Source organism: Puma concolor, chromosome B1, assembly GCF_028749965.1.
Source record: "Puma concolor isolate L17-30 chromosome B1, mPumCon1.1.hap2, whole genome shotgun sequence".
Taxonomy (NCBI): Eukaryota; Metazoa; Chordata; class Mammalia; order Carnivora; family Felidae; genus Puma; species Puma concolor.
The window spans coordinates 41656279-41728096 of record NC_141670.1 but is presented as its reverse complement, the minus strand read 5'-3'; the positions used below and the strand labels follow the sequence as shown (position 1 = coordinate 41728096).

At 41.0% G+C, this 71818-nt stretch overlaps 2 protein-coding genes and 1 long non-coding RNA gene across 6 annotated transcripts; 2 read left to right on the top strand and 1 right to left on the bottom strand.

Moving 5' to 3' along the window:
- Positions 1 to 24991: 24991 nt before the first annotated feature.
- Positions 24992 to 43162, top strand: GOLGA7 (golgin A7). 4 transcript variants are annotated; one of them, XM_025922374.2, is made up of 5 exons: positions 25268 to 25458; positions 30454 to 30606; positions 37601 to 37702; positions 39010 to 39077; positions 41753 to 43162. In XM_025922374.2, the coding sequence occupies exons 1-4, from the start codon at positions 25348 to 25350 to the stop codon at positions 39046 to 39048; spliced, it is 405 nt and encodes a 134-aa protein (XP_025778159.1). In that variant the 5' UTR covers positions 25268 to 25347; the 3' UTR covers positions 39049 to 39077; positions 41753 to 43162. The 4 variants fall into 4 exon arrangements, with proteins under 4 accessions (XP_025778156.1, XP_025778157.1, XP_025778159.1 ...); XM_025922373.2 differs by having other exon boundaries at positions 25272 to 25458; positions 39015 to 39077; XM_025922371.2 differs by lacking the exons at positions 37601 to 37702; positions 39010 to 39077 and adding an exon at positions 24992 to 25119 and having other exon boundaries at positions 25327 to 25458.
- Positions 43163 to 43954: 792 nt separating this feature from the next.
- On the bottom strand, positions 43955 to 48140 carry LOC147581598 (uncharacterized). The gene is made up of 3 exons (XR_015250071.1): positions 47114 to 48140; positions 46731 to 46962; positions 43955 to 44575 (listed from the first exon to the last, which is right to left on the bottom strand). It is a non-coding gene; the product is annotated as an uncharacterized LOC147581598 (long non-coding RNA).
- An 8866-nt stretch (positions 48141 to 57006) lies between these two features.
- Positions 57007 to 68629, top strand: GINS4 (GINS complex subunit 4). The gene is made up of 8 exons (XM_025921995.2): positions 57007 to 57175; positions 57846 to 57960; positions 62136 to 62222; positions 63053 to 63166; positions 64443 to 64540; positions 64707 to 64795; positions 67466 to 67556; positions 67639 to 68629. Exons 2-8 carry the CDS (start codon positions 57865 to 57867, stop codon positions 67733 to 67735), a joined length of 672 nt encoding a protein of 223 aa, XP_025777780.1. The 5' UTR covers positions 57007 to 57175; positions 57846 to 57864; the 3' UTR covers positions 67736 to 68629.
- Positions 68630 to 71818: the final 3189 nt, after the last annotated feature.

Sequence of the window (71818 nt, the reverse complement as noted above, 5' to 3'; positions counted from 1 at the left end):
AGTGGAACTACGTTTGCCTAAGGTATAACCACTATGAGTAAAACTTTAAAAAACATAATAAAATCCAGTTTCTATGATGTGGTCAGAATTTATGAACACAGAATAGCAAAGACCCAAGCATTGGAAGAGGACACAAGCCAAAAAAGAGGACAAGATTGGAAATACCATTGGACTGCAATTCCTACGTTGTAGTTCAACCCCTAAGATAATTATAAGTATGAACTATAAGGTATACAAATGATTGTGCAGGATAGTGTGTGTTCTTGTGAGGCTTTAACATTAAAAATTCTTTGTTCAGTTACTGTGCTCCCTGATAAGTATCCAAAATCCCTATCCTTATATCCCATATGACTTTTTGCTTTGATTTTGACACACTAAAGCACTTAAAGGAGGAAACAAAGAGGTGTTAGTTAAAGGGTGGCAAAGAAGCAAAGGGGAAAAGTTGAGCTTCTTAGGAATCTATGCTGAAGATACAGCTCAACAAATACATATGTGGCATCCACAGACATTTACTCATTATGAGACTAAGGTAACAGTAGAAGACTGGAAACAATCCAAATGTCCATCAAAAGGAGACAAATTAAATAAATTATGGTACATCCACCTACTGTGGTTTTATGTAACCTTAAAGAAATGAAGATCTCTAAAAAATGGATATGGAATGACTTCTAAGATCTTCACTAAAGAAAAAGTCAATAATAATGTAAATGGTATATTTACTACCTATTCTTTTTATGAAAGAAAAAACACAGAGGAAAGTATAACATACTTTTTGTGTGTGAAAGAAAGAGAAAAAAAAATATATATATATATATAGTTATTATTAGTGCTGTTTCAAAAAAGAAATATAGGAAATATAAACCAGAAAAAATGAAAAAGGTTGTCTCTGGGAGTAGAGTGCAGCATGAGGAGGGGGGGTAGAAACAGGATCAAGGATTTTCCAAATATAATTTTTATATTATTTTGACCTTTAAACCTTACAAATATTTTATATATTCAAAAACTAAAATTAAATCAAAAATGGGAAAAAAAATCTAAAACCTTCAATGGAACACAAACAGAAACAAATTAGTTTAACTGGTTATCAAATGCACAACATGAGATTATTTCAAGTAATTTTTGAATACTGTACTCTGTACATCTTCAATGGCTCTATTCTCTCTGTATGACTATATTCTAAGAACAAAAAGCCTTGCAAAGAAATACTAAACCTTATTAGGTAAATTTGTTGTTAATAGCAATATAGTGATTATAATCATGAAGTTATTTTATAGATATTACTAAAAAGAATAAGTTAAAATAAGTTATTCTATAAACCAAGATTTTCAGAACAAGAAAGCAGAGATACCTATATAAAATAAGTAAAGAAAAACCTACAGTGTTAGATTAGATTTGGAAATATCAACAATCAACATAAACTCATTTCTTAAAACATTCTTTCCTACCTCTGTCCACTGAAAGGATGTAGAAACTATGACAGTAGTGATAAACATACCTACCTGGCACCAGAATTGTGGTTGGTAGAATCTACATTTTTTTTTTTAGGTGTGATAAAATACACAAAGCATAACATTCACTATCTTAACCATTTTTAATGCTTTATTTTTATTACTTTTTTTTTGACAGACAGAGAGCAAGCAGGGAACAGGGGCAAGAGAGAGAGGGAGACCTGTAATCCAAAGCAGCCTCCAGGCTCCAAGCTGTCAGCAGAGTCCGATGCTGGGCTCAAACCCACAAAGTGTGAGATAGTGACCTAAGCCAAAGTCAGATGCTTAACCTAGTGAGACACACAGGTGCCCCTAACTAACCATTTTTGAGAGTACAGTTCAGTATTCATAAGTCAGATCTTGGTTTTTAATGGTCTTTCCATTGAGAAATCAGGGCTCTTTGAGAAATAGTTAATTTCAGGCCTGAGGTAAGAAGAGAATAAAGGAGACTGAGATATCATGATGTGCCCAAAAGCAAGGACAGCACTGTAAGACCACTAAGGTCACATCCAAAGGATACAGGAGCCAACCTGAAAGCACTCCCACTGTCTAAATTTGGCAAAATTTTAAGCATTGTAACTTGGGGCACCTGGGTGGCACCTCAGTGCCAAATGGCACTGAGTGTCCAAATGGCACCTCAGTGTCCAAATGCAGCTCAGGTCGTGATCTCATGGTTCATGAGTTCAAGCTTTGCATTGGGCTCTGTGCTGACAGCTCACAGCCTGGAGCCTGCTTTGGATTCTGTGTCTCCCTCTCTCTCGCTGCCCTTCCACCACTCGTGCACTCGCTCTCTCTCTCTCTCTCTCAAAAATAAATAAACATTTAAAAAATGTTAAGTAACTTAATGGAACATATTAAGTAAATACAACACAGGTGTCCACAGTGATCCTCAAAGAAAGAGAGAGAAGCAGAGGAGGGTGGCCTCAAAGGAAAGTTCTTCTTTACAGAGGCCAGAGAATATTGGAGAAATGATATACTTAGCAATCCCTGCTTTGTAACCTCCAAAGGACCAAGTGAGTCAGGCCAGGAGCATCACAAGGTACTAAAGCCATTTAGTGAGACGTTGAGAACAGGAGATTCCCAGGGTACCCAGGAATCACCACACAGATTGCAAGGGTGGAAATGGATCCCACAACTGCAAGCTGTCTATTAGCACCTTTAACCAAGCGATCACGCACATCACTGATTGGGCACAACCTGCTACTGTGTGCTTCCCTATGTGGCGCCATGTGAGGGACACAGCATTGGGTCTAATCAAGCCTGGGTCATAATTTGCATTTTACAGGAAATGCATGGGACAGAGGAACATGTTTAAAACACCATCAAAAGACAGACAAATCCAGAATATTGGATATTCTATTAAACATCTGTACTGGAGGGGCGCCGGGGTCGCTCAGTTGGTTGAGCATCCGACTTCTACTCTGGCCAGGCTCTCACGGTCCGTGGGTTCGAGCCCCATGTCAGTATCTGTGCTGACAGCTCAGAGCCTGGAGCTTGCTTCGGATTCTGTGTCTCCCTCTCTCTATGCCCCTCCCCTGCTTGTTCTCTGTCTCTGTCTCTGTCTCTGTCTCTCTCTCTCTCTCAAAAATAAAATAAAAACATTAAAAAATAATAAAATAAATAAAAAACATCTGTACTGGAATCCTGAAAAAGTCAGTACGTGAGGGGACTGCTCTAGATTAGCCAGCACTAAAAACCAAAAGCAACGTATAAATCTTGGTTCAAAAATAATCAACAAAAGACATTGTTAGGACAAGTGAGGGAAAATGTATGTTTGTAAAACTTATTTTATTTTTTAAAGTTTATTTATTTATTTTGAGAGAGAGACAGGGAGAAAGACAGAGAGAGCACAAGTGGGGGAGGGGCAGAGAGAGAGAGAGAGAGAGAGAGAGAATCCCAAGCAGGCTCAGCGTTGTCAATGCAGAACCTGACATGGGGCTTGAACTCCTGAAACCATGAGATCATGACCTGAGCAAAAATCAAGAGTCTGATGCTTAACCGACTGAGCTACCCAGGCACCCCTAAAAATTTTATTTTTATATGTATGTAGATATACATACTCATGGGTACACACACACACACACACACACACACACACACACACACAGAAAGAGAGAAAGAATTAAATAAAATAGGGTGCCTGGGTGGCTCAGTCGGTCATGATCTTGCTCAGGTCATGATCTTGCAGACTGTGAGTTCGAGCCCCACGTAGGACTCTGGGCTGATGGCTCAGAGCCAGAGCCTCTTTGGATTCTGTGTCTCCCTCTCTCTCTCTGCCCCTCCCCCACTCATGCTCTCTCTCTCTCTCTCTCTCTCTCTCTCTCTCTCTCTCTCTCTCTCTTTCTCTGGCTCAAAAATAAATAAACATTAAAAAAAAGAATTAAATAAAATAGATAAACTGATCCAAAGCCAACTGAGAGGTAACTAAGGGCTAGATGATATGCCAGATGAGTTTGTATAGCCTGGGCTAAAATAATCAGTTTTCTAAACTCAAGTTCCCTACTAATAGCAGCTTAGTGAAAACCCCATTGTTTTGCAACTGCCCTTTTCGTAACACTGAAATTAGAACTGCAGCTTCACAGAGGGCTCTCCGAGGACTCACTAGTTAGCATCTGTAAATATTGTAAGGCTGAAAATCATTGAAAACCAGATGTGCAAATATCAATGTGCCTGAGGTGTACAGAGAAACCAGGCCAGGTCTTCCACAAATCAGGGTGTGTGTATGGAAGGGATTTAATAAAAGTGGCAGCTCTTGCTGGATTCTCTTTGGAACTTGCCCATCCTGGGGTATGACTACAGAGTGAGACCCCTAGCAGTGGCACAACATTTACACTCAGGGAGAGGCGACATCATGTAGGGAAGGAATACCTAGATGTATATTCTAACTCTGCCGTATTTTTGGCCAGTGTCTGATATAGAAACCCATTCTTCCTGTATTGGATTCAGAGTCATTTTATTTTATTACAAGCGTTGACTAGGCACTAACCAAAGCTGCATAGTTTAATTAGATATATGTCAGAAAGTGTGCTTAAAACTAGCCAGTTCAGGGGGCGCCTGGGTGGCTTGGTCGGTTAAGCGTCCGACTTCGGCTCAGGTCATGATCTCGCGGTCCGTGAGTTCGAGCCCCGCATCGGGCTCTGTGCTGACAGCTCAGAGCCTGGAGCCTGTTTCAGATTCTGTGTCTCCCTCTCTCTCTGCCCCTCCCCTGTTCATGCTCTGTCTCTCTCTGTCTCAAAAATAAATAAACGTTAAAAAAAATTTTTTTTTTTTAAAAACTAGCCAGTTCAGGGTGCCTGGGTGACTCAGTTGGTTAAGCGTCTGACTTCAGCTCAGGTCATAATCTCATGGTATGTGAGTTCAAGCCCTACATCAGGCTTTGCACTGACAGTATGGAGCCTGCTTGGGTGCTTGGGATTCTCTGTCTCCCTCTCTCTCTGCCCCTCCCCCCACTCATGCTTTTCTCTCTCTCTTTCTCTGTCTCTCTCAAAATAAATAATGAAACTTAAAAGTTTTTCTTTAAAAAAAAAAAAAAACTAGCCAGTTCGTCTTTCTAGCTTTCCAAAGACCTATGCTGTGGCCCAGCCACACTGCTGATTTTGGCCATGTCCAGCCCTACCTCATTATTACTACTATATTCCAATGACAGAAACAGAGCCTGGTGAAAAGGATTTCTATTTTTTTTTTTAATGTTTGTTTATTTTTTGAGAGAGAGACAGAGACAGAGACAGAGCATGAGCAGGGGAGGGGCAGCAAAAGAGGAAGACACAGAATGCAAAGCAGGCTCCAGGCTCTGAGCTGTCAGCATACAACCCGATGTGGGGCTCAAACCCACAGACTGCGAGATGATGACCTGAGCCAAAGTCAGATGCTTGACTGACTGAGCCACCCAGGTGCCCCTAGGATTTCTATTTTCAAGACATTTCGATAATCATCATCTCAGTTGATCATTCCAGTAGTCCCATAAGATAGGCAAAGCAGAAAATAAATGAATTTTGCAAGTAAGTAAACTGAGGTCCATACTATCCTGGCCAAGGGCACATAACTAGTACATTACAAAGCTGGGAACAGAATTCAACCTATCCATGGAGAGCCTGGGTGGCTCAGTCAGTTAAGCAGCCATCTTCAGCTCAGGTCATGATTTCACTGTTTGTGAGTTCAAGCCTCACATCAGGCTCTGTGCTCACAGCTCAGCCTGGAGCGTGCTTCAGATCCTCTGTCTCCCTCTCTCTCTGACCCTCCTCCTCTCTATCTCTCTCAAAAATAAATAAACATTAAAAAACTTTTTAAAAAATAACAATTCAACAGATCTGTCGATATGCTACCATGGCCCTGGGCCTCACAGTGCCTTTTTTCCACACCACACCTACAGCTGATCCTTTTACCTGAACTCAAAACCAACCCCATTCTGCAGGCCGGCAGGTCAACAGCCAGGCCCCCAAACCCAAACTCCCCTTCCCATGAGATCCCCTCACCGAGTAGGCTGTCCTGTGAACTTTCTTCTGAGACTTCTGAGACTGGCAGGGAAGTGTGCAGGCAATAAAATGGGACTAAAATCAGGGTAGGATAGGGATAAGTTTCCATTGCCCATTTTCTTCCAAGTTCCAGCTTCTTTGTTGGAGGTCAGAAATCAAAACCCTTTGCACAGAGCACAGAAGGCAATGTCAAGCAGAGAAAGCTTGAGGTGCTGGAATCCAGTGATTCCCAAACTGGGTTTCCTGTCAATATCTGCTGGAAAGTTTGTTAAAAATAAAGACTCCTGGGGCGCCTGGGTGTCTCCATGGGTTGAGCGTCTGGCTCTTAACTTGGGCTGAGGTCATGATCTCCTGGTTCGTGGGCTCAAGCCCCACATTGGTCTCTGTGCTGACAGTGCAGAGCCTGCTTAAGATTCTTTCTCTCTCCCTCTCCTTCTGCCCCTCCTCCACTCACACTCTCTGTCTCTCTCCCTCAAAATAAATAAACTTTGGGAAGAAAGAAAAAAAGAAAGAAAGAAAGAAAGATCCCTGTGTACCACTTGCAGAGATCCTGATCCAGGAGATCTTCAGACAGGCCGAAGAATTTGTGTGTTTCTCAAACTCCCTCGGGGGCCCAGCTGGAGGGGGCGGCAAGGTGCACAGAGGTCAGAGCATCGACAGACTCTGCAAGACAGGAGACTGATTCCCAGAGGCAGAGGAGACTTGCCCAAGGTCGCACAGCCAGGCAGGGATTTACAACTTTCTAACCGAATTCACATGCGTTATCACACTAGGGCACTTGTCAGCCCTGGAAGGCAAGTGAGAGCCACATGTCCTACTCCCTCTGGGGGAGAACACAGGGCCTTTTGTGCTTCTACGAACCCTCTTCATCGAAGTCTGCTCAGGCTGCCTTAACAAATGCCACATGCTGGACAGCTGAAACAGAGACGTTGATTGTCCTGAAGTCCCGGAGACCAGAAGTCTGCACTTGACCTGACTGTCAGCAGGCCTGCTTTCTTCTGAGGCCTCTCTCCTGGGCTTGTCCATGGCTACCTCTCCCCATGTCCTCATGTGGTCCTTCCACTAGGCACCACTATGTCCTAATCTCCTCTTCTTGTAAGGATTAGGGCTTGCAGATGAGGTCTTCTCCCTGTGTCTTCACATGCTCTTCCATGTGTGTCTGTGCTCAAAGTCCCTCTTCTTGTAAGGACACCGGTCATTGGATTAGAGCCCACCTAATGACCTCATTTTAACTGAATGACCTCTTTAAGGACCCCGTCGCTAAACATAGTGACATCTAAGGTACTAGGGGTTAGGACTTCAACACAGGAATTTGGTTCATGGGGGGCACACAACTCATCTTGTAATACTCTCCCTACCACACAGTGTTGAAATTGCTACTTGATTTAGACTAAAATCAAGGTAATCAGGAAGCAAAGACCAAGCTTTCAAGTTAAGCATTAGTTAAGCATTTTTAATGCTTTTTAAGATCCAAAATATCTTTGGGGTTATTAGTGCAGAAAAGTTTCTGAGAAATGCTATTTATAAACCCAAGGGCTGAAAATCTGTGTTGAAATTTATTATTTTAAAAAATGCTGTAATTCACAAGTAATTAATATTGCCTCTATTTATAAAAATCTGATGAACTTTGGTTTTATCAAGGAAACCTCTAAAAATAGGTGTAAGAAGGGGGAATGAAACACATTTTGGAGCAGCTGAGTTGGTGGCATAACAACCCATCCCAATGTTTCATTGAACAAAATAACCTTTGATCTTGCTTGTGTCCTGTGAAGGCAGGATTCTGGAGGTCAAAGATTAATTAGTCTGGAAATGCTAATATGTTTATAAGCAAAATAAACTGAGAAATAATGTGCGAGTGAAAGCCACTCTGTTCTCACCGTCTCAAATTCCTAGAAAAATACAATGAAATGGACCATCCAAGCAGTTTCTGCACCAAAAAAAAAAAAAAAGAAAGAAAGGATATGTTTCCTTTTTCGTGCGCTGAAGAGACTGTGCCAATACAAACTTCTGCTTTTCATCTTCTGGGCTGTCCAGTGCAACAGTGCTATCTCTGACCCAGGGACATGTTTTTAGAAGCATTGGCTCCTCTTCACACAAAATTAATTGATGGTATATTTCCAAATCTTTCCTAAGTGCCCCTTCCTTGTTGCTTCCAACCCTCCTTCCACCCATGGCTTGTTTAAAAAATAAATAAATAAATAAAAAAGCAGTTCTGCAAGATGTGGCTATGCTGGGACACTGGACGGGCACTCCATTAGAAGTTTGTGAAATTGGGTTCTAATTTCTGATTTCCCACCTTCTGTGTGACTTGAGGCAAGTCTTCTCAACTCTCTAAGCCTCCATTTTCTCATCTGTAAAACTACAGGCTGAGACTCAATCACGTCTTAAATATTCACAATGATCTGTGTATTCTTATTTTTTTTTTAAGGAAAAGATGTAAGATCTTGAAAAATGCATTTAAGTCTTATTTGTCTGAGAAAAGAAAGAAGAGGTGAAGGAGGAGGAAGAAAGAGAGAATCAGCAGAAAATGAATGAACTTCCTTACTTGTGATCATCGCTGCCACAACAGTGGGGTCCCAGCAAACACACATCCCAAGTGGAAAGCAGCCTCTGCTGATAGAAACTGGGACAAAGCACAGTGCTGTCACCATCTAGCTGTGTGACCTTTGGAAAGTCACATAAACATCTCTGGTCTCTAGTTTTTTCATCTATAAAAGGAGAGAGTTGGATTAGATGGTTTCTTTTTCTTCTAGGATTGCATTAGTGAGACAGCTGGTATTGTCAATTGAAAAGGAAGCCATTCAAAGACGATCCATCTGTTTTTAATTAAATTTCATTTGCGACATCTTTATAAACGCTCTGGGTCTAGGAGATAACATTTTAGGAGATACTGACAACGTACATATTGGAGCCATATGGCAATGTATAAAGGACAGACCCAATTAAATAGAATTAAACCAGTGACTGGTAAGAACCGGAAAGCCTATGCTTTGAGAGATTTGGGGAGGGAGTTAAAGTTTATTGGGCATCAGAAAAGTAAGAGGGTATTTTCTATGGACATTGGACATTAGCAGAAACGTCATGATAGGAAATTGACATTCCATGGACTCTGACAGAGTAAAAAGACGTAAGGAAAATAAGCAAACAGAAACCAGAGGTAAAATAGGGGAAACGGTTGGGAGTGTCATCCATGGGGATGGGGAACGAGAGGAAGAGGAGCAAAACCTGGAGCAGATGACAGTTCCTATCCATAACTCACATTTACCCATGGGTTGTGGTTTTAGCTTTTATATCAATAAACTTTATTATTTTAGGGCAGTTTAGGTTCACAGAAAATACAGAGTTCCCATATGCCCTCTGTCCCCACACATGCACAACCTCCCCAATATCAACATCCTGCCCCATATGGTGCCTTTGATACAACCGGTGAACATACACTAACACACCCTCATCACCCATATTCATAGCTCACGTTAGGATTCCTCGTGGTGGTGTACATTCTGTGGGATTTTGACAAATGTATGACATGTATCCACCATTGTAGCATCATGCAGGATAGTTTCACTGCCCTAAAAATCCTCTCTGCTCTGCCTACTCAGCCCTCCCTGACCTCTAACTCCTGACAACCACTTAACCTTTTCATTGTACCCATAGTTTTTGCCTTTTCCAGAATGCCATAGAGTTGGAATCCTACAGAATCTAAAGCTTCCAAGTTTTGGCAGTTATGAATATAGCTGCTATAAATATCCATATGCAGGTCTTTATATGGACATATGTTCTCGATGATTAATGATTATATTATTAATTGGTTATATGGTTAATATTGACAATACAAGCTGAAATACAAGTAATCTAGTACTATCGATTTTTTTAAGACAATATTATTTAAAGGAATTCAAAACAGTGCCTGACACACCAAAGGTGTTCAACAAATACTTGTGAAAGAATGAATGAAAAGTAATGCTAGAAGGGGAACCAAACTAACATCCAGTGACTTACCAGAAGCTGAGTTAGAGACTTGACCTGAATTATCTCATTTCATCCTCATTACAACCTGTGAGGCCAGTAATTAATTGTGTCTGATTTCACATAAGGAAATTAAGGTTATAGAGTTTTTGCCCATTAAAACATGCTGGGTGAATTGGAAGAAAGGAAGAAAGGAAGGAAATAAGGAAGAAAGAAAGATAAAGAAGGAAGGAAAGAAGAAAGAAAGAAAGAAAGAAAGAAAGAAAGAAAGAAAGAAAGATCTCAAGGAATAGGTATTGCTTAGAGATGGACCACGGAGAAGGACCCCCTCATCCTCAGAAGCATGGGATTAAGAGCCCATTTTTCTCAGGGACAGGATGTACCTCACCTGGCTGGACATACAACATATCAGAGAACACCTGGTTTTTAATACCAGCAAACCTGGTCATCCCTTCTCGACTCCATTATATTTTGAAGCAGTTGATTCTGACAATCTGCTTACTTTTGAAAGGATCCTATCTCTTATGGCAGAACAATGCCAGTAAGAGTAGGAAAATTTGTCTTGAGGGCACCCACCCCCCATTTTCCCTTGCCAAGTCCTTCCCCTGCCTTCCTGTTAAGGATCATCACACAGAAGCCCACTTACTTCAAACCTCTCCCTTCTTCCTCTGCTTAGTCCAGGCTCGCCTGACCTTTGTCCTATTCTCCATGGCCCTGTGTGGTCACTGACTAATCTGACAGCTACTAAGGGACAGTGGAGAAAGGTAACTTCTCTGCCATTACAGGACAAATAAATGTCTTGTCCTGGACTAACTTTCAGCAATAATTGTTACCGAGCGCTACACCCCAAATAAGCCCCCACAACCACTTATTCATGCCTTCTCCCAGGCACCATAAGCCTTTAGGCAGTCTTGGGGTGCTCAGGAAACCCTCTGGAGACTCCTTTGGGTTAGTCTCTGTGCCCCAACTATTCCCCTTAACACTTCTACACAGAAAGAAAACTCACTCACAACCTGTTGTACCCTCTAAAGTCCTCCAGGCTTCTAGGAAAAAGAGAAATCAGGGGCATCTGGCTGGTTCAGTCAAAAGAACATGTGACTCTTAATCTCAGGGTTGTAAATTTGAGCCTGTGTTGGGTGTATAGATTAGTTAAAAATACAAAATCATTTAAAAAAAAAAAAAGAAAGAAAGAAATCAATCTAAGCTAACATTCCTCTCGTAAATGTACCTGGGGAAGAAATTTACATTCATCAATTGTGTGCTCCTGGTTAAAAGGTTTGAGATCAAAGAAGCAAATCTAATATAGTATTTTGGGTAGGAGGGCCTTGGGCCATTTCTTCACTTACACAATGATTTTTTTTTTAACCTCTATTACTCAGTGACCCTGACTATCAGTGACTTAAATGATGGATTAGAAACCCTGTTGACTAAGTGTAAGGATTCCCTAAATTAGGCCAGTCACAAATGAGACTGATTGTCAAGGGTAAAAGAGAGTTTAAAAGGGACATGATGCAAATCTTACATCAGAACTAAAAACATACCACAAACAATATGGAGATCATATGGTTCAATATCACCCAGAAGGAAAAGGTATGAGGGGCTCAAAGGGTGAGCACGCAGTGCTTTCTACAGAGAAGAGTTCAATAACATGTGGATGTATGGTTTAGAAAGCAGAAAGGATTCTAGAACATACCAAACAGAATTCTGAGTCTATGGCCACTGATGTGACCTTCTCATAAAAAATCCTCTTTAAGGCCTTCCATCTTCTCTGTTCTTTTTCAGAGGGTTCTTCACTTCATTCATTCTTCCTGATTCTTTTCCAGCCCTGAGCTGTCCAACTCCTTCCCTCTGTAAATATGTCTCCATGGCCAAATGTCCAGAGGAGAGCAACTTTACTTCCCCCAAAGCCAAGATCTAAATATGCATCCCTTCTTCGACAGGCTAGTTCTCAGGGGGAAAAAATTTCTTAAATTTACAGTCTCAATCCCTATTTTGCCAATGCCCTGGCACACATGTTACTGTAAAGATATTTTTGTGATTAAAAGTTCTTCCATGTTTTAAGAGACTCTTAATGATGGAGAACAAACTGAGGGTTGATGGAGGGAGGTGGGTGGCAGATGGGCTAGATGAGTGATGGGTACTAAGGAGGGCATCTGTTGTGATGAGCACTGGGTGTTGTATGTAAGTGATGAATCACTGAATTCTACTCCTGAAACCAATATTACACTGTATGTTAAATAACTAGAATTTAACTAAAAATTTTAAAAGAAAAATAAGTAAATACCCTTATTTGGCAAAATTTTTAAAAAATGAAACCACACAAAAAATAAATAAATGTGAGTCAACCCGAAAGGACCTCTTAGGGAATCATGCCATCCTTCAAATAGTGCCCTAGTTAGCCTAAGACAGGTGCCTGAACCACACACCTGACGGGCACTTCCAACTCTAGAAAGATGCAATTCTAAGGGAGATTTGTTTTTCTTTTTCACTTTGTCAAAATTCACATTGAACCAGGTTCTGTGGAGATATGGAAACTTAGGCATCTATCCCAGAGAGCGATGGTGTGCCCTCACCAGAGGCCCTCTCATTCTTCCCATCTGTAATTTGTGAGGTCCAGTGCAAAATAAAAATGCGGACCCCAAGTTCAGAAATTCAGAATTTCAAAATGATGACAGCAGAACATTAAGCCAAGCGTGGGGCCCCTGGAGGTGTGGAGCTCCGTGAGACCTTGCAGGCCTCAGGCCCTCAAAGCCGGACTTGCTTCCAGCTACAAGACTGTGCTGGTGCAGAGTCAAATCTCCAGACCTTCCACTGCCACCAGCCGCTGCAGACACAAGAAGGTTGCAACATGAGCCCAGACAATAAAGGCAAAGGACCTCCATTAACAACATGGCTCAATCCAATCTCCTCACTCACAGCGAAAGAAACAAAAATGCAGGCGAGAGCTGCTCTCCTGAGAGAAGTGTTCAGTACAACAGTTCGGACATCTGTTCAGCCTGTTTCCTGAAATTGGGACACATGTTGCTCTGGATGGTGAGACTGAAATAGGAAGGAACAGATGCTGTCTACTCAGGTATGCTAACAGTGTTCACTCAAAATGCAGTAAAGACATACAAGCTTCTGAAACAGAAGCAGACTTCAAATTACCAACAAATGCAGGAAAACGAAGAGGCGATGGTCCTTGGAGTTCTGTCCATTGTGTGAGCACACCCTAGAAGTAAGAAATGAAAACTAAAAACACGGATCTGATCTGCCCATCCCGTGCTGCTCTGATGCCTTGGAAGGAAAGAACAATAAACAAAAGGGCCTGGGAGGATGTGGTTGGACACAGATAGAACAAAGCTCAGAAAGGACAGGAGCTACAGAGAAGAAATAAACTGCAGCGTGGAACGCTGTTCATAAGCAGGGCAGAAAATGATCTCTGGGTTGCAAGCCGAACGTGAGCCAGCGATGCAGAATGGGACCTACATTGAAAAGCTTGCTTTGTTCTGATCAGGAAAAAAAAAAAATTTTTTTTTTTTAAATGAAAGGAATACAGGCCAGTCTCCGATAACATTCAGCACAGATTAATGTGGTTATTGGAGTTCTGTATCTTAGTTCTAAACACCAGAAAGTTATGAGAGGCTTACAAAAAGACTGAAGCTTTGGAAAAGAGATCCTACCATACAAGACAAAAAGAACTGGCTCGTCTACATTGAAGAAACAATAGAGGGGCAAGTAAAAGGATGTTACAATTTTATCACTATCTCTCTTCTTTATTAAAGATCTTTGGGGTCCCTGGGTGGCTCAGTCAGTTGAGCATCTGACTCTTAGTTTCGGCTTAGGTCATGATCTCATGGTTCGTGGGTTCAAGCCCCACATTGGCTCCACACTGACAGTGAGGAGCCTGCTTGGGATTATCTCTCTCTCCCCATCTCTGACCCTCTACTGCTCTGTCTCTCTTTCTCTTTCTTTTGAAATAAATAAACTTAAAAAAAAAAAAGACTATTAAAAAAAAAAAAGAAGATCTTTTACCCCTACCCCCACCTTGCCCTCACCCAAGCAGACACCAACTCTGTCACTACAGGTATATTAGTCAAGGTTTTCCAGAGATCCAGAAAGTCTGCAGGCTGGAGACCCAGGAAAGTTGGTGGTGTAGTTTGAAGGCCTGAAGGCCAGAGAGCTGATGGCATAGAACCCAGTCTGAGTGTGGAAGCTTGAGAACCAGGATCACTCCAAGCAGGAAAGATCAATGTCTCAACTCAGGCAGGCAGAGAGCAAATTCCATTTTCCTCCACCTTTTTATTCTATTCAGGCCCTCTGTGGATTGGGTGATGCCCATCCACATTGAAGAGAGCAATCAACTTTACTCAGCCCACCAATTCAAATGCTAATCTCTTCTGGAAACATCCTCAAACACACACACACACACACACACACACACAGAGAGAGAGAGAGAGAGAGAGAGAGAGAGAGAGAGAGAAATACTGTTTCACCAACTATCTGGGCATCTCTTGGCCCAGTCATGTTAATTTATAAATTTAACCATCATAGCAGATACCTCATTATTCCCTGGGCACAGGGTCTGGGATATCCAATTACCTCCCCATCTATTAAAAACCCTCATCTCAAGGTACCTGGGTGGCTCAGTTAAACACCCAACTCTTGATTTCAGCCCAGGTCATGATCTCATGGTCACGAGATGGAGCCCCACGTAGGGCTCCACTCTCAGCACATAGATTCTCTTTATCACTTAAGATTCTCTCTCTCTCTCTCTCTCTCTCTCTCTCTCTCTCTCTCTCTCTCTCTCTCCCTCAGTGCCTCTCCCCTGCTCACATAGTCTCTATCTCTAAAATAAAAATTTTTTAATCATTTTAAAAATCCGTCTTCTCCTTCAAATCTGTACCCTCCCATATTCTTTTTTTTTTTTTTTGAAGTTTTTATTTAAATTCTAGTTAGTTAACTCACAGTATAGTATTAGTTTCAGGTGTAGAATTTAGTGATTCCTCACTTACATACAATACCCAGTGAATACCTCATCACACAAGTGAACTCCTTCATCCTCATCACCTATTTAACCCTTCCTCCACCTCACCTCTGTTAACCATCAGTTTGTTCTCCATAGTTGAGTCTGTTTCTTGATTTGCCTCTCTCTCTTTTTTCCCCTTTGCTTACTTGTTTTGTTTCTTAAATTCCACATATGCATGAAATAATATGGTACTTGTCTTTCTCTGATTGACTTATTTCACTCATTTCACTTAGCATAATACAATCTAACTCCAGCTACATCATTGCAAGTGGCAAGATTTCATTTTTTGACGGCTAAGTAATATTCCATTGTTCATATATACCACTTCTTCTTTACCCATTCATTAGTGGATGGGCTTTTGGGCTCTTTCAATAGTTTGTCTATTGTTGATAATGCTTGATAATGCTGCTATAAACATCCAGGTGCATGTTCCTCTTTGAACTGTATTTTTGTATTCTTTGGCTAAATACCAAGTAGTGTAATTGCTGGATTGGAGGGTAGTTCTACTTTTAACTTTTTGAGGAACCTCCGTACTATTCTCCAGAGTGACTGCATCATTTTGCATTCCCACCAGTAGTGCAAGACGGTTCCCCTTTCTCTACATCCTCACCAACTGCTGCTGTTTCCTGTGTTGTTGATTTTAGAGGTGGTACTTCATTGTGGTTCCGATTAGTATTTCCCTGATGAGTGAGGCTGAGTGTCTCCCCACCCTCCTGGCCCCCATGAGAATGTGATTGGACTTATTCCAGGCTTTATTTGTCCTTTCATTCCCAGCTGTTATGAGTAAGTGCTTAATAAATATTTGTTGAATGAATTTACTTTCAAATCATTTCTTGAAAATCTATTATGAACAGAGTAATAAATATGTAGAGTTCAAAAAAATGAGATACAAAGAACTCAAATTCCAACAGGGAGGAAAGAATGAATTTTTAAAACTATAGACCTGTAGCTTTGTAACCGAACCAATGTGAGATTGTTCCTTGGTGAGTCAGAAACTGCACCAGATGGAGTTGTCACACAAGGAAGACTTTATCTGCAGCAAATAAGGAGATCATGGGGAATAACTTCCAAAGCCATGACTCTCTGAGCAAGGGTGGATGAGTTCCTTTCATTTAGGGTTAGGATGAAAATTTAGATAGGGATGCCTTGTCATCACATATGGAGGCAAGCATGAGGTCACGCATGTGTCTTATGGATTGTATGTTATGTAAATGAGGCCGAGGCTCTTCCTTGGGTGGAGATTTTAGTATAATTAGGTAAAGATAGTCATCAGTCATTCTAGAGGTCTCTCCATGGTCCATCTGCCTCTGTGTGAGTCAGGTATTAAGCTCAAACTGGTCTGGGTGGTCTGGGCCAGCGGGTGGTCTTGTCAGAGCAGTTGCTATCACTTGCTGGAAGGGCAGCTTTGCTTTCCATTTGCCTGAGTTAAGTGATAAGCTGGGAAGAAGAGCTTAAGAAAAACTGTGGGACAAATGTCTATGAGTACAAGCAGGTGGGCAGTAAAGCTCAGGTCTTGCTTGGAGTCTAACTGGTGAAAGATTGACTTCAGCATCTTAAAATCTTAAAAGATTTTTAAAACATATAAAAGAATAAGATGATTGTTTGGAGCTAGCACAGGTTCATGGATCACAGATAGTCTCTGATTCATATTATTATCATTCTTTGGCCAGGGGTACTAGATTCCTAGATGTAGTAAGGATTATATGAGATCATGCATATATGCTACTCAACCTAGTTCTTGACACTAGTAGCTCAATAAATGATAGCTATTGGTATATTATGTTGATTTCAGCAAGATATTTGACTAACTCTAGTGATATAACAGCAATAATCATAAAAACAATGACCACTACTTCTTATTTATCATGTGACAAACACATCCTAAGTGTTTTACATACAATGTCATATTGAAACCTTGCAATTAGGCAAACTGGGTTGAATAGCGTCCCCAAACATTCATGTCCATCAGGAACCTCAGAATGTGACCTTATTTGGAAATGGGGTCTTTGCAAATGTAATCAAGGTAAACCGAGGTCACACTGGATTAAGGTGGGTCTTATATCCAATGATTGGTGTCCTAGAAGGAGAAATTTGAAGACATGGAGGAGACAAAAGGGAGAAGTCTGCATAGAGAGTGGAGTCATGCGGTCACAAGCCAAGGAATGCAATGAATTCTAAGCAGAAGGAGTTAGGGGTCCCCAGAAAAAGAAAGATGAAACATAGCTTTCTTGACACAAAAAAAGTCACTTTGGGCCACTTGGCCATCTTGAACTCTATGCCTCACCAGCATGACTTGCTCAAAGCCTGTGTCTTACAAGAACTTCCCAAGAAGTTGAAACTTCTTGTTGAAACTGCAGAATAGACCTCAAAAGGCTGTAAGAACAAATAGCCATTATGGGGCCAGGAGAGAACCTAATCCTATCAGGAACAATGTATTGTGGAGAACTCCCAGTGCTGATTCAAAAGTAAAGATTGACCTGACATACATTCTTGAGTTATCTTTGCAGGATCTAAACCCCTTTGAGCACTCAGATACCAGACCAACTGGAGCCAGAGAATTGTTGATGCTGACCTTTGCTAACCCTTGGCACTCTAACCAACTAAGACCTGGACACTGTCATCTTAAGATGATTTTTTACCTCAGTTCCATCCTGAATGCCCCATTGCACAAGCCCCTTCATGAACATGTATGTGCCCTTAGCTTAAAACTTCCCCAGCTTTGTTGTTCAAGAATACACTGTTTTGGGAAATATTCCTAGGGTTCTCCTTTTCTTGTTGCAAGTTAAACGCTCCCTTTTCTTGTTTTTTATCATTTATTTGTTTTATTTAAATCCAAGTTAGTTAATACATAGTGTAATAATAATTTCAGGAATAGAACTTTGTGATTCATCACTTACATATAACACCCAGTGCTCATCCCAACTCCTTTTTCCCATTCTTTGGCTTGGTTGTGTCTTCTGGCTTGACATCCACCAAGAGGTGCACCTGTTTAAGTTAACAGGCTAGTCAACAATCAGAAACTAGAAGAAGCTAAAGGAAGCAAGGAAGGATCCTTCCCTAGAGCCTTCAAATGGAGCAAGTTCCTGCTAACACCTTGATTTTAGACTCTTAGCCTCCAGACTGTAAGAAAATAAATTTTTGGCTTTTTAAGCCACCCATTTTGTGGTAATGCCATGGTAACCCTAGGAAACTAATACAGTAGGAATTATTACATTCATTTACAGTAAGGAAACTGAGATGTAGAGAGGTTACACATCTTGGCCAAGGACACAAAGCTAGTGAAGTGCAGAACTCACATCCCAGCTCATGTCTATCTGACCCCAAAGCCCATGTTCTTAACATGCAGACTGCTCCATAGATTTACAGCTGGCTTATCTTTTGCCATCCAAGAAGGCTAATCAGCATGTTATCAACATGAAGAGTTCTCTGATGATTTTCTTTCTTTCTTTCTTTTTTTCTTTCTTTCTTTCTTTCTTTCTTTTCTTTCCTTTTTTTCTTTCTTTTACTGTTTGCCAAGTAGTGAATATTATTGATAATAGCTAATATTTCTATGTCACTTACAATGTGCCAAGCACAATTTAAGCACCTTATATATATTAACACATTTATTTCTTAACCTCATATGAGGCAAAGGGAAGATTGATTACAAAAATGGTCCCAATTCATGAGGGAGATGAGTGAAATAGGTGAAGGGGATTAAGAGTACTCTTATCATGATGATCACTGAATAATTTATAGAATTGTGAATCACTATGTTATGCACCTGAAGCTAATATAACACTGTATTTAAAAGACAGACAGAAAGAAAGAAAAAAAAAGGAAAGAGAGAGAGAGAGAGAATTTATAACCATCCCCTCCCTCTCCCACCCTCTTGAGGCCCTCCATGATTTCCCTCTCCATGTCATGAAAACAGGCCCAAGCTGGCCTGCTGGAAAATGAGCTGAGACATTTCAACTAATGGCTAGCCCACCCCCAAAACCAGACCTCCTACTTAATCTGCAGCTCGCCCCAGACAAATGAAGGAGCCTACCTCGGACCAGAAAAACTGACTAGCAGAGCCTAGTTTAAATTGCCAACTTGAGAATTATAAACTAAGTAAATGATTGTAGTCCTAGGCCACTAAGTTTCGAGGTACTTTGTTAGCTAAAGGACACAGGTAGGTACAATCATAATAGCGTATTATTATTAGTTTCCTATTTTACACATGAAGAAACTGAGGCCCAGAGGGGTTTAGTAATGTGCCAAGATTATAGCTAAAAGAGCCAGGAATTCAGCTCAAGGAATCTCGCTCCAGAGTCCATTCTCATGACCACCACAACATCTTCCCTCTCAATCATTTCCATGAAGTCAGGGAAGGATTGCCTTTAAGATCGGCCAATGACACCAAGCCAGGAAGGATGACTTCTTGCCATGGATGCCAGAATCAAGATCCAGAATACTTTCAACAGGCATGACTCAAAATCTATTGATCTTTAAAATAAAACTTCACAGGAAAAAAAAAAAACATATAAAGTCCTGCATTTGAGTTTTTAAAAATACACAAACAAGAGGGAAGGCTTGACTTAAAAGCAGCTCATGTGAAAAATTCAGAGGGGTCTAAAGAAACAAAACTGAGTAAAAATCAACCATGTGATGCCCTGCAATGATGAGGGTCTGGTGTTCAAGCCCCAGGCAGTAATACTACTCCTGCACACATAGCTGGGAGATAACAATGTCACACCAAAACTCTGTTACAGGAGATAGTACTTAATCTGAGAGGATGGGGAGGGGCACGAGTCTGTGAACTCTTACAATATCTAAGATTTGTCAAAATGTTGAAGAGAAAGTAGATTGATTCTGTGATACTTTGGGGAGAAAATAGAGATCAGGGATTGGAAGTTTTATTGGGTGGAAGAATGAATTATGGTATTCTTCCTCCCATTGCCTCTCCCAGGCTACTTCCAGGGCTTGTTCTTTCCCATCCCTCAGTGAAATCTCCAGCAGACCCCTTAGCTTTCGGGCCCTTTTGATCAACTGAACAGTTTTGTTTCAGTAACTAAAATATCCCTTCAGTGTAACATCAATTCTCCAAGCTCATCTAAACTTAGGGCTTCTCCCTTTGCAACGTGGAAGCTAACGGGACATTTGGAGATGGATGCTTGGGGCTTAGTCTCTCTTCTTCGCTCCATCTCCTTCCCCAGATTGCCAAGTCACCATGTTTCCTCCTTTTAGGGCAAACCCAAGGGGAAAGGAGATTAGAGACAAAGGGCAAAGTGGTAGATATAGGTGACAGCTGGTAGTAGTGCCCTCTTGGGGGCAGAAGGACAATTATGTTTCTTTCACAAGCACTTGGGGGTTTCCCCTCAGGTGTCACACTGAGCTCCTTTGACTGAGTCAATGCCTCTCCTCCCATGAGTGGCTTACAGTTTTCCCTGGCCACCACTGTCTATTGGGATCCCTTTGCCTTTCCAGAAGTTCCTCTTCCATTGGATCTCTTTTAGGAAACCCAGACCAGTTCCCTACCACATGACCATTGGACCCCTGGAAAATACGTACCTTTGCTGCACCAAAACAGAGAAAGTGAAGCTCCTTCCCAACATAGCCTCTTCAAGTAGGTCACTGGAAAGGGGCAGCTACGGGCACAGCCTCCAGCCTTTAAACATTTCAGGAATGATGTCCTCAAACGCCAGGGAACACACTGAAAGCTCTCAGAATATTAGACTTGAATTCAAGTGTCTTGAATCCCCTCTAGTTTTGTTTGATAGGAGATACGCGCTCTACTAATCCTTCAGTAAAGAAGGTTCTCAAGGGTAACAGAGAGATGGGTGATGGGCTAATGCAGATAGGGTAGGTTTTTCAATTTCCTAAATAGGTCCATATAGATAGTCAAGTACCCAGCTTAAGCTACTGTTCTTAGCATCTGCTTGGTGGAATTCTAAGTTTCATTTGTAACATACCATCTCAGAAGTTACACAGGAGTGGATTTCCCATCAGTAAGAGGTTATCTTCCTAACAAAACAAGTGGACCCAGATCAAACAGCTGTAGTCTACCAGTCTCTAGAATTAGTACTCAAGCAGAGGTTGTAGAAGGAATTTCCACACAAAATGGGAGACAGGCAGGTAACATCTAACATCTTCTTTCTCACTCTAGAGTTCAATTATTTCTATAACAATATCCATTCTCACAGCTTTTATACATATATATATATATATATATATATATATATATATATATACATTTTTTTTTTTTTTAAGAAAGCAATCTCAAGGAGTCACAAAAGTGAGTGCATGATTATGTAGCACACATGGTATTCACAAGTGCTCAGGGCAATTTAAAGGAAGAAAAACTCTTGGTAGAGTATACAGTTTAGTTAGAGAGGATTTGTCTGCCATTATATTACTCCATACTTTTAAAGAAATTTGTTTCAGGATGCCTGGGTGGCTCAGTCTGTGCATCTGACTCTTGGTTTTGGCCTAGATCATGATCTCACGGTTCATGGGTTTGAGCCCTGCATCAGGCTCTGCGCTGACAGCTTGGAGCCTGGAGCCTGCTTCAGATTCTGTCTCCGTCTCTCTCTGCCCCTTTCTTCTCCTGCTCTGTCTCTGTCTCTCAAAAATAAATAAAATGTTTTAAAAAAATTTTAATAATAAAATACGTAGGAAATGAGTGACATCAGCAAAATAGAAAAATAGGAGTTTTCTACTGTCTTTTCCCCCAAAGAACACCAATTTTGACAGTCATCCAGGGATGAGAGTGTTTTTGGGTAAGTCTGGGAGTCCAGTGGAGAAGTTCCAGCACACCTTTAAAGGAAAGAAAGAAGAAAGAAAGAAAGAAAGAAAGAAAGAAAGAAAGAAAGAAAGAAAGAAAGAAAGAAAGAAAGAAAGAATCCAAGACTGGACATATTGAAGAGGATAAAAGGAACAGCTTCACTTTACCTGCACCACCTCTCCCCCAAAGATTCACAGCTAATTGCCAAGAGAGACATTCCCAGCCTGTGATTTCTCCCTCAGGGAAAGTGAGAGCATGTGAAAGAGAGCCCAGCTTCCTCGGTTGCATGGAATGCTGCCAAAGAAAGAAAGGCCTGAAACCATAAAACTCTTAGAAGAAAACACTGGGAGAAGCTCCTTGACATAGGTGTTGGCAATGATTTCTTGAACATGACAACAAAAGCACAGGCAAGAAGAACGAAAATAAACAAGTGGAACTATATCCAACTAGAGAGCTTCTGCAGAGCGAAACAAAACAATTAATATATTTAAAAAGTAATCTGCAGAATAAGAGAACATATCTGCAAACCACATATCTGATAAGGGTTTAATACTCAAAATAGATAAAGAACTCATACAGCACAATAGCAAAGCATAAGTAAACAATCCAATTGTAAAATGGATTAAAAGATCTGAATAGACATTTTCCCAAAGAAGACACATAATGCCCAACAGGTACATGAAAAGGTGCTCAACATCAGTAATCACCCAGGATATGCAAATCAAAACCACAATGATATAACACCGCACACCTGTTAGCATGGCTTTTTAGCAAAAAGACAACACACAACAAGTGCTGGGGTGGGGGGTGGGGGGGCGATGTAGACAAAAGGAAACCCTTGCACCCTGTTGGTGAGAATGTAAATTGGTACAACCACTATGAAAAACAGCATGGAGTTGCCTCAAAAAATTAAAAATAGAACTGCTATGTGGTCCAGCAACCCTTCTTCTGGGTATTTCATTTCCAAAGGAAATGAAATCAGTATCTCAAAGACAAAACTGTGCTCCTATGTTAATTGCAGCATTAGTCACAATAGCCATGATATGGAAACAACCTATATGTCCATAGTCAGATGGATGGGTAAAGAAAATGTCATATATAATTATTTATATATATATATATATATATATATATATATATATAAATAATAGGTATATTATATGTAATATATATAATATGAATATTATTCAGCCATGAGAAAGAAAACCCTACCATTTACAACAACCTAAAATGAATCTAGAGGACATTATGCTAAGTGACATCAGTCAAACAAAAAGACAAATATTGTATGATCTCAGTGATACGTGGACTCTAAAAAAAAAAAAAAAGTCTAACTCACAGAAACAGACAGTATAATGGTGATTACTAGGGGCTAGAGGTCAAGGAGATCTGAATCAGTAAAAAAGTATCAACTTCAGAGACAAACCCTAGTCTTTAATGCAAAACAGGGTCAGATGATAGAACAGAATAGAAAATCCAGAAATGGCCACATATATACATATAAAAAACTGATTTTTGACACAGCTATAAGGACAATGAAGTGGAGAAAGGAGAGCCTTTTCAACAAATAATGCTGGAATAACTGGATAATTATATGAGGAGAAAAAATGAACTTAAATCCATACCTGTGGTAGGCAGAATAATGCCCTTCCCGAGATATCTGCACCCTAATGTGTTCCAAACCCAAGGATATGTTAAGAGAGTGAAAAGTCAAGCCACAGAATGGGGGGGGGAGGGGCGGGGAAGACTGCAAATTGTATATCTGATACAGGACTATTCTCTAGAATATACAACAAAACTCAAAACTCAATAATTGGAAAACAAACACAAATTGCAAAAAAACTAGAGCAAATACTTCATCAAAGAAGATATATGAATGGCAAATAAGTACATGAAAAGATGTTCAAAATCATTAGTCATAGAAAAATGAAATGTATAACTACAAGAGGATATCTCTATACAAACATGGGGCAACCCTCATATACTATTGGTGTGAATGTAAAATGGTACAACCACTTTGGAAAATAGTTCGACAGTTTCCTAAAAAGTTAAACACTAGATATTTAGCAAAGAGAAATGAAATCATATGTCCATACAAAGACTTGAATATGAATGTCCAATAGCAGCTTTATTTGTAATAGCCCCAAACTGGAAGCAACTCAAAAGTCCATCAACAGATGAATGAATAAACAAACAATAGGAAATCCATACAATGCAATACTATCCAGCAACAAAAATGAATGAATTCATAATAACACAACAGATGAATCTCAAAATACTGTCTATGTGAAAGACAGCAAATGGTATGATTCATTTTACATAAGATTCAAGGAAATGCAAACTAACATATAGTGACAGAAAGCAGATCAGTGCCTGGGGAAAAGGAGCTGGGTAAGGATAGGGCAGAGGGATTACAAAGGAGCATAAGGAATCTCAAATTTTGAGGGAGATAAATATTCACAATCTTGATTGATATGATGAGATGATGATTTCATGGTTGTATATATATGTCAGAATTTATTACATTGTCCACTTCAAATACATTGCGTTTATTGTATGCTATTTATATTTCCATAAAACTTTTAAAAATACAGTAAGAGAATATTCTTAAAATATATAAAATTCAGGATGAGATAGTGGTGCTAACAAGTTACATCAGCCAGCACCAGCAGACAAGTTTAAGGTGGGGTTTCCTTGGCTGCCTTGCAAAAGTATGCTGAGTTAAGTGAGAGCCCCAGTGGTCAAGGAAATGAGAACTGCTTGTCCTCTCAGGCCACCTGAGGGATGTAGACTGGGGTACTGGATGAAAATCTTGGGGTAGGAGGATCAGTAACACCTCAGAGAATTGGAGGAAGGATGCTGGATGACAAAGCCCAAGCAGGTTCTTTGTCCTCTCTTCCTCCCACCCCTTTGCCAAAAGGGTCCCTAGGCTTCTGTTTTCTGTTTACAAATTTGTGTGAGCAGTTTATTTGGTATAGAGTTGGGTGGTGTCTCACGTGCAAGCTAGGACATCCAATCAAGAGTGAAAATAACACCTTACAACAGTGATCAAAAACTACCTGGACGATCAATAGGGAAATGACACAATGTGACAAGGAAATGACACAACGGGGAAAATCCCGAGTTTTAGACCTCAGCAACCGTCGGCAAGACACCGCCCTCCAAAGTTCTCCCCTTCCCCGCCCCGCCCAGGCTTTTCCTTCCTTATTGACTCCTCCGGGAGGGGCGGGAGGCGGAGTCAGCCTGGGCCCCGCCCGCTGAGCGCGCCTCCACCCCGCAGAGCGCAGCCTCACCAGAATCGCTTTACGGCCGAGGAGAGGGTGGGTCCTCGCCTCGAGGCAGGACGCCGAGCTGAGGGGCGGGGAAACAGGTCTTTTGCGGCAAGACGTAAGTGACGGCGTAGGCGGTGCGACTGCGGCTGGAGGGCAGAGGAGGCGGGTTCGTGTTTCCCGGGCCGAACCGGGCTGTGGGGGCCGCGGGGCCTGGGCCGGGGCTGTAGCTAAAGGCCCGCGGTGACAGCATGGGTGAAGGGGAGTGGGGCGGAAGAGGCCTTGGGCTGCTTTGGCCGGTGGGGGGGGGGGGGGGGGCTGTCTTTGGTCCAGGCCGGGGATCTGACCCGTGGCTGGTGTCTCCCCGAACCCGCAGCGTGCCCGTCCTGTCCTCGCCATGAGGCCGCAGCAGGCGCCGGTGTCCGGGAAGGTATTCATTCAGCGAGACTACAGCAGTGGCACACGCTGCCAGTTCCAGACCAAGTTCCCCGCGGAGCTGGAGAACCGGGTACGCAGACTGGCTCCCCACACCTGCTCTGGGGCGAGGGAGGGGGACTCTTCAGGGACGGGAGGGAGTATGGGCCGACACCAGACCCGTTTGATGCCTGCCTCGCGGTTCTGAGGAGGGGCGGGCAAAGGAGGTGCCTTGGTCAAAGGAGGGCCACTAAGCAAGATGCGGTGTTTGGAGGAGGACGAATAAAGCCAAGCCCCTGAGTGTGATGGCCTTATAGAACTCGGTGGTGCCGAGTGCCGGGAATCTGTACCCAGCCACCTGTCTTCTTTCCCGGCCGTCTCCACACCTCCACCCGGGTTATTGACAACAGTGATGAGGAACTAATTCCTGAGGTTCCAAGCCACCTAACTCAGCATGTTGTAAACTGTGACCTCCTACTTCGCCACGCAAGAGTAATCATCATCATTCTTGTGACTGGCGTTTGTGGCCATTGTGCTGGTCGCACTGCTCAGCAGAAAGGGTTTATTAAATGCTGTGCCAGACAGTTACAGACAGGCTTTCTTGGAACCTGAAAAACCTAGAACAGTAGATCGGCCTGGACAGGGAAATATCTCCGAACAAGGCCTTCAACTTGTTCCCAGTTAAGATCACTGGGAGCCACCTGCGTTGTGATGCTTGCATATTGAAACTGTCCTCAGGATATAGGTCCCTCAGACAACTCTGCACACAGAAATGGAAGAAGGCACTGTTCCTCTTTCTTAAGAGTTAGGGGGGAAAAAGTCAGTGAATTTTATTTTAAAAGTACAATGAAGTGAGCATATGTGACTGTGTGTTTTCTTGGGCCCGCATGCGCTCACCTACCCAAAGAAAGATCTTTTGGTCTTGAGCCATGTTACCTTACATTCAGTTTACTTTTCAGAGGTCAGTTTCTGGTAAGATGGGAGCAGAGTTTTGTGCTCTTTTCTCCTTGATTGGGAAGTGAGCGACTGAGGTGATGAGGTGTGCTGTGGGTGTGGGCGTAAGAAATACTGGTCATGGGATAAGTGGGTGTAGATGAGTCTGTGCTAGAGAAATGTGTAGCAGTCCTTTAAAATCAGTTTGTAACAAGGTAGGTTGTTCTACCTGATTGCCAAGTTTGGGAAATCAATGTATATCAATTATAGTGTCCTTCAACACTGTGGTCAAGTTAGTGACCCAAGTATGTTTCTTTAAATGCAAATGAAAGATCAGATATGCTTTTCTTTTCTTTCTTTCTTTTTTTTTTTTTTTTTTTGAATGTTTATTTATTTTTGAGAGAGAGAGAGAAACAGAGCATGAGCAGAGGAGGGGCAGAGAGAGAGAGGGAGACACAAAATGGGAACCCGGCTTCCAGGCTCTGAGCTGTCTGCACAGAGCCCCACACGGGACTTGAACCCACAAACTGCGAGATATGACCTGAGCCGCAGTAGGACGCTTAATAAGACTGAGCCACCCAGGTGCCCCAGATCAGATATGCCTTTTAAAGAAGGTTTCATATTAGTTTGTCTGTGAAATGCCACATAAATGCTACAGTTTATCATTGCGATGTTATGAGTTAACTCAGCTTGACACTGGCTGGACATTTCCACTGTGGTTTGAAGAGGTAGAAATTGAGCACAATGCCTGCTGGCTAGAGCTACCAAATGTTTTTTTTTTTCTTTAAATAATTTAACATCACAGTTAACATACATGTTTTCTGTGTTAGGGTTTGTATGAAATGGATCAAATGTTTTATTTGCAAGCCTTTTATGGAAAGTCTGATGTACACTATTTATGTACTTTCAAATCAGAGTGTAAACTATACACTTACTTGGATGTTACAAGATTTCTTTGTTTAAAGGTTTTAAAGTCAAACTTCTAACTCATAACTAAGCCAAATATATGTATGCAGAAACACATTAGCCTTCCACTCTGTGTGGTAGAGCCTTTATTTTATAGTCTGAATACAGAAACACAATGTAGTCACAGTACTCCACTGATTTTTATAGAAAATTGATGTTTCTAAATTCTGGAGGCCTTTTTACTTCTTTGACTTCAGATTATAGACCAGAACTGCTTATGACTCTGAGTACTATACGGAGTGTTATTTAGTGCTGTTCAATTGTGTCTTTGAGGGATTTTTCTTTTTTCTTTTTAAATGTTTGGGTTAAAACACTAGTTTATGCTTTAAACTGCTTGGGAGAGCTTTTGATTTTTCTTTTAATGTGTTGAAATCAAATTTAAATTACAGGTTTAAATTTTCCTTGCTTTGTTTGATGGAAAATTGGAAGGTTTCTGTCTTTGTTTCTCTACTCCTTACCCTAGAAATTGTACTGATTGCTCTGCCACTGGGGCTGATTTTCCTTTTGTGAGAACATCACACTTGGCAATTTAATAGAGGAAGAAACTAATATACAATGTTTTGTATTACTTTAAAGCAACACACACACACACACACACACACACACACACACGCAGGCATTTGTACCCTTTAATCTCAGAGTGAGGGCACGTTCTGCCTGTTAACAAGTTTACTTTTTCCGTCGCCTGTTAGAATGTAATACTTTGATGCTTAAGTACTTTGTTGCCAGGACAATTCTTAAAGAAAGCCTTAGTCTCACTTTAGCCAAAATACAGACATCTAGACACCCTGGGTCTGGGTAGGAGAGAAATGAGTAAACTACAATTGAAGCATTTGTTCCCCTACATACCTTTAAAATATGTGTCTGCATCTGGTTCATAGAAATTACCTTTGACTTGTGATCACTTTAAGCTTCAGCCCCATGCTTTCTACCACATCATTCAACAAGAAACAAAAATTCTGGGAAAAGGAGTCTGATTCCTATTTCCGTTCCGATTTTCAATGTTTATTAGTCCAAATTTATGTTGGGCTCCCACTTCACAAATCTCCCAATTTTGTCATAGCATCTATATCAGTCTTCAGGTACCCAAGAGAGAATACTGAAAGGTATTTTTTATAGTGAAGGGAGTGAAAGAAAAATGCCCACATTTGTTCTGTTGAACCCTCATATGTTAGGTCCTTTGCCCTTGCTGCTGTCTACCATGCTGTTTACCTTTTTTCCCCTTTTCTTTTTTAGTAATCTTTCAAAGAAATTCTTGACTTTTTAAATTTCTTTTTTAACCTTTTAAAAAAGTCCTTAATGTTGGTGGGTTGGTTTGTTTGTTTTTGTTTAATGATCTATGATTTGTTTCCATCCTATAAAGCATTACTGTCTTGGAATAGCTTTTTTAAGAATTCATGTTTCTGGTATGATCAGTAATTCTGATCTGAAAGAAGATGTTTTTGGGTTGGAGCCCATGGTTTTGAATCACAAAGCCAAAGAAATGTAAATAATTCATGGAACCTTCCTTATCAGATCATAACATTTAAGTAAATCAATTGTGAGTGTTTGAAATTATTTAGACTTTTGTGGATTTGCTGATGTGACAAACTTAAGGTGTTATTTTAGGCATAATTAGGTAAAGATAACAATTTGTTACAAATATTTGTTTGCAGAGTGAATAGAATTCATTTTCAGGGAATGAGAACTCTGACGTCAATTCTCCAAATGACCGTTCTTCAAGTGGCGGCTTCCCGCACCATCTCTGCCCATCCAGCCCTTTTCAGAAACTCTTAATATTCTAGGAAATTAAAAGTAGTTCCTATTGAAAAACCAGGAGAGCCACCACCATTTTAAAGTTCACATTAAAGTTTTTCATGCCGTTGGCTCACCGCATCCTCACAGTTTTTCCACACGCAGAACAAAACAATGATCACAACTGCCTCTAACCTAAAGGGTTTTAATAGCTTAAGGATGATGACCATAAATTGTTTTACATTTTAAAAAATTATGTTCGTGGGACTGTTTTGTCTCAAACTGTATATTGAAGTCCTTTGACTTTTTTCTGAGTCTATATGTATAGACTTCATAAAGGAGAGAATTCATATGTAAGGAGTTACTCTACTCGTTTCGGGAATAAGGGAGTTTGTGTGAGAGGGGCCCTATAGTAAGGACAGATAAGTTGTCCTTTGTTGCCAAGAATGATAGTGTGGCATGAAATACTCTATTAATGGGATGAAAATCCTAGGGTAGAGCACTGAGATGTGAAAGTACTGTTAGCAGAAGAAAGTGAAAGCAGATGATTAGAGTGAAAATGGAAGACAATGGTAGTATTAGGGTCAATGTGGGATAATGGTGTCACTGAATAGAAGGGTAACAGGAATGACTTGGTGTGAAGAATTGTGTGATAGTTTGAGATTTTGCCTTGTTCAGTGTGAGCTTTTAGTAAATTCCAGTGTTTAGGGACTCAATTTAAGATTACCTGCTCTTAGAGAGAGAGGCAAACCAACTTACAGGTGATGGAGAGTAAGGAATGCACTTGTGATGAGCACCAAGTGATGTATGGAAGTGTTGAATTGAATCACTATGTTGTACACCGGAAACTAATATTACGTTGTATGTTAACTAACTGGAATTTAGATTAAAAAAAACTTTAAAACAATAAAAAGGTTACCTGTCCTTTCCAGATAAAGAGAACTTCTCCTTCCTTTTGTGCTCCCGCCATACTTTATATATGTGCCCACTGTAGTACTTTGTCAATTTATTATGTCTTTATGTTTACATACCTGTTCTGCTTACATGACTTGTCAACTCCTGGAGGACTGAGTTTCTTGCTCATCTTCCTCAAAGGCCTGTCCTAACATCTGATGATAGGTGCTCAGTAAATGTGAATATAAGTGAATGGAAAATGGAAGGATTGTATAATTTTATTAAGTTACTTGAAACTCAGTATAGAGAATAAAGAGACACCATACTGAGCCTTGAAGATATCCAGTGTCCATAAGAGGGATAAGATTTAAAAAAAAAAAAAAAAACAAAAACAAAAACTAAGCAGTTTCAGTAACATAGGTCCTGATTTAATCATCCAGGAGGTTTGCCAACTATTAGATAAGAATGTTGACAGAACAGCAGAATCAATTAGTGATAGCCAGCATTAGTGAGTGGCTGATCTTTTTTCCAAAACTTACTTTAAATTCTTTTTTCCATACAGATTGATAGGCAGCAGTTTGAAGAAACAGTTCGAACTCTAAATAACCTTTATGCAGAAGCAGAGAAGCTTGGGGGCCAATCATATCTTGAAGGCTGTTTGGCTTGCCTAACAGCCTACACCATCTTCTTATGCATGGAAACTCATTATGAGAAGGTGAGCCAACCTTTGTTTTCACAAAATCTCTTAAAATCATAAAAAAGGTGAATTGATATATTCATGTTTACATGGTAACAGTTGCCATAAAATTTCAAGGGGCATTTATAATAATAATTCAAATTCTGTCATTGCTCCTGTGTAGAGAGCACATAGTAGAGATTCCTGAGTCTTCAGAAACCGGTCAAAATTCATCTGTTAACATAGAGTTGACATACCAATGTTCAAATTGACTTACGCTTAAGATTGTAGAAGATCTGTATTCTCATTCTATCTAGCTTTTTGAGAATCCTTTTACTTTTTTCCCCAAGTCTCTGTCTTCAGTCTTATCCTCCAGCTTGAGATCTCTTCTCTTTGCAACTGCCTGCTAGACCTGGAGGTGCCAGCTTCTCAATGTAGATGTCCAAAAGGCAAACCTCACACCTCCCCTTTGTGTTTAATAACACCCTTCCTTTTTCAGTACCATCTGTAGGTGTGGAGGATGAAGAAGAGGGAAAAATTTATCAGTTGTCAAAGACTGAAATATCTGCCATTTTCCCATTCATTAGCTTTTCATGATTTCTTCTGCCACTTTTCTAATGTACGCCCTTATTACCTCTTAGACTGTCGAAATAGTGTGATGAGTTTCATTTCTTCCATTCTTTCACTTGTCCAAACCATCTATTGCTGCCTTCATGGACACTGCATTTCTTCCTCTAGCACTCCTATAAATTCGGAGGCCTCTCCTGGCTTCCCATTCACTGCCAGTGAGTAAAGCTCAAGCCCTTTCTCCAACTGACCTCAGGCCTCCCTTTCCAGCTTTCTCCCGCCCCTTTCTCACTGTATCTTTTGGCCAAACCCGCTTCCTCGCTGGGCACCAAGCATACCCTCCTAGGTTTTCCTCCACCTATAGTGCCACTCTCCCTGTGTTCAAGTCTCACCAAACCCTTAGGTGCCTCTGTCCTGTAACCTTTCCTTACTCTTCTAATTAGTATCTTTCTGACCTATGTATCCCCGCATTCTATTTATGTCTCTTTCCTGGCACTTACCTCTCTGGACTTTTGAATGTAGCAGTTTGCTTTCTTATTTGCCCTTTAAGTATGTATTTTTCTTGAGGTCAAGGACAGTGCCTTAACTGTTTTGTGTCCCTCTTCATGCATAACACCATGCCCTGGGTGCATTAGGTGCTCACTGAATATGTATTGAATGAATTTAAGCCAATCAGAGTAAACCCCTAATACATCATTTAATTTTGAGCATGTTTAGCAACTGAAATGCTATACAGGTATCTGTACTATACCCCACACAACAGAACTGTCCCCGTGATTGTCTTGCACTCTGTGTAGTAGAGAGCAGAGAGTTGCAGCTAAATTATTTTTGTGAGTTACCGGCTGGAGATGCTGCCATATTCATTAGCATCCTGACATGAATTGTGTTAGTGTTACTAAAAAGGGTATATCTAAATAACTAAATTAGTTGTTATATTTTTCTCCATATTATACAGAGAAGCAGCCAACTTTCATTCCTGTTTAATATTCAAAATCAGAAGTTGTAAAGGATCAGTATCAGCTTTCAGTCTGTGTTTTGTCTTAGCAGCTTCTCTTTAATAGTACACTTGCTGAGTGAAGGGACAAGGGTTTCATTCATTTGATAAATATTTATCGAAAGCCTACTATGTGCTAAACAATGCACAGGGGATATAATGGAATAGGACAAACATGGTTACTGACCTTGTAGTATTTATAATTTAGTGGTAACAACTGATGTTAAGGAAACAAAAACAACTAAATTATTAATGGCAATAAACGTCTTGAAGAAAACAAACTTTCCCATGATAGAAAATAATAGGAGAGACCTAATTTAGATTGTGTGGTCAGAAAAAGCCACTGAAATGGTAACATTTAAGCTGCTAAGTGAAGGCTACAAATCGTCCAGACCATTCAGGCAGAGAGATGGTAAATAAAAAGGCCCAGAGAGCATGATGGGTCCTGGGAATTGTAAGAAGGCCAGTGTGGAAGAGAGGGGCTGTAGGTGAATTTGGAGAGGTAAGGAAGGAGCTGTGTCATGTAGGAGTGTGTAGTCCATGGAAAGATGTTCAGACTTTATTTTCAGTGCAGGGGGGAAGCTATTTCAAGGTCTTAAGCGGGAGAGTGATATGATCAGATTTTCATTTTAAAGCAATTTCTTTGCTCTGGAGGGAAAAAAAGATACAACAGTGGAAGTAGGGAAACCAGGTACAATGCTCCATAGAAATCCAGACAAGAGATGATGATAGCTTGGACAGGGAACAGAGCAGTAGAGATAGAAGGAAGTGAACAAATTCAAGGAATATGTTGATAGTAGAACCAAGATTGAATGAGAAGCTGGATGTAGGAGGGGAGGGTAAGGCTGAATTCATATGGATAGAAACTAGGTCATCCGGGGATGGTCATTTAAAGAAGTATGTAATACTGCCAATTTAAAGTAGAATTACATCCTCCAGAGAGAGTATTTTGTTCAAGCCTAGTAGAGTTGTCATTTCACTACATTTCACATTTGTTGATACGATTTCAGTTAACTTTTATTTATCCATGTGCATTTACTGAAATAGATACAGAAACCTCCTTCTTTTTAAATTTTTTTTTTTTCAACGTTTTTATTTATTATTTATTTTTGGGACAGAGAGAGACAGAGCATGAACGGGGGAGGGGCAGAGAGACAGGGAGACACAGAATCGGAAACAGGCTCCAGGCTCCGAGCCATCAGCCCAGAGCCTGACGCGGGGCTCGAACTCACGGACCGCGAGATCATGACCTGGCTGAAGCCGGACGCTTAACCGACTGCGCCACCCAGGCGCCCCTCAGAAACCTCCTTCTAATGTCAGTTGTAAAAAGAAATGGGTAATTGGGTTCCAGCCAAGTCATTCACTAATTATAGGATCATGGACAAATTAATCTGAATTCTTTCAACTATAAAATGGGTATTAGAATTAATGTATTGTCTTACATATGGTAGATGCTTAATAATAAATAGTGTTTTCTTAAGGTAAATATAAGGGGCACCTGGCTGGATCAGTCAGTAGAGCGAACGACTCTTGATCTTGGGGCTGCGAGTTCGAGCTCCACGTTGGGTGTGAAGATTATTTAAAAATAAAATCTTTAAGAGGTACCCGGGTGACTCGGTTGAGCATCTGACTCTGGATTTTGGCTCAGACCATGATCCTAGGGTTGTGGGATCGAGCCCCACATTGAGCTCTGCACTGAACGTGGAGTCGGCTTAAGATTCTCTCATTCTCTCTCTCTCTCTTTCTCTCTCTCCCTCTTTCTCTCTCTCCCTCTTTCTCTCTCTCCCTCTCTCCCTGTGGCCCTCTCCCTTGCACAAGTGTGTGCATGTGCTCTCTATCTCTAAAATAAAATAAAAATAGAGATATAATTATAAAAATAAAATTTTAAAATAAGTGAGAATTTAGTGTATCTACATATATACACATACACTAACTTAAGTGTTTACATATATACACACATACATGATTTAATCAGGTATTTGTGAACTCATATACAATTTTTTTTCAAATATGAGTAATCTTTTTTAGCAGCTGCTGGCTTATTTAGCTGCTAAAACATTTGGTAGCTTTTAATTAAAATCCCTTTGACTGGGGGCACCTGCCTGGCTCAGTTGGTAGAGCATGCAACTCTTGATCTCAGGGTTGTGAGTTCAAGTCCCACATTGGGTGCAGAGCCTACTAAAAATTAATTAATTAATTAATTAAAATATATATATATCCCTTTAATTACTAGTCTTGAAAGGCAGTTCTCAGTATCAGAAATAAAGTGGAAATATATTGATCCTAATATATGTTTTCACTTAGGTTCATAGGCAATATAGAAGGCACTACTTTATATGTCTAACCAAAGTTTCTTTTGACGGGGTTTTATAAAGCAAGTAAAGACCAAATAAAATTAGTCAAAAAACCAAAATTTAAGGTGTGGCTACATGTTTTAAGTAGGTGATTTTACTGGACAATGAATAACTAGATCACGCAAAGTGAACAGCTGGAATGGTCCTAATTAAGATATAATGTATTTATACTTTCAAAAGAAAAATTTTAAATGTATATTTGTAGTTTTGATAAAATGATAAAAGTGTAAGAAAAGCTGCCTTCTCCCTCCCTCCAGTTTGTCCCTTAGGAATTTCTGTGCTATTATTTTCTACTTTATGAAAGGACAGGCTTGAGTCATTTAGTCTGTATTGTTTCAAAGACTAAAATTTTTAACCTACAAACAGAAAGCCTAATATAATAGTACTTACGCTTTGTCATGTGGGTTAAATTTTTTGAAACTGTAAATAAGCCTTTTAAAACTCACTAGAACAATCATGCTTTTTTTCCCCTGTAATGTGCTATTTATTGATTTAAAATGAAGATAAAGACTTCAGTGTTTTCTCTATTGTTGCTGCCCATTATAATTGGGGAACAAATGGGCTTGTAGAAGCTTCTCCTCGCAGTAGCTGTCTGCCTGGTTCATAACATCCTTTCTGCTTATGTGCTGTAATCTCTAAAAGGAACAAATTAGAAGGAACTTAGATATTTTCTGAAAATACTAAGATCCTGCTGTTCTTGCTTAGCCGCACTTAGGATAGTTTTTCTTAAAGGTCTGTATTTCTTCTTGAGGCTTTTTCCAGTTTAATATTCTCAAGGAGGATAATAAATAGTCTTTGCTGAGGTTGGATTGTCTTCAGCTTTGTAAATATTACACAGATTGAGGTTTTGTTGAGGGTTTGAGGATAACAGATAATTTTGTCCAATATTCTTGTTTGTTTTGACATTGATTTACCAAAAATAATAAACTGTGAGCAAAATGTCAACATAAAGCTTCCTAGGAGTGAGCATGCTGATTTGTCCTGCCTGGGATGCAGTGTGAGTTTACTCATGTTAAAGCTTTCTTGTTGCTGAAGAGAGTAAGACAGTCCTGCCTTCCCCAGAGCAATATTAAGAGGATTTGGAGCTTATGCAAAAAGAAGACATTGTTTTGTTTCTGAACTGATACCTAAGTGCACATGAATGTTATTAAAATTTAAGTAAAAACTTTGCACATCAAAGTTAATGCTTGAATCAAATAAAGGCATGCTATTTCTTTGCCCGTAACCTGTGCCCAAGGAGTGAGGGAGGAAAGCTGTTCTGAAGGAATCCTTTCTTTGCAACCAGCCATGCAGACGCTTTTCTGACTGCCACCCCCTAGTGTAAAGGTACTGGAGTGAGGGTACACCGACTCTCCAATTTCCAGTTCTGTCAGATAAGCTGGGAAAGAAATTGGACAGAAGATTAAGAGTCCTGACTTGGTCACCTTTATGGGCTACTTCCTTACATTTGTTATTTTAGCATGATTGATAAACTGATAAAAAGTACCTAAGATTTTTTTTTGCCCATAAAGACCAAGCATTACTCAGGTTCTTTGTGAGTTGAAAATAGAATGATGTTTGTATTACTTCAGGTAATTAGGTAAAAAAAAAAGAAAAAAAAAATTCTTTAGAAGTGGTATTTTTTAAGTTTTTTCTTTTAATGTTTATTTTTTGAGAGAGAGCATGAGTTGTGGAGGGGCAGAGAGCGAGGGAGACAGAATGTGAAGCAGGCTTCAGGCTCTGAGTTGTCAGCACAGAGCCAGATGCAGGGCTCGAACCCACAAACTGCAAGATCATGACACTTAACCGACTGAGCCACCCAGCTGCCCCAGAAGTGGTGGTATTCTTAATTCACTACTTAACCCTGCAGACTGCTCTTTTAATGATATCATGCTTTTTTAGAACATGAGATTGTAGTATTCCCAAAGATGTAACTTGAATGAATTTATTTAAATTTCACTTTCCTTCAGTAAGAAAATCCACTATACAGACTACCTAGTGTTTTAAATTCTAAATCAATTTATACGAAAGTACCTAAATTGTAGCATCCTAATTTTGTTAGTTTGCCCCGGTGCATTGTAGACCCACTCTTAAATTGTTTCTTAATTTCCAACTATTTTCATACAGTTCTTTTTCCCCTTTATGTTGTGATTGCGCTTATATGTGACTTTATTGTATTCTGGTAGTATGAATTTAAGAAAATATATAGTAATTAAAAAACTGGATCAAAGCCTTTTTGAACATTAGAGCCAAAAAAAGGGTTATTATGATGACTTTGAATCTGAAATAAAACATGTAACTCTTTGATTTTGTATATAACTTTTAAGATTTATTTTCCCCTAGCTTATCGGTCTCAAAATTGCCCTTATTAAAGCTGGAGATTTGGCAATTTCCAGAAGTTCCTTTGTATCCTATCTGGTTTTTGTCTGCATTTGCTTTGACTTTTACAACCTTAATGCTAAACTTATAAATTGAAGTTCCCATCGAGGACACAAGAGCAAACTACAGAGTAGCACTATATGCAGACACGGAAATGATGGAAGACACTTGACATCAGAAACTCCATAGCCACTGACAGTCACGTGCTTTACAAAGGAAATAAACTTTTCCGTTTTAAACTAACTGGGCTATCTTCTATCTTTTGTTATGGGCCAACTTTGTATCATTACTTACAATTGATGAAAACATACAAACAAGAGAAACAGCAGTTCTTCAGTGTTAAAGGGGGCGGAAGGCCAAGAACTACTCTTGGTATTAGAAGGTATCACACTGACAACACATTATGAGTGGGAAAGGGAAAAGTACAACTAACTTTTGTGTATGTGAGCATCCACTTATTTCTCTGTATCCAGGATTGAGACGACAGGGGGCAGGGAGGAGGGGCCGGCACTCATGCTTTTGTGTGCATTTGCACTTTCACCGTATTGAAGATAACTTGTGACTCGCCGAGTCCATCAAACTGTGCTGAATGTTGTGTACAACTGGTGTGTGCCACATACTCAGAGCTGTATCCCTCCATATGAATATCTATTTCTGGTTTTGAAAACTAATTCCACTGCCTGAGTATTTGGAGATCCAGCTGCTACCTAAGGTAAAATCTGATGATGCATAAAAAGCTGTGGTGTTTCTTTTCTGTCAGGTTCTGAAGAAAGTGTCCAAATACATTCAAGAGCAGAATGAGAAGATATATGCTCCCCAAGGCCTCCTCCTGACAGATCCCATTGAGAGAGGACTTCGAGTTGTATCTTTTTAGTCCAGATCATAAGGTCTAAATATCTATAAAAACAAAATTTTGACAGTACTCTTGGGCATCACCTGGAGAGAATTTAACTCCTTTCTCATGTATTTATTTGCCCTAGGAATCTTCTGTGTGAATTGCATACCTACCATAAGCCTCTTGTCTCCAACATTTTTCTTAAAGCAAGTCTCCTTCCTTTGCAATTGTGCAGGTCTCTGGATTGTTTAATATTCTGGTTACCGTCTTTCTTGGTGGTTCTGAGGGCATCTTGTAGTAATAATGGGGGTGGTATGAGTAATGCATTTCAGCTGCAGAAACTCTGAACCTATAGCCTCTTTGAAATGCATAAACTCATAATGTGTGGTGAGACTTGTCATCCAAATGAATTGCAGTACCATGGGGGTTCATCTGACTAGTTGAAATCAGTTACAGCTGCCAGATGTATCATTTCATTACCTTTGACATACTGTGCATATTTTTAGAGGCAGTAAGCTTTGAAACTCACTAAGTGAATTTGGTAAATAAAATTGCAAGAAAACTAATTTAACTTGATAACTGGAGTAATGAGTAAAATAAATTTTTTTAAAAACCTAGGTTAGATAATCCCAGGCCTTCCAGCTGATAATAATTTCAGCAGTTTTATTATCTTCCACAGCAGTGGTTCTTAAACTTTTCTTTTTTTTTTCTTTTTTAAATTTTTTTTTTTCAACGTTTATTTATTTTTGGGACAGAGAGAGACAGAGCATGAACGGGCGAGGGGCAGAGAGAGAGGGAGACACAGAATCGGAAACAGGCTCCAGGCTCTGAGCCATCAGCCCAGAGCCCGACGCGGGGCTCGAACTCACGGAGCGCGAGATCGTGACCTGGCTGAAGTCAGACGCTTAACCGACTGCGCCACCCAGGCGCCCCAGACTTTTAGAGGTCATGAACGCTCTCCCAGGAAAAAGTTAGCAAATAATTTCAGGGCATTTTGAACCCCTGAATTCATTACCTCTTTCAGTTCTCAGCCAAGAACCCTCTAGCTTCTACACTATAGCATCTTTTTCCAGAATTTTTTTTTCTTTCTTCAAAAAATAAATAATCAGTGTTTGAGAGGGAGGACATGTGGAGTACTGCAGGCAGTTATATTTCTTGAAGATTTTGGCAAGATGGAGAAAGCATCATGTTTAACTTGGGTAGGAGAAATCCTTAATAATTTAAAAATGAGCAAAGCGAATTGACAGCAAAGTGCACAGATCACACACACCATCTTGCCATGGTCCCCTTTTATATGTTCCACTCTACAGTGTGTTTTCTTAACAGCCATGCTGTTTAGATTGAAATCACCATTTATGAAGACAGAGGCATGAGCAGTGGGAGATAAACCATCGAATTAAAGGTAAAAATAAAATTATATGACGTATATGCAGTTTTTATCATTTGTAGCATGCGTGAATTTTCTTTCCTGCATGGTAAATAAATCTTTAGATTATGGCATATTCCCTGTATTGGCTTTATATTTAAAATGTATATTTAGCCCAAATTCCGTTTGGTGATCTAGAATTTAATCCTGATTTTTTTTCCCCCTGTACTATTTTCAGACTGGTTTTCTTACTTTGTTTTAGGGCATGTTTTGTTTTTTTTTTTTGGGGGGGGGTTCTTGTTTTAGTATTTCAAGGCAATCCTAGACATTCAAATAGTTGGATTTTGCATATAAAAATCATTTCAGCGATTGCCCTGCCCATATGATGAATGGCTTTAATAACCAAAGAAACATTTCAGAGTGGAGGGGGAGATTTTGAATATTTCATTTATTTAAGTGGCTTCATTGCCCTGTAGAAGAAACCATACCCCTAGTGGGTAGAACCATAAATGTAATTCTTTTGTTTAGAATATTTATGTTCTTCTATATCCATATAATGACTCTGAATAAGTGAGAAATACATTAGTTAATACTGATGGGAGTCTGTAAGCAAATCACGTGGAAGCCATAGTACATGAGCATAGCCTTCTAAGTAACAGAAAATCGTACCTCATGGTTTCTGCTGATTTCAGTCACATACACTTTCTACAGTGCTCTGCTACCGTACTTTCCTGATTGGCCGTTTGCAGGTATGTGTCACTAACTCACAGCACAGAAACAGATGCTACCAAAGCAGACATACTCTTCCTTCCAGGGCAACAACAATAATAACTGCCACTTTGAGAGCACCTGCTCTGTGCCAGGTATTATACAAATGGTATTTCTCATTCTTATAAGAATTCTGCAAAGTATTTTCTCCATTTCACAGATGAGCAAACCAAGGTACAAACAGATTAAATGGTGTTCTCAAAATCATTCAGTTTAACACGTTTTGGGATAGGAACCCAAGCCTGATTGACCGGAAAACCAGTTTTTACACCATACTTCGTATAAGTACTTGCAGCAGCAGAAACATGGGGAAAGAGAAGAGTTCATCAGATTATTGTTTATCTTCCCCTTTTCTTTTTCAAGACTTTCTTTAAAAATACATTTTGTCTGCCCCTGCACAATTTATCAAACCCTATAAACCAACCAGCATTCCAAGGCTTCTTCCTTTTAGCACTAGTGAAATTGTCACCTGAATTCTTTGACTTTGAAAGCCGAAAATCTAAATAATGACATCCTCTGCCATGTGTTTCATTTCTTTTAAAAAGGACTTGTTTGGGAACACTTAGTGTTACTTGTTCATACACTTTCTCGTGTACAGTTTCCAAACTGGCATTTCTCAGTAGAGCAACCGGGAACCTTAAAGTGTGGTTTTTGTTATGTGCCATTGGAATAAGTTTATTTTATCAATTGCAGCTGTGTTGACTTGGCACAACCCATTTGTCATGACTCGTTTTGCAGCTATTATTGCTAAATATAATGTCTTTCTGAGGTGGTGTGGGGTTTTGAGCAATTACACACCAGAGACTAATCTATCAATAGTTAGGCAACTGTGAAATTTTGAATGGGAAAGATTTACTTTAGGAACTTCTGGATAGTTTCATGAATGCAAATATTTTTGTTCAATTTAGTTTTTAGAGCTGTGTGTTCCTCAGGCCAGGATCTAGCATGGGCTGAGGTCTTGGAGGAGGGGGAGAAACTGTAAGAATAATGAATTCGATTCTGCCATTTTTCTTAAGTCTCTAAGTTTTCTGCAGGTTGAAGCATTATATGAGAGCTAATGATTTTAACAACAACAAAAAAAAGAAAATACACAAATCATGGAGATGGCCTTTATTAAAAAAACACTTAAAATATCTTTATTAAAGATTGATGGTGTTTTCTCTTTGGATTATCTTCTTTATTTAAAAAATTGGAATGTATCATTCTGTCACAATAAATTAGTGGTGATAAAAATAGCTAACTTTTGTTGGTGTTTATTATGTGCCTGCACTATTCTAAATGCTTAATTTTAATCATCACAACAACACTACAAAGTAGGTAGTATTATCCCAGTTTTTTCAGATGAGGAAACTCAGGCACAGAGAACTTAAGTTACTTATCTAAAGCTAAAAACTAGTAGGCAGCAGTTGAGGCAGCCTGGCCCCAGATTTGCTACTTCACCCTGTGCTGTACTATATTTTATGGCGTGATTGGTCAGAGATTGAAATATAGAGGGCTTGGGGTGCCTGGGTGACTCAATTGATTAGGCTTCTGCCTCTTGGTTTCGGCTCAGGTCATGATCTCACAGTTCATGAGTTCGAGCCCCATGTCAGGCTCCATGCTAACAGTGCAGAGCCTGCTTGGGATTCTCTTTTTCCCTCGCTTTCTGCCCCATTCATGTTCATTTGTTTTCTCTCTCTCTCTCTCTCTCTCTCTCTCTCTCTCTCTCTCAAAATAAATAAAAAGAATCATCCTTCTTAAAAAAAAGAATAAGAAATATACAGGGCTTGCATTTCTGGACTGCTGGGCTATGTACTTGCTTAGTCAATTAGTACAGATCCAAGTATTCTGTTAGATAGACTGTAGCGCACTTATTAGGACCTCTGATCAGTTGGTGTGAGAGACTTGTTTTAGAGGTTATTTTTAGCATCCCTTTCTAAAACTCCTCCTTTTCCTAACTACAGATCCCTCCTCCAGCTGGGACCCTCATCTATCCACTGGCCGATCGCAGAGTGTCCCCTACCTCCTCTCCAGAGCATCATTCCTTTGTATCTGCTGCCAGAGCCACGGTGCCATTTACTCCAAGGACTAACTTTCTAAAATTCCACACCTGGAGTGACCTCTGGTCACTCAGCATCCACTTTGTGTCTCCAAATTGTGTAGGACTCTGTAATCTCTTGATTAGTTTCTGAGAAAACACAATGAAGCATTTCACTTTTTTTATTCAAAGCCGTTAATAAAATAAGCCGTTGGTCAGCCCAACACAAAATTCATTTCTTACCTGCCACCAGGACAGTGGTTCTCTCATTCCCGGGCCAGCTTCCCAGGTGGCTTGAGACTCCAATGAGTCCCATCTTAGCCAGTGTTCAGTCTTATTTCCCCCAAATTCAGAAAATGCTTTTCTCCGGGATTTTGGTGAGAGGTAGGCCGTGTCTGTGGTTTTGCTAACGCATCTCCCAGATCTCATAGACCTACCAGTTTTGCCATGGCCAAAATCTTAAAGATCTATTTCTGCTGTTCAGTTTCTCCAACGGAAGCTCATTGGAAAAACAATGTATAATGTTACTTGTTCTATTATAACAGTTATTCCTAATTAAAACAGTATTTGATGCAATTTCCAGTTATTTTTCTTTGGAGAATTTTGTTATTGCATTACCTTGAATGTTGGGAAGATGTAGTATGTGTTGCGTGTTCCTTACAAAAATAAGTAAGCACAATAAAGTGGATGCTAAACCATCAAACACATAAATGTCCCTGCTGTGTCCCTGAATGTGTAATAAGCAAGTATAATAAATATTTTAATTATAGTTTTGTTATAAATATAACTTATGAGAAAAAAATTTGATAGGAATAATACCGTATATTGCTAATTTTTAACTGTCCCTACTGGCAAACCTTATGATTCATAGACTTTTCCTCATATACAGTATTCAGTGCACAGAAATCTTAGGATTGGTTCAAGTACAGTAAGTTCAGTGATTTCCAACTAAAACTCTCAAGTCCGAGTTCGTGTTTATAGTTCTTCTGGCTGTATGTTCTTAGTGTCAGGGTTTCTTATGCCCTTCATTCATCTTCGGGGTTTTGAGAGCACTGTATTTGCAAGAAAGTTAAGAAATATATTAGGAAAGAATGAAACAGTTAAAAGTTTTACTTTCAGAGATACTGTAGGTGCTAATACTGGATTTAATCTTTCAGATTTAGTTTCTTTTATGGATCTGTTATTCAGTAAATCCCATCAGTCTGTGTAATATTTTAATTGTATAAAATTCCTTTGTTACTTTATAGCCTGTGATAGTGTATCTCTCTGCCTTTTAAACCTGTTGCAATAACTTTGCTGAAATAATAACACATTAGTAAAACTTTTCTTAAACAAATTGTCTCTGTGTCATATTTGTTGTGATTTGGTAAAGTGATACGGTATTAAATTTGGCAGATAAATAATACTTGTAGAATCTGTGTAGACAATTTTTAAACACCTTACATTCATCACACTTTTCAGTTTATATGCTTTATCTCATAAGAGGCAGATATTTCAGCTAAATATAAACACCAAGAAATAGTCCCTAATAGTAAAAAATGTATTCGATTAAGGAAATAAAAGATTAGGATGTTTGGGGTGCCTGGGTGGCTCAGTCGATTGAGCGTCCAACTTCGGCTCAGGTCATGATCTCACAGTTCATGGGTTCAAGCCCCACGTTGGGCTCTGCGCTGACAGCTCAGAGCCTGGAGCCTTCTTCGGATTCTGTATCTCTCTCTCTCTCTCTCTCTCTCTCTCTCTGCCCGTCCACTCCACTCTCTCTCTCTCTCTCTCTCTCTCTCTCCCTCTCTCAAAATTAAATAAACATTTAAAAAATTTAAAGATTAGGATGTTTCATTAGGAAGAAATCAGTATTGTTAGCTATCTTGGATCATCTGATGACTGTTTTTAAAATGAAGTACATGGGGCGCCTGGGTGGCGCAGTCGGTTAAGCGTCCGACTTCAACCAGGTCACGATCTCACGGTCCGTGAGTTCGAGCCCCGCGCCGGGCTCTGGGCTGATGGCTCAGAGCCTGGAGCCTGTTTCCGATTCTGTGTCTCCCTCTCTCTCTGCCCCTCGCCCGTTCATGCTCTGTCTCTCTCTGTCCCAAAAATAAATAAACGTTGAAAAAAAAAATAAAAATAAAATGAAGTACATTTGTAGAGAATAACTGCGTATATAGTCCATATTCTGATTTTTGTGAAATTATTTTTCTTTATAAGATTTTCAGCTTCCCAATTACACTAATAAATAGTAAATAGTACTCAGCCAGTATTCAGAAAGGAGGTCATTAGACCTGAATTAAGTTCCTTCTGTATTCCACTTGGCCCTGGCTCCTAGCCTAAAGTCATAGTTTGTCAAGAGTAACATGCTTTGTTTCCTGTTTTGTTGTTTTAAGTCCATATAAGGGAGGTCAGAGTGTTGGTGCTAGATTTCATTTATACACTGCTCTTCCCTGCCCCACCCTAACCCTTCAGACTCCATGAGGGCAGAAGTGGTTTCTACCTACCCTTGGATCTATCCCTAACCACGCATCATCATGCAGGGTGTTACATCTATTTAACACGTTTGTTAAGTGAGTAAGATACAGGCTGACTGGTCATTAGCAGAGTTACTTCACTACATCTTGATTAGTAAGGTGTTTGACTTGATACTATAGTGATTTGTATACTCCCCTTGTAAAGTTCTAAGACTGGAAAGATCTCTGCGGTTTAAACTCCACTAGAGTAGACTTGCATAGAGATAACTACTCTTGAGGATTCCAGTGTCCTGTAGATAAGAATTCCCAGGGAAAGGAAAGGAATTACATTCAAAAAAATCTGAAGTACATTGGTATGTAAATAATGAATAAGCCACCAACTCCTACTGTGTCCTTTTTATTATTCTGTGTATCATTGACGATGCCAATAAGTGATCCTCGTCCTCATCTATGTTTGGTTGGAGGATAAACAATATAAGCGTTACACAAAAACCAACTTTAATCTGCAAATGTGTAAGGTGTGAGGGATTTTATTCTTCCTCCCACCAAAGCTGTAGTAAGTGGTTTTACAACAGTACTCCACAGTACTCAAAACTTGGAAATGTGTACAAGGTAGCAAACATGGGCTGTGAATTATAAATGCCAAAAGGTAGGTTCTTTAACCACCTAAGTTCTAGGATCGTTAGCTTCAAAATGAGTAAACACAGAATTATTAATAAAGGTTATAGCTCTTCTGTATTGTATCATAAGTTCTTCCCATATATCTCAAATGGTGCAGATGTGAAGTTCTATGAAATTCTACCTACAACCAGGAAGCCCTGTAGGAATTGAATGTCTGCTTTAAAAAAAAAAAAAAAAAAAAAAAAAGCCTCTACTGTGCAAAAAGAAATAATTTTATAAATCAGGCACAACCAATGATTTTTGGTTAAGAGTCACTGTGAAGTTAAAATGAATTTACGCCAGCAGAATTTTCTGATTTTTTAAAGTAGCATCTGAGCAATAGAAGTATTTACTGACCTTATAAAAACATATTTAACTTTGTACTGCCACTTTTTGCTTTGGTAGTGAAATCTTTAATCTTCAGAATCGTAAATCACCTGTCTTTGAAGAATTTTTTTGTTTCAATTACAAAGAGTTCTTTTTTAAAAAAGAAGGTGGGCAGGGGGGAGCTAAAAAATTAGTCCATTGGCTGCCAGATCTGCTCTTGATCTTAAATGTTTCTGTCCATGTATATATGTTCTTACCCCATATTTTCACAGAGCCATTTATTGGTAGGAAATGAACATCATAATTTGTATTCAAAACATTTTGGCAATTAGTCTTCTGAGAACAGCCAAATGCCAAACAACATAACCGTAGAGGCTTAGATTCTGTGATATATAAGGACTCAAAAACAGATGTAATGTGACCTTTTCTTTCCAATTAAAGGATTGGTGTGCACATTTGCATATCTCTGTGTATCTCATACAATGTACAAATGTTGTACTTAGTCTAATTCCTAATTTCTTAGGATTATGTGCTTGAAAAAGCAACATGATTATAGATGTTGCTGTCTACTTTTAAAATGAGTGATGCTTCAGTTAAACCATTAGGAAAGGCCTAACAGCATGTTGTGGGCATTTTTAACACTGCAGAAAAAGATCTTCACTTAATGTCTAATGATATGGAGGGACTACATCAGGATAGGAGAAATCACCTTTTAAGTAACCAGAATTCCCAACAGAAACCATATTGACAGAAACTTCACCAAACCCTGCCGGCAAGAGCTACATATTAAAAATATCATCCTTGGGGCGCCTGGGTGGCACAGTCGGTTAAGCGTCCGACTTCAGCCAGGTCACGATCTCGCGGTCCGGGAGTTCGAGCCCCGCGTCAGGCTCTGGGCTGATGGCTCAGAGCCTGGAGCCTGTTTCCGATTCTGTGTCTCCCTCTCTCTCTGCCCCTCCCCCGTTCATGCTCTGTCTCTCTCTGTCCCAAAAATAAATAAACGTTGAAAAAAAAATTTTTTTTTAAATATCATCCTTGATAGAGATTCTGTGAGAAAACTCTGAGGAGGGAGAAAAAGTTGCTTGTATACACGGATTTCTATTCCCAAGTTCTATGTAGACTTGGAATTCACCACAATCTTTCTATTTATCAAGGAAATGTGTAGTGTCAGGATAACAATGCAGCTGCATATTAACTATATGGAACAGTTAAAGACAGAAAGGAAAAATGCCTCTGGGACTAGAGGGAGCACTTAGGGACAAATTTAGCCTAATCAATTCATTCCAAAGATAGGCTTATTAAGAACTTAAAGAATTATTTGCCTGGCAAAGTTCTAATACGATTTTTTTATGGGACTTGACATGCTGGTTCTAGAAAATGTGAGACATGCCCTACAACTAGCAAGATCTATTAAGTTGCAGTAGTTAGCATGGGGCACTGTTACAAGCATAAACTCACAGAACAATGGAACAGAATAGAGACCCAGATGCAGACTCAAGCATGTGTGGTGGGCTGGAGAGTCTCCTTTTGCCCTTCTAGATTCTTTCTCCTCCTTGTGCTCCTTTATGTTCTAGAAAACTGATCCCTGTGGACTGCATCAGCCAGGCTCTCTTGGCTTCCAATGAGAGGAATGAATGAGCAGGAAATCTGAGCATGGTTCACTGGTTTGTGGGGGTGGCTACTTGGCCAGCTGCTTGGGGATGTAGGAAGACAAAAGTGGAAGGCTGGTGAGTAGAGGAACACTCTGGAAGAACCTCTAGGAAAGGTCTCAGAGTGTGAAGAAATCCATATGCCATGTAAATGCCCACTAGGTATAGCATCCACCGCAAAGAGGTTCTCACTGTGGAAGTGGAGAGTCCTTTGGTGGCAGTCAGCCTCTTCCCAGCCCCCTGGGACCATGGGACCATGTAAACTAATCATGGCGGCACAGGTGGAAGTTACCTATGACTCAACAACACAGACTTCCTCTCATTGTGACTGATCTGGGTACTGCCACTGCTGAGTGCCTGAATGGCAAACAGAGGTCAATGCTAAGCCCCGAACAGGGCACTATTCTCCAGAGGGGGTTCTGATAATAACAAACTGGACTTTTTTTTTTTTTTTTTTTTTTTTAAGATGGGGAGGAGGGGCAGAGGGAGAGAGAAAAAGAATCTTAAGCAGGCTCCACACTCGGTGCAGAGCCCGACATGGGGCTCGATCCCACAACCTGACCGAAAACGAGAGTCAGACGTCAACCGACTGAGCCACCCAGGTGTCCCCTAGACATTTTAATTACTGAATTGGGATTGTGTTTTGTGACTTATAATGATCATGGGATTTTTTTTTTTTTTCAACCAAAAGTGACTAGAGTAATCATGGACCTTCTTCAGTTTTCATCCATGGGCAGGGGAAGAACTTTACCCAACAAATCAATGTAAAGGCACAAAAATAATATTGGAGACAAAAGTAAAGTTGCTTTATGCTGACATTCCATAGGTTATGCTAATTGATATATGTACACACAATTCATGCATTATTACCATGTTATTTTTGGATACACACATATATGGTAAAATATGTCCATATGCCTGGGAACAATAAACACTAAGTTGACTGAAGCTGGTGGTTACCCACAGAGAGGGAGGAAAGATAATGGGGTATGAAAAAGGAGCATAGGGCTTAGATTGAATTTGTAATGTGAAATGGCTTATTATATTCTATACGTTTACAAATTTTGTAAATTTTATTACAAAAACAACCACATGTATTTGTCAATACAAATGACTATGTATACACACAAGCTAACATCCTCATATCACCATGGGCTTTGATAATTCGGACACAATACCCACCACCCCCTGGGATTTCACTTAGGTCTCTATTTTCAATTTTCTCTAAACATTCTAGCATATTTGTCTTGTTGGTCTCATTGTCAAGAAGCACGGGCCTCTGAGTTCTGCTACTTCTAATTATACCCCTCCAAAAAGTGAAAAGTATGGACAAATGGCTTTTTCCTGCTTACAGACAGGTGAAGAGCTCTTTAAAATAAATGAATTAAACTTCCAGCCTAGAAGCAGTATATAGCTGAGGAAGTTCAGGGTTAAGCTGAATTTCTCATGTAAACATGTCTAAGATGAAAGAAAGAGAGGCTGAGGAGGAAACTTATGATCTCACTTCCCCATAAAGAGGGACAAGTCCAAAGTCACTGCAGCCTTCCCAGAGCTCCATGGGTCACATCCAAAGCTTACTGATTCTAACAAGTTAGCAGCTCATAGGACAGTGCTCACAGCAACACCAGCTGCAATAGACCAAGTGACCCAAAGCTTCTGGGTCTTGTTTCAGAAAATATCAACATTGGGGCGCCTGGGTGGCTCAGCTGGTTAAGCATCCAACTTCAACTCAGGTCATAATCTCAGGGTTCATGAGTTCAAACCCCTGCATGGGGCTCTGTGCTGACAGCTCAAAACCTGGAACCTTCTTTGGGTTCTGTGTCTCCCTCTCTCTCTGCCCCTCCCCTTCTCACATTCTGCCTCTCTCTCTCTAAATAAACACTTAAAAGAATTTTTAATATCAACAGTTAACACAATTTCATGACCAGACTTCAGTATTTTCAGCTGATAATATTTATAACTGAACTGGATCTAACAGAAACTGAAAATTTTAACAGTTTTTGTCACTTTGAGATACTATTCTAAAGGTGGAGTTATTACATTATCTTTGCTAGCTAATTTAATAGTAAAATACCCAGATAATGCTCTGTGATATGGAATACAGTTAATCACTATTCTTTAGCCTTCTGATAGAGGATGAACACTCAATTAATGAACACTCAATTAAAATCTTTAGTGCTCCAACAAGAAACCTGTAAGTGGGGTTTTTTAACTTTTTTTTAATGCTTATTTATTTTTCAGAGAGACAGAGTGCAAGCAGGGGAGGGGCAGAGAGAGAGGGAGACACAGAATCTGAAGCAAGCTCCAGGCTCTGAGATGTCAGCACAGAGTCCAATGCAGGGCTCGAACTCAAAAACCATGAGATCATGACCTGAGCTGAAGTCAGACGCTTAACCAATTGAGCCACCCAGGCACCCCTATAAGAAGTGTTTAAATGAAGAAACCTAGACATATGCCAGAGGTTTGTAAGATGTCACAAATTTTTTAATTTCACACTTTTATATTTATCCAGGCTCTTATTCCTTATTATTTCAAGCACTGACATCTGCAGAGATGTGTAATATTAATGTTCCATGTACAAATAAAATAAAATGGTAATAATGGCAATAAAACTTTATCTCTGTAGCTCTAACTAGAAAGTTTGGAACTTAAAAAAATTTTTTAAATAAATCTTAATGTATTTTGTCAGCTCAGGAAAACCATTACATATATACAGATGAGTCTCACTTGTATTCTAAAAGTTGTCCCTACACAGAAAAATTACTTCAATAAACTTTACTCTGAAGTGGAATGACCCATTTCATTAGTCATATGAAGTTCTCAAAATGGTGCCATGTCCGTAATCCACTAACATGCAAAAAAGTAAGGCATTCAAATAAAAACCAATGAACGGAACTTTGATACAAGGTGCACTCGAGCAAAGCTACCTTTTAAATCTCTTCCTATGATTATCATCAAACCTTTACCTATGGCTACGTACTTAAAAACAAAAACAAAAGTGCACTGTCCTAAGCTGTAAGTATTTAGAAACACGGAGTTTGGCCTGGTTTTCATTTAGACCTAAAGATAATTCACTAAATACATAGACCCTAGAATAGACACTTCTCTAAAGAAGACATCCAAATGGCCAACAGGCACATGAAAAGATGCTCAACATCACTCCTCATCAGGGAACTACAAATCAAAACCACAGATATCACCTCATGCCAGTCAGAGTGGCTAAAATGAACAAATCAGGAGACTATAGATGCTGGAGAGGATGTGGAGAAATGGGAACCCTCTTGCACTGTTGGTGGGAATGCAAACTTGTGCAGCCACTCTGGAAAACAGTGTAGAGGTTTCTCAAAAAATTAAAAATAGATCTACCCTATGACCCAGAAAAGCACTGCTAGGAATTTACCCAAGGGATACAGGAGTGCTGATGCAAAGGGACACTTTTACCCCAATGTTTATGGAAGCACTTTCAACAATAGCCAAATTATGGAAAGAGCCTAAATGTCCATCAACTGATGAATGGATAAAGAAGTTGTGGTTTATATATACAATGGAATACTACTTGGCAATGAGAAAGAATGAAATATGGCCTTTTGTAGCAACATGGATGGAACTGGAAAGTGTTATGCTAAGTGAAATAAGTCATACAGAGAAAGACAGATACCATATGTTTTCACTCTTATGTGGATCCTGAGAAACTTAACAGAAGACCATGGGGGAGGGGAAGAGGAAAAAAAAAAAGTTACAGAGAGGGAAGGAGGCAAACCACAAGTGACTCTTAAAAACAGAATAAACTGAAGGCTGATGGGGAGTAGGAGGGAGGGGAAAGTGGGTGATGGGCATTGAGGAGGGCACCTGTTGGGATGAGCACTGGGTGTTGTATGGAAATCATTTTGACAATAAATTTCATAATAAATAAATAAATTAATTAATTAATTACATAGACCCTAATAAACATGAGGACCTGACAGCACTTAGACATATGAGCTTCTCATCAGATGCCCGTGACCTAAAATCACATGAATTTTTTGATGGAAAGATGACATTTCTCTTTGCAGACTCTTATCCAGAAATTTAGAAAATAGTTTTATGTAACCTGATAAGTAGTATATTGGCCATAATTTTTCAGAAGATAAATCGCTTAAAAAAAAAAAGGCAAAGGTGGGACACCTGGGTGGCCCAGTTAAGCATCCACCTTCGGCTCAGGTCACAATTTCATGGTTCATGAGTTTGAGCCCCAGGTTGGGCTCTGCGCTGATGGTGTGGAACCTGCCTGGGATTCTCTCTCTCTCTCTCCCTCTCTCTGCCTCTCTCTCTCTCCTTCTCTCTCTCTCTCTCAAAATAAATAAACTTTAATAAAAAATAAAAGAAAGAAAGGAAAAGGCATGGTCATTGTGTATTCTGCAATGAGCACGTGACAGTACTGTTTTTATATCTCACCACAGTGTTTCCCATTCATCCCTCTCAGAATTTATTCATTCTTTCTGCAAACTGTGTCACATGCTACTTCCTCGGGGAAGCTGCTATAGGCTAAATGATTGTGTCCCCTTAAAAGTCAAAATTCATATTGAAATCCTAACCCCTAATTCAGAGCCCTCATGAATGAGAATAGTGCCCTTATAAAAGCAGCCCAGAGAGCTCCTTTGCCTGTTCTACCATGTGAGGTTACAGTGAAAAGACAGCTTTCAAGAAAGTGGGCCCTCATCAGACACTGACTCTGTGGGTACCATGATCTTGGACATCCCAGTCTCCAGAACTATGAAAAACAAATCACTGCTATTTATAAGCCACATAACCTATGGCAATTTATTACAGCAGCCCAAATGGACTGAAACAGATGCCTACTCCAACCTTCTAAAATGTTCCCACCCTCAACGTTCTGCTACCCAGCTTTATTTTATACCACCTGACAAATAATTATTTGTTTACTGTCTGTCTTCCACCATAGAGTCTGTGTTTCCTATTCACTGCTTTTTCTTTAGTACCTACACAGAGCCTGACAGCGGATACTCAGATATCACTAGATGCTCAAGAAATATTTGTTGAATGAAGAAACTAATGCATGCATGAATGATGGGCACTGTGCTGGATTTGAGGGCTACCTTCGGGGAATTCACAATCTACTGGAAGAAACACACATGTTAAATCTGCAATGTAGCATGATAAATGTAATACCAGAATAGTATAAAGTATATTGGTGACCTGAAGAAGGGGTGGATAGGTTAGGAATGCAGTCACAGAGGAAGAGTTACTTTGGCTGAGTCTTGAAAGATGCACAGGAGTTCATCAGACAAGGTTAAATAAAAAGAGAAAAGTCTGGAAAGAGGGAACAGCATGTGCAAAGAAAGGAGACAAAATCCCTCATGTCCTTGAGTAGTTCAACAGGACTGGAGCAAAGAGGGTGTAAGGGAGGAAGACATATCCTACAAGAAAATCAGCAGCACTGTTTTCCAAGAGAATGACTAAAATCACACCAGCACCTGCTAGCCTCCCTACTTCTCTCAAGGGAGTCTACTTTGTCCTCCAACAGCCTGCTCCAGTGCAGGAGTCTAGGCCTAAGCGCAAGGAGGTGCTGGCCTTACAGGTGTTCTGTTCACTCTCCTCTAAGGAAAATGTCAACCATGTAAAACAGCAGAATAGGAAACCTAGAAATAAACTCACAATTTTATGGTCAGTTAATCTTTAGCAAAGCAGGAAAGAATATGCAATGGGAAAAAGTGTCTTCAACAAATGGTGCTGGGAAAATCAGATGGCCACTCGGAAAAGAATGAAACTGGACAACTTTCTGTCACCACACACAAAAATAAATTCAAAATGGATTAAAGACCTAAATGTGAGACCTGAAACTATAAAGATTATAGAAAAGAGTACAGGAAATAACTTCTTTGACATCAGCCATAGCAACTTCTTTCCAGATGTATCTGTAGAGAAAGGGAAACTGAAGCAAAAATAAACTATTGGGACTACACCAAAATAAGGAGCTTCTGCACAGCAAAGGAAACAATCAATAAAACTAAAAGACAACCTATAAAGGGCACCCGGGTGGCTCAGTCAAGCATCAGACTCTTGATTTGGGCTTAGGTCATAATATCATGGTCATAGGATCGAGCCCCACATCGGGCTCTGTGCAGAGCACAGAGCCTGCTTGGGATTCTGTCTCCCTCTCTCTCTGCCCCTCCTCCACTTGCACTTGCACATGTGCACGCACTCTCTTTCCCTCTCTCTCAAAAGAAAATAATGATAATAATAAAAGGCAACCTATGAATGGGAGAAAGTATTTGCAAATGACATATACAATAAAGGGTTAGTATTCAAAATACATAAAGAACTGAGACAACTCAACACCCAAAAAACAAATAATCCAATTTAAAAATGGCAGAAGATATGAACAGACATTTTTCCAAAAAAGACATGCAGAAGCCACTGACATGTGAAAAGATGCTCGTCATCACTTACCGTCAGGGAAATGCAAATAAAAACCACAATGAGGTATCACCTCACACCTGTCAGAATGGTTGAACTCAACAAGAGACACAACAGGGCACCTGAGTGGCTCTGTCAATTAAGCAACCGACTCCAAAAGGTTTGCCATACAGTGTTGATTATGTATATTTTGTCTCTTATCCTTGGTGATTGAAAAAAAGTAGATTCATACTTATTAATGTGTATTTCCATAGTGATCCACAAATATTTTGGCCATTTCTATTTGCTGTGTCTATACCTGCAACTAATTTCTTCACTAAGCAACACCCAGAAACTACATGGACTTTTCAGTTTCTTCAGTTGTACAGGGTCCTATTTTCTGGAACTTTGGGCAGTAGCTTTTCCCTTCTTTTGCCATGTTTGTGGCTTCATGTTGAACTTGTCTGAATCCAGGTTAGCGTGTGCATCTTCAATCCCTTCAATCATCAGAACTTGCCTTGCATTTATCAAACTGCACCCAACTGCTATCATAGCCTCTGTGATTCTCTTCTGCATGTGATTGTTTTAATGAATGGCATTCCATTTATATGGTTATGTAGTCATTTTTTTTTAATTTCTTGACAGTGGGTGCACACGAACCAGGTGTTCCTGATTGCTGTCTTCATTGTCCATAATGTAACTTAAGACGTGTCTTTTCTCCCGCCTTCCTGAACTTGACATTGCCATGTGACCAACGGTTTCATCATTGTTTGTGCTGCTTCTCCCCAGGTAGTTCTATATATTCTTTTTTGGACATCTTAAATTCTCCTTTTTGATGCAGTATAAATCTTTCTCTGAAAACTCATTTTACTAATGTGGTTTTGTCTGATGCATGTTAGTTGGAGTCAAAGATCTTAGAAGTGAAAGAGGGCCCCTCGATTTTTTATCTATCCCTGTGACTTCAGGAAGACACCTATTGTTCTCACTTAACAGGCAGCGCAATTAAAGCCCAGAGAAGTGACTTGTTTATGGCTACACCTCTACTGAGTAAGGAAGCAGTAATTGGACCCCTGCTCCCCAGTTAAGGAGAAGAGGGAGACTGGACAAGGCAGTTGGCACCAGAGAAGGGAAGTCTCTGGGTCAGTAAATTAATTAATTGGTACTCGTGTGGAGAAGTTATCAGGGCTTGGACTCAAATCTACAACACTTAAGAATATTAGTAATGACACTAAAAAGCTATGCAGTAATGAAAATTATGGAAGAATGGGATTGAGCTCAAAGACTAATGTTTTAATCATCTAAATCTGCACAATAAACCACCCCAAAACTTAGGAGCTGAAAACAATATTTGGCTCACAAATCTGCAATCCAGGCAGAGTTCTGCAGGGACAGCTCATCTCTCCATGTTAGCTGGGATTGCTCACAGTCTGAGAGTTAGAATCATCTCAAGGGTCACTCAACTTAGGCATCTGGAGGACAGAACATGGGACTGCTGTGGCTCGTCAGACAGCAGTCTCTATCTCCATGTGACCTTTCCATGTGGACCTTTCAGCATGGCAGCTACAGGAGACCCAAGCTTGTGTATCAGCTCATTGCTCCCAAGGGATGTAGCTCAAGAAAGAGAATCATGTGGAGCCTGCACAACCATATGTGACTTAACTCTGGAGGTCATTGAGCATCACTTCTGCCACATTCTCCTGATCAAGACAATTACAAAGTGTTGTCAAAAACTGACCTCTTGGCTCCAGAGCCAAAATATGTAACATGAAGACAGAGTTTGGGTACAAAGAAGGAAGATAGTTTATTACTCTGCCAGGGAATAGAGGCTGCAGCAGGCTAATATCCCCCAGGACTGCAAGCCCACCCACAGTAAAAGGCTGAAAGGTTTCACAAGAAAATACAGGATCAAGGTAGTTTCAATAGGAATCTGGTACATGCTGCCAGCCACCTTCATTATGCCCTCAAGCTGGTCTCATGACTAGCACTGGCACTGGCCATCCCAGTCTCATTTCTGAGTATGAGCTGAGATCAGTGAGATGTCAGCATCAATACCAAGTTCCTGGAACAAAGGATTCTACAGAAAAACAAGTGAAGGGGAGGAGTAGGCTTCAAGAATTAGGAAAAGAAAAATTTGTTCAGTTGAAAGTCAAGCCTTGCTGAAGTGTTTACATCTTGATTTCCATCCATCTTTACATTTCTACAGTGGTCTCAGAAGGTCTTCCCAGATTTAAGAGGCAAGAACACAGACCCCCACCTCTCGGTGGAAGAGCATCAACATCGTAAGAAGAGTATATGGGATGAGATCTATACCAGAGCATCTGTCTTTGGAAAACATAACGACAACAACTGAAAACCACTGGACTACCAAACCATTGAAACCATTGAAAGAGTTGAAAGGGACCTTGAAAAGGCCATGCATTTGTCACTAACAAAACTCATTCTGAGAAGACAAGCTCAAATGTAAATGTCCCTTCCTTTTGGAATCCCTCTTTGATGTCCCCCCAGCTTCTATAGCCCTTTGTAAATACTCCCACTCTTCCAATCAGTATATTCCATTTTCAAAACATGGTTGTAATCAGGCAGGTACTACCCACCTGTCAATTAGCCAAACTTCTTTTTCTAATATGAGTATGGCATAGGAAACATCACAAGGAAAAGAGTCTTCTGACTGCTGGGGAAGTGACACTTCAGGGAAGCAGCGACTGGCACTTTGCACAGAAAACAGAGCAGAGGGACAGAATCAGCAATTCAGAGAAAACCTGACATCACGCAAAGAAAAAATATATATACATACATATGCTTTTGTCCTACATTAAAGGTAGATGGGGTGCCTGGGTGTCTCAGCAGGTTAAGGAACGGACTGTTGATTTCGGGTCAAGTCATGATCTCACCCTTGGTGGGATTGAACCCCATGTCGGGCTCTGCACTGACAGCGTGGAGCCTGCTTGGGATTCTTTCTCTGCCCCTCCCTGAGTGCTCTCTCTCTCTCTCTCAAAATAAATAAATAAATAACCATTTTAAAAAATGTAGAAGGCATAGCAGTACAGTAAATGTCAAAACCTGGAGAGTGAAGCAGCTAGGATAGAAGCATAGCCTAAAGCAGCGTTCTCCAACCTCACCTGCGTTAGTTTTGCTTGGAGAGCCTGTTGAAACACCCCCAGAATTTCTGACACAGTAGGTCTAGGTCAGGCCTGAGAATCTGCATTTCTCACGGGTTTCCCGGCAATGTTGCTGCTTGTGGTCTGGTACCACCCTTTAAGAACCACTAGCCTCAAGGTTTTTAGACCTGGACGTAGTGGCCACAGTGAAGCCCTGGCAAGAATGAAGGAACCAGAGGGCCACAAGAGCGGTGGGCAGAGAAGATGACCCAAGAGACGGAAGTGGCCTGATTTTAACAAAGCCCATTTCTGTTGATGGCCTCCCTGCTGGCCAGGGCGCGCTCTCGGGGCATTGCATCCCAGGGACCCGAAGGCTGCCTCCGACGCACTCCCGCAGTCACGAGGCGCCCCCTCCAGACCTTCCCTGGGCGGTGTCAGACGCGAACGCACAGGGTGGCGGCCGAGCGAGGTGGGCGGGGCTCACCTCCTTTCCTGAGGCCGCAGGGCGCGCTAGACGCGGAGAGCCGAGTCCCCGCCCCCGGCCGTGATTGGTCAGCGCCGCCCAAGCGTGGTGACGTCGTGCGGGGGCGGTAAGTTTGGGAGAAGAGCGCGGGAGTTGAGAAGGGTCGGCTACATCCGGGAAAGGCCTTGAGATTGTCGATCAGCCGCCAGTTGCTCCTTGGGAATCTGGGGCAGCTCCCCAAGAGTTTCCAGTACCGCCTGCTACCTCGGAGTGCCTCTGTGCCTCCCCGGTGCCCAGGTGAGCATCCAAGTGGGCGAGTGGGACATCTGGGTGTGTGTGTGTGTGTGTATGTGTGTGTGTGTTGGAGGAGGGGATAACTGTGCTCCTGTGGCACCGAGAGACGAGAGGAATATGCTCACTTTCCCGGATGCTCCGAGGGCATCCTCTCGTCCCCGCCACCCACCTTCTTAGCCTTTGGGATCACTGGTCTGATGTTGCTGGGCCTTGTGGCTCTAGGAAATTAAGCATTCATTAGTTCTTCCAACAGGATTAAGTGTCTGCTGTGAGTTAAGCACGGCGCCAAGCGCAGGAGTACACAGGTAATGATGTCCCAGTACTTAGAAGTGCCGGGGACAAAGCAGATGCGTGATTTATATTTGAACTGAAGTGAACACAGCCCGCAAGGAAAGGACTTCTACCAGGAAGACAAACAGTTACTGCCTGGTGTGATAGATGCTTGATTCGAGATGTACCTGGAAACACTTTTTAAGGGGTGACCTCTTTGGGGAACTGATACCTGACTTAAGGTTCAAAAGAAGAGGCAAAGAGTTGGAAAAATTCAAAGCCTATGAATTGACTAGCCACTGCCAAGGAGCCTCTATAACACCAGTTGTAGATATACAGTTGCATATTATTGCAAATATATGGAAAACACATTGCAGGGTATTGGTTCTTTTATTCCCATTAGGTTCCTGGTTTCAGAGAAGATGACAGAGGAACTGGACCCCACAGCACAGGACTCTGATGGGGGTAGTGAAGAGGTGGTCCTGACTCCTGCAGAGCTCATTGAAAACCTGGAGCAGGTACGCATTAATAAAGGTGGTTATTTCACAGAGTTGCTGTGAGGGTTAAATGAAATGACATATGTAAAACACTTAGTATATTGTTTGACACAAGATAAGCACTCAATGTTAGCTGTGAGTAGTAATAATTCTTACAATAATCCAATAATGTAGGTGTTACTGTCCAATGTGAATCAAGTCTCTTTGACTCCAAAATGTGTGCTCTTCATCTACTACACTCGTTGCCTTATTCTTCTCTTCTCCCTTTAACAGCCCCTTTCCAGAACTGCCTCATGTTTGTTACTTTAGTATTCATTCTGTCCTACCATGCATGTTATGAGTGACAAAAGAAGGATAATTTTAAAACTGTATCCTTATATGATAATCTGTGATGATAATTAAGGAGTAATTCTTAATTTGTTTTTATATCACAGAACTTTTTGAAAATCTGGTGAAAACTGGCTCTTTTGTCCAGAATAATATATGCATACACACACATGCAGAAATTTTACATATAATTTCAGGAGATTCACAGACACCCTGAAATCTGCCCACCTAGTTTAAGAGCCCCTGTTTGTTAGGAAAGGATTCATTAAACAAAAGTCCAAAAGCACAAAGCATAAAGGAAAAAACAGATACATTCAACTGCATTAAAATTAAAAACTTTTTTTTTTTTTACATCTTGATGACAGTAAAAAGACATGCTGCAAAACTGGGAGAGAATTGTTCACAATATTAGTATCCACAGTATCTAAACAAACTTTACAAACTACTCAATAGAAAAAATGAAGTCCAAACAGGCATCTCCCAGAAGTGGAAACCCGGATGGCCAGTAATACCTTGAAAAAGATGTTCAGGGGCGCCTGGGTGGCTCAGTCGGTTGGGCGTCCGACTTCGACTCAGGTCATGATCTCACGGCCTGTGAGTTCGAGCCCCGCGTCCGGCTCTGTGCTGACGGCTCGGAGCCTGGAGCCTGCTTCCGATTCTGTGTCTCCCTCTCTCTCTGACCCTCCCCCGTTCATGCTCTGTCTCTCTCTGTCTCAAAAATAAATAAACATTAAAAAAAAAAAAAAAAAAGATGTTCAATCTTTTTAGTGATCAGGAACATGAAGATTTAAATCCCAAGGAGATACCATTTCATACCCGTCAGATAGGCAGAAATGAAAAAGGTGAATAATATAAAGCAAGGACGTAGGGCCATTTGCACACCTGTATATACTGTGGTGAATTGGTGCACTTTGGAAAATAATTTGTTCTTGTATTGTCAGGTTGAAAGCATACATATCTTGTGTCCTAATCATTCTACTCCCAGGGACAACCCTAGAGAAAACTTCCAGGAGACGTGCACAAAATGTTAATAGTATTGCTTGCAAAAGTTAAAAACCAAAAATAGCCCAAATATCCATCAACAATAGAATGAATAAAAATCATGAGATATGTGTGTACACACACACACACACACACACACACACACACACACACACACAGCAGGAAAAAAACCAGCAATAAAATGAGTGAAAGGTAGCTCCTGCGACAACATGGGTCACTCTCAAGAGAATAATGTAGAACAATAAAAAGTAAGTTTTAGAAGAAACGATTTATGTTAAGCTCCACCATTTGCAAAACTATTGTTCAAGGCCGAGCTTGTGGCACACACTAGTGCACTGCGGTGCCTCATCATGTTGACCATCTACCCTCTGGGACAGCCAGAGGCAACCCAGGCTGGTTGCCTCTTTTGGGTACGAGGGGCTCCTTGGAAGGAAGCCTGAGGATAGTGGGGTCTGACAACACAGCCCTGGTTGGTGGAAGGTGAGCATGCCTCACGTCTCAGGCCTGAAGCTCCGTTGCAGTGCCCCGAGTATGCCATGGCATGGGTCCACCACCTGGACAGATGCCGGAGCCGGACACAGACTCGGAGGCTGCACAGCATGGCCTGAGGAGCAGCCTGACGGGCCGTTGATAAACACAGCTCCAGAAGCATGTATAGGATACTCATGAATACCTGTTAAAAAAATGATTTAAAAGTTATTGCCCACAGTGCAGATTTTCTCATTTTAATGATTGTATTAGTTTGCTAAAGCTGTATAATGAAGCGCCACAGATTGGGTGGATTAAATAACAGACCTGTATTTTCTCATCTCTGGAGGCCAGAAGTCTAAAATCAAGGTGATGGCACTGTAGGTTTCTTCTGCGGCTTCTCTCCTGGGCCTGTAGATGGCCATCTTCTCCCTGTGTTTTCACATGATCTGCCATGTGTGTCTGTGTTCAGAGTTCCTCCTCTTGTAAGGACATAGGTCACTGGGTTAGGGCTCACCTAATGACCTCATTTTAACTTGATTACCTCTGTAAAGACCTTATTTCCAAATACAGGCACATTCAGAGGTGCTAGGAGTTAGGACTTGAACATATGGATTGGGGACACAATTTAGTCCATAATGATGAACAGCTTGTCATTAAAATTTTTGATCAGGAACCAGATACAGCTATTTCAAACATAGAACCTGATTGTTAAAAAAAAGCCCATGGATTTAAATGTAAGTTTCTCACTAAATATATTAAAAACTTTTTTTTGAAGGTTTTACACTTCTATAGATTTTCTCCTAATGTTTTATACATTTTTATCAAAATAATTTCATAATGTCAATGAGAAATCTCCCTCATATCTACCCCATTTCACCCCAGTGTATACCCAGAAAGTGCTTTCATTTTCTTTGAAATCATTGGGAATTGTTATGTAGAGATACAAACAAATGTAGTGACACTGTGGAGAAAATTAAATACTAAGTTCAGGCTAACGAATACCTTTGAAGAGGGAGGGAGACACAGAGACTTTTAAAGTAATGATAATACGTGTTAATGAAGTTCTGTGCACACAGGTATTTATATTTCCATTCATGTTGTATGTACTAAATATTACTGTACCTATTCAGTATTTAATAAAATCAGTTAAAAAGAAAAACTCCTGCTTTACCTGCTTTATTAGTCCTGTATGACAATTTGGGCTTTCCTCACGTATAATGCTACTTGAAAATACAGACTGTCGGGGAGCCTGGGTGGCTCAGTCGGTTAAGCGTCTGACTTCAGCTCAGGTCATGATCTCGCAGTCCGTGAGTTCGAGCCCCGCGTCAGGCTCTGTGCTGACAGCTCGGAGCCTGGAGCCTGTTTCAGATTCTGTGTCTCCCTCGCTCTGACCCTCCCCCATTCATGCTCTGTCTCTCTCTGTCTCAAAAATAAATAAACGTTAAAAAAAAATTTTTTTTTAAAAAGAAAATACAGACTGTCTGGTTGCAGGTGCTTGAGCATGTGAGAAACATTTTTATGATAGTACCAGTACCTAGTATTTAATAATGTGTCTTCATGGTGATAATTGGAGATGCAGAGACTCAAGGACATCAAAAGGAATAAAGTGAGCCTGATTGGCATGTAATTCTGAGCTATGCTGAAACTAAATTTCCTGTAATTGAAAGAGAAGATTAGTTTTCCTCAGTCACTTGTGGATATTTCAGTTCTCTAAGCCTTGGTAATTTCTGAAATGTACCAAGCATCTGGGCCTGAGTCATACATAAATTAAGGATTTAACCTCTTGTTCCAAAACTATTTAATAGATGAATATCCTTTTATATTGTGATCCTCTATACTTTTAGGCAGTTAGTAAATAATCTGTGTTTTCTCATTAATAAGGATAACTGTATCCATTTCCTCTCAGATGGTATAGTGATGAATGAAAAAGTATTTGTAAATTGGCTCTAAGCTTCAAGAATGAGGAGATGTGTGGATTTATGTGTTACTTCATCTCTTACAATAGAATGGTGCTGGTGCCCCCTGGTGGGAAGTAGCAGGTGAAGAAGTAGAAATGTGTTGTTATTTGGTGAAAGGTACAGTTTGAACACCAGGTGGTGTTACTCTCAGTAGTAGGTATCATACTGACAACATTTTTGGAATGAAGTGATTTTTCTTTTTTTGTAATGTCGGTTAACTCTAAGATTGTAAACACAGCCTACCTACTAAAAAAATAGAAAAGCTATCATAAACGTAGCTTGTTTTGAAAGCATTTCCAGTATTTCCAACTCACAGGCAAACAGTTTTCTTTGTCGGAAATAGCTGTGGTTTTCATGGGATATGTACAGACTCACAGGGTTATTTTGCTCCATTGTGAATGATACTGATATATATGAGGGGGGGGCATTGTTTTTTAGGCCTGGATGAATGAAAAGTTTGCCCCTGAGCTGCTGGAAAGCAAGTCTGAAATTGTAGAATGTGTCATGGAACAGCTAGACCACATGGTAAGAATTGCTTATGTCAGGGTTACAAAGGAAGAGAACTTTAAAAGGGTTTGTCAGCATAGTGAGAGGTTGTAGCCTGTTTTGTTTGTAGTCTTTTTTGTTTGGCCCAGCCTTGTTTTGTTTTGTTTTGTTTTTAATATTGAGTTGGTTACCTACATTTATAAAGCATGAGTGTTCCTTTGAATATCTAGACATCAGCTCTCCCTGAAAAGTCTAAAACCCTGTCAATACCAGACCCACATTTCTATATGAGAACAGCTGACCAGAGCTGGGTAAGGGCAACCCCCCCTCCCCTTTTCATGTGCTATCTGCTCCCCACAGTCCCTAACTGCCCACCTTTCTCAGATACCTTGCCTGCCTGACCCCCACAGACACTTGAGTTTGTGGCCCTTGGCTTTCATGAGCTGAGCTTAAGTCCTTATCAGCCTCAGAGTACCTTTAAAACATTGGTATTTTATCATTTCTCAACTGGTGATTTAACACTGCTCTTGGACATTTTTTCTGCTATACTCTCTCCTTTACAATTAGACCAGAATTCTTCTAGGCCCTTCTGACTGACCATATTCAGATTTGATTCAGATGGTTGTTTTCTAAAAGTAAATGGGAATTGTTTGAACTTTTTATAATGAGGCTGTAGTCACATCTATATTATTTGTGTATGCAAATGAGAACTCTCAGGAGTTTTTTGGTTCTCCTTTGACCTAAATGTAGTCTTTGAGTCCTCAACACTGCCAGGGATGATAGTCCCTGTGGAATTGTGCAGATTAAACAAAGAAGGTCCTTAGTCTGAATATCATGTTTTTTATACACTTCATTTTCTCTTTTAACAGGAAGAAAATCTCAGGAGAGCCAAGAAAGGGGACCTGAAGGTCAGTATCCATCGAATGGAGATGGAGAGGATCCGCTATGTCCTTAGCAGCTACTTGCGATGTCGGCTCATGAAGGTTTGACATGGGGATGCCTGTGGGTGTTAAGGCAGTGCAGTTTGTAATATAGATTGAGTGTCTTGGGGGAGAAGTTGGGCTGGGGCCTGGGAGAATCCAGGGCCTGAAGGTTCTGCAAAGACCAATATCAGGGTAGCTAAAGAGTAAAGAGGACAAAAGATTATTCTGGAGAAGCATGAATGGAACATGTGTTGCACACTTCTGAGGACACATTTATAGTCTGTTTATCAGCTGTGTGGATGGTGCCCCGTTGAATTACAACATGGCAGTCCTGCAGAGTCGTTTGCATCAGTTGGCCAGGGAATAATGACCAAAGGAAAACCAGTTTCAGAAATTATTTTGTACCCATCTTGTCGCCAGTGTCAAATTGACCCTGATAACTTGACGTTCAGCTATAGTTCTGAGGTCGTCTAACGTCTAACTATAAGAGTCACTATTCTGTCTGTTTGTGCATTCTGTATTCATCTTTCCAGCTTTTTTATGTTCTGTCTCATAGAAAACAACCTTTACAGTTACCTAGAAATGTTAAGTGATATCCCCTGTCTCCCTCATAAATATCATTTACAGCTGTATTTTCATATTTTCTTTCATGAAAGCCTCTCATCCTTTTAATTTATTTTTATTTATTTTTTTAATGTTTATTTATTATTTTTGAGACAGAGAGAGACAGAGCATGAACAGGGGAGGGGCAGAGAGAGAGGGAGACACAGAATCCGAAGCAGGCTCCAGGCTCTGAGCTATCAGCACAGAGCCCGATGCGGGGCTCGAACTCACGGACCGCGAGATCATGACCTGAGCCAAAGTCGTATGCTTAACCGACTGAGCCATGCAGGCACCCCTCCTCTCATCCTTTTTAAATGGTCTTCCTTTTTAGAGCACTTATCTTTGCTCGGAATTCTTTGAAACCTGCCTTCTTGAAATCTTGAAAGTCTAGAAAGGGTCATGACCATGAAGACTTGCTTTTTTTTTTTTTTTTAAATGTTTCTTTGATTTTTTGAGAGAGTGAGCAGGGGAGGGGCAGAAAGAGAGGGGGACAGAGGATCTGAAGTGGGCTCTGTGCTGATGGCGTGAGAGTCCAACATGGGGCTCAAACTCACGAACCACAGGATCATGACCTGAGCTGAAGTCCAGATGCTTAACCGACTGAGCCACCCAGGCGCCCCAAGACTTGCCATTTTTTGAAGTCAATTCTAGATTAACCTCAACCCACTTCAGAAAACTAGTATATTTGACTCTTGAATCCTGACACATTTTCACGATTTTTATTTATCCTCAGATAGAGAAGTTTTTCCCTCATATCCTCGAAAAGGAGAAAACAGCCCACGAAGGGGAGCTATCTAGCCTTTCTCCAGAGGAGCTGGTCTTTGCCAAACAGTGAGTAAGCAGGACACAGGGGGACTGCTTTCTTTCCCTGGCTTGTGAGCATGAGTTTTGGTGGTTGTCTCCATGGATCCGATGGCTGGGCCACTGGTGTGCGTCCACCAACCCGGCAGCTCCTGCCAGTCATGTGGTCACAGCAATTTGGATTCCTGTCTTTCAGGTACATGGCTAACACAGAGACGTACCTCAAGAATGTTGCCTTAAAGCATATGCCTCCTAACTTACAGATGGTGGACCTCTTGAGGTCAGGTGAGCAGAACGCTCTCTTTTCAGACATAGCTTCAGGTGCCTTGGAATAAGATCTTCATGTTTACTCTCAAGCCTGGAAAAGTAAGTATTGTAGATAAGCAGAAAAGGGAAGAGAGGAAGTGTTGTGCGTTAAAAACAAATCATTAAAGGCAGGTGTAAGGGTAGCCATTTCAGCATGACTTTTGTGGTCTTCAGCTTAGGCTGAAATTCTTATGACTGCCATTAAAAATGTAGACTTGCTAATGTTCAGTCATTCATTCCTTCAATCGGTATCTGCTGGGCATCCACAGCATGCTACACTCTTCTGAGACTGAGGAGGCAAAGGTCTCTACATTCAAGGGGCTCGCACTTTTCCACAGATTCCAACCCATGCAGGGACTGCCTAGCTACCAAGGAGGAGTAAAATAGGCTAAACAGACCTTCAGTGATTGCCACTCACTTCCCAGCCACCCAGAGGAAGGGCTCCCAGTATTTTTTGTTGTGTGGGGTGTCTCATGGAAAGGGGAGCAGGGCTGAGAGCATGAGGAGAAAGGGAAGGCAGCCGGGAGAAGGGAAACCCAGCCAAAGCTACCTTTGTGCTCATCTCGCACAGTCCCCCAAACATCCTGCTGAGCCAAGGGAAGGGAGTTACGGTAGTCACGCTCAACCCTGGATCAGCCAGTTGGGGACCCCTGACGTGTAGGTTAAAGTCCATGGCCCTCAGCTGTTGGCAGCTTGACATATCCCAGCAGAACCTCATCCAGCAAAATTGCCAGGCCAAATGAAACCGTTCTCTGGGATCCACCTTGTTCACAACCTGCATGTAATGTGCTGAGGCCACAAGTTCAAGTACAACTGAGCCCTGGGAATTCATCTCCCACACATCCTGTGCTGGGGGCCACTCTGTGACCCCTGTGGCAGGAGGATGGTTGCCCGGGCGTCTCAGTCAGCTCAGGCTGCTATAATGAAGTACGAAGACTGGAGGGCTTAAAAAACATTTATTTTCTCTAGGCCAGAAGCCTGCGATTGGGGTGCTAGCAGGCTTGGTTTCCTCTGGGGCCTCCCCCATGGCTGCCGCTCTGTGCACACAAACCCCTCATGTCTCCTCCTCTTCTTATAAGGACACCAGTCAGCCTGGACTAGGCCTACCCTAATGGTCTCATTTCAGCTTAATTACCTCTTTAAAGGCTGTTTCCAAATACATTCCCATTCTGAAGGACTGGGCTTAGGGCTTCAACAAATGAGTGTTGAGGGGACATAGTGCAGCCTATGACACCAGGAGCAAGGCAGACCCATAGCAGATTTGTGGAACTCTGAAGTGGTCAGTTGGTGGACCTGCCTGAGGAAAACAAAAGCTCCAGTCCGTGTCCAGTTCGGCCACTTTTGTCTGCACCTTGGAAGAATAGGAATGAAGCAAGGACCATATCCCTAATCATTGCCCAGCGCTATCGCATCTAGTTGATTCAAACAGCCATGAGCATGCTTCTGAATTCCTGAAACTGACTTGAACTGAATTCTACTCACTGCTGGCGGACACATTCTAAAACACTCACATGCCACTTGCCCCAGATCCCTTCCAAGGACTAGAGCCAGGCCCCCTGGAATTGGAAGCTTGCAGGGGGATCCGCCTGCCCCAGTGAAATCAGTCGTGCTTAGTTAGCCCAGATGCCCTGAGTCTCCCTCAGACCTCTGGAGTACTGTAGACCCCACTGGCAGAGTGGGGGAAGGCATTTTGAAATCTAAGCTGGGTTCCCTAGAATGAGTAGCTGCTCAGTGGGGGCAACTGACCCTGTGAAGTTGGAGTCTCTTTGGCAGGCCCCAAACTGTGGAGTGGCCCGGGGAACCCCCTTACACCTTTGAGCCAATTATCCTGAACCCCCACCTGTGGGTGAGGGAATCAAGGGCAACATGAATGCTGAGCTAGCCTCTTAGAACTGAGAGTTGTTATCCAGTAGGTTCTCAGAACCTGCAGCTGATGGGAGTCCTCTGGGCACACATGGAGCTCTGGGAAGTGAAGAGCTGTCGAGCGACCCAGCACAGGGCACCTCCTTACATGAAATGTTGGCTGATGGTGGAAGAGGCAACAGCCTCTTACCCTGTAATCAGCCAGTGAAGGACCACTTACGGTGAAAGCCTGTATTCCGTAGTCTGACATTCAAGACTATCCCATCACCCAGTCTTTTTCATTCTCCCTCCTCCCACTCCCTTGTATAAAAATATTGCTCACTAGATTTATACACTCTGTCCTCCCAGAACGTCATGTATATTTCTACCTTGGTCCTTGGTATTACCTCCCAGGCTCACTTTCCCTCATTAAGTCTGCATTGACTCCTTTTTCCCCACTTCCCTGAGTGAATGTGCCACCACTGTGAGGCTTTATCAGATGCTGCTGGTAGCCCTTTCCAAAGAGACCACGTGTTACGCTTGCTTGTGTCTTCCGTGGTGTGTGGCGGGATTCCCAGCACATTTTACATATTGTCATCTATTGCACGAGCTGTTGCTGTGTGAAACCATGGATGGGAAGCGTGCTGTTTCCATAAAGAGCCAGATGTCTCCTCAAAGTTACCCCTCCCCCAAAATGCTTTCACATCGGGTCCCTTAGTGCTCAGGACAGTTAATCCCAGCAACTTTCCCATATTGATCTTGTGAGCTGGTGAACATTTTCTGACTGCATTATCATTTCTCTGGCAGTTCCCAAACCAGATCTAGATTCATACGTGTTTCTGAGAGTAAAAGAACGACAGGAAAACATACTGGTAGAACCAGAAACAGACGAGCAGAGGTGAGTCCTTGACCATGGGAAACCTTACTCCATTGGGGCACCAGCTCAGCTCTGTGGATACATTTTTTTCCTTCTTTTTCAGGGACTATGTGATTGACTTGGAGGAAGGCTCACAGCACTTGATCCGTTATAAAACCATTGCACCTCTGGTGGCATCTGGAGCTGTTCAGTTGATTTAAAATCAAAAATAAATAAACAAGAATGATGGGCTGGAACCTTAAAGGAAATATTTAGAAACTTCTTCCCACTTTGTCTCTCAGGACAGCAGATCTCCGCAGTGCTGTGGATCCCTTGGGCATGGAGAAGGAGCTCAAGGACCTACCTGGCCACACAACCTGACTGCTGTTTTAGCCACAGTCAGTAGATGGAGCCATCGCTCTGCTAATTCCACGTGCTGGGCAGGGACCTGGAGATTCTCCCTTTATGCGCCTGTTCCAACAGAAGATAAAATATCTTTTAGGGTATCTCACTAGATTGTGTGAAGTAACCTTCTGAAACCTCTCATATTGGACTTATAATAGTTTCTGTCCTGGCTAACTGAGAATCACAACTAAACCAATAAACCATTATTAAGTTTCTGCTTTGTGGCAGAAGGAGCCTCGGGGCAGTTCTCATTTTGTAGCCTAATGAAGGATGTTCTCCCTGCTGCTAAGCTGCAGCCCTTCCCTGAATCTCAGGCAGCTTGGCCAAGCCACCCTCCAGGCCATCTGGCCATTCTTGGCCAGGAATGTTAACAGCAACATTAACTATCCTATCTTGTGACCTCAGCAGCGTTTCTGTTTTTAGCTCTACTTTCTCAAGGGAAGTGGATGAAATTAAACTAATATGAGGGGTATCACAGGGATACCTGAAGGGAGGATGTAGAGACAGTGAATGAATCGTCTTTTCCTTGAAACATGAGAAGAAGGAACCTGCATTCCAGTCCTTTCTTGCTGACGAGAAGGCAGCAGATTTTCATTTATATGATGTAGGCTTTTAGAGTAATCGATGTAATATGGTTATCATTTCCAAGAGAAATCACAAAGTGGAAGCAAGGAAGGTTTTATTCATTAATAAAAACATTTTCTATTTCATGCAGTGCTTTGTTTTTTCCACAGTGACTTTACCCTCTTCAGCCATTTATAAAACAAATATGTATTGAGCATACAGTGTGCCAGCACAGTTCAAGGCACTGAGGCTCCAACCCAGAATAAGACAGTCACTGTCACTGTTCACATGGGATAAGTGCTTTGCAGAGGATTGGAACAGGGTGACTCCCTAGAGAGTAACTAGATTGGGGTTAAGAGGTTCTCACCGAATTCAGTGAATCTCACTGAATTAGGCTGAGACCTGAACACCAAGAAGGAGCCAGACACGCAGATCAAAAGGAAGGTCATTCCCAGCAGAGAAAATAGATTGTACAAAAGCCCTGAGGCAGAAATGAGCTCTGGCTGCAGTCAGTGTGCCCAGAACACAATGGGCAAAATGGAAAATGGTACACAGGAAGGTCTGAGGAGCAGGCTGGGCCCAGATCATGTAGGGCTTTGTTAGCAAGGATCCCTGTTGGCCCTCACAGCAGTCCTGAGAAGGAGACCGGGCTGGTAGTAAGTCATAGGTGGAAAGTGGATGTTCAGTGGTAAGTCTGAGACTAGAACCCATGTGCCCCTCCTGATCACATGTACGCAGGCTCACTCCCCATGGCCTCCCTTGCGCTGAGCAGCCTACAGAGGGATGTGGGCTATGACACTATTAGCCAGAACAGTGCCTCCGGAGCCTTAATATGAACGCCAATTGCCCAGAGATCGTTTTAGATGGCGACTCCGATTCAGGAAGACTGGGGTGGGGCTGGAGTTCTGCCTTCCTGAGCAGCTCACAGGCTATGCTGTTGCTACTGATCCAGGAGCCGCGCTTTTGAGTAGCAGGGCTCTACGTCATCACCGGCTCCTGCCCTGAACGTGCCAGGCCACAGGGAGGAGTTCAAAGTCTCAACGAAAGCCACAGAGTGAATTGCTCCATTTCCTAGGCCCCCTCTTTAAAGGAAGACTGGTTTAAATCAGTCATTTGAAGGTAAAGGGAAGTTCGGTTTCAAAACCAAGTAGCAAAGGAAGTGAAGTGGCTTAGTGTGACATTGACTTCAACTTTTCCACTTCGTATTTTGCTCTATTGATAAAAACTCATCATGGACGCATGACGTGTTTTCTTCAAGTAATTGCATCATACCTCATCCTAAGCTTGTTGTTAGCAAACTGGCTTTTCCCAAGAAGTGCCTACAGATCTGCAGGCACTTCTCAGGAAAAGCCAGTTTGCCAGCAATACTCATGCTTCAGCTGTGACCTTGCGACGAGGTCAGCTGTATTTACTCTGTGTGCAGGCCCCAGCCAGCAACGTGACTTTAGTGCCATCCTCGTATGCATCAAACTTCCTTCTGTGATGTACACGAGTTGACCATAGAGCTTTCAGAGCACATTGTTAGGCAAGCACCTTATATAGCAATTTTAATATAATTTTTCATGGGAGGCTAAAATTCCAAATATCTAGATTTCCTCAGAAATTCACTTTTTTTCTATATTGTAAAATACACATTCAATTTCCCATCTTAGCTATTTCTTTTTTTTTTTTTTTTTCTACGTTTATTTATTTTTGGGACAGAGAGAGACAGAGCATGAACGGGGGAGGGGCAGAGAGAGAGGGAGACACAGAATCGGAAACAGGCTCCAGGCTCCGAGCCATCAGCCCAGAGCCTGACGGGGGCTCGAACTCACGGACCACGAGATCGTGACCTGGCTGAAGTCGGACGCTTAACTGACTGCGCCACCCAGGCGCCCCTCATCTTAGCTATTTCTAAGTGTACCACTCAGTGCATTAAATCCATTTATATTGTCCAGCCATCACCACTGTTCATCTCTAACATTTATCTTGTAAACCTGGACCTCTATACCTATTTAACAATAACTCCCTGTTATCCCCTCCCCCCAGCCCCTGAAAACCACCGTTCTACTTTGTACTACTTTGCATTCTACTTTGTGCCAATTTGTACAACACGGATGTACAAATATCTCTTTGAGGGATGACTGGGTGGTTCAGTTGGTTAAGCGTCTGACTTCGGCTCAGGTCATGATCTCGCGGTTCATGAGCTCAAGCCCCATGTCGGGCTCTGTGCTGACAGCTCAGAGCCTGGAGCCTGCTTCGGATTCTGTGTCTCTCTCTCCCTTTCTGCCCCTCCCCCGTTCACACTCTGTCTCTCTCCCTCTCTCTCTCTCTCTCTCTCAAAAATAACCATTAAAAAAATTTTTCTTTAATCTCTTTGAGACCCTGTTTTTAATTCTGTATACCCAGAAGTTGAATTGCTGGATCATATGGTAATTCTATTTAACACTTTGGAAATGTTATGCTGCTTTCCAGACCAGCTGTACTGTTTTACATTCCCACCAACAGTGTGGAAGACTTCCACTTTCTCTACATCCTCACGCTGTTTTCCAGTTTTGTTTTATTTTTTGTTTTATCTTTTTAAGTTTATTTATTTTGAGAGAGGGAGAGAAAGAGAAAGAGAACAAGCAGGGGAGGGGCAGAGAGAGAGAGAATCCCAAACAAGCTCCACACTGTCTGCGTGGAGCCCGATGAGGGGCTTTGAGCCACTAGATCATGCCCTGAGCTGAAACCAAGAGTGTGACACTTAAATGACTGAGCCATCCGGGCACCACTCCATTTTTGTTTTATAATGGCCATTCAAATGGGTGTGCAGTGGTATCTCATAGTTTTGATTTGCATTTCCCTGATTGTTGTTGATGTTGAGCATCTTTTCATGTACTATTCCTGTATCTTCTCTAGAGAAATGGCTATTCAAGTTCTCTACCCATTTATTTTTAGTTTACTTTTTAAGTTTATTTATTTATTCTGAGAGAGAGGGAGAGAGAGAGAATCCTAAGCAGGCTGGCACTGTCAGCATGGAGCTTGACGAGGGGCTCAAACCCACAAACCATGAGATCATGACCTGAGCCAAAATCAAGAATTGGATTCTCAACCAAATGAGCCACCCAGGCACCCCTTTTCACCCATTTTTTAATTGGGTTGTTGGTTTTTTTGTTGCTGAGTTTTAGGGGTTCTCTATGTATTCTGGATATTAACCCCTTATCAGACATATGATTTGCAAACTTTTTCTCCCATTCTATGGGTTGCCTTTTTACTCTGTGAATAATGTCTTTTGATGCACACAGTTTTAAATTTTTCATGAGGTCTACTTTGTCAATTTTTTCTTTTGTTACCTGTGCCTTTGGTGTCACATA

Bases quoted from the DNA above. Each gene is read 5' to 3' on its own strand.
- GOLGA7 (XM_025922371.2), top strand. From the start codon at position 25,348: ATGAGGCCGCAGCAGGCGCCGGTGTCCGGGAAGGTATTCATTCAGCGA. The intron at 25,459-30,453 runs GTACGCAGACTG...TTTTCCATACAG, and splicing joins CCGCGGAGCTGGAGAACCGG to ATTGATAGGCAGCAGTTTGA. The intron at 30,607-41,752 runs GTGAGCCAACCT...TCCTAACTACAG, and splicing joins TGGAAACTCATTATGAGAAG to ATCCCTCCTCCAGCTGGGAC.
- GINS4 (XM_025921995.2), top strand. From the start codon at position 57,865: ATGACAGAGGAACTGGACCCCACAGCACAGGACTCTGATGGGGGTAGT. The intron at 57,961-62,135 runs GTACGCATTAAT...ATTGTTTTTTAG, and splicing joins TCATTGAAAACCTGGAGCAG to GCCTGGATGAATGAAAAGTT. The intron at 63,167-64,442 runs GTTTGACATGGG...ATTTATCCTCAG, and splicing joins TGCGATGTCGGCTCATGAAG to ATAGAGAAGTTTTTCCCTCA.